The sequence below is a fragment of the Miscanthus floridulus genome, chromosome 7, assembly GCF_019320115.1.
Source record: "Miscanthus floridulus cultivar M001 chromosome 7, ASM1932011v1, whole genome shotgun sequence".
Taxonomy (NCBI): Eukaryota; Viridiplantae; Streptophyta; class Magnoliopsida; order Poales; family Poaceae; genus Miscanthus; species Miscanthus floridulus.
In genome coordinates this window covers 126592172-126663648 of record NC_089586.1, presented here as the reverse complement: position 1 = coordinate 126663648, position 71477 = coordinate 126592172, and the positions used below count along the sequence as shown (strand labels likewise).

Here is a 71477-nt window from a genome sequence, read left to right as displayed (position 1 = left end):
GTTTTGTAGACCCATTTATAGCCTACTATCTTGGCTCCTTTAGGAATTGTTTCTAATTTCCAAACTCTGTTGGTTTTCAGTTGATTTCATTTTCATCTTCCATGGCTTCAAGCCACTTGGATGAGTGAGCGCTTCTCATGGCTTCTTCAAATGAGGTGGGATCACCCTCCATTTGAAATTCCTCACATTCATAAACTTCATAATCATCAGGAATGACTGATCTCCTTGACTCTTTGAGACCTTCTAGGGGCCTCATTAGATGACGCTTGTTCTATTGAGGCTATTGTTGCTCTCCTCATGTGTGACAACGGGTTCTTGGGGATCCTGAAGGACAGGTTCCTCATGCTCATTCATTGTTGCCACATGGGAGAACTAACAACAGGTGTTGTTACAACAGTTTCTTGCACTATTGATACAACAACAACAGGTAGCATGAAGAATGGTTCCTGAAGCATAGGAGTGGGCACGTATACCCTTTCTCTTCAAAACTAATTTCATACGCTACCATGCTCCCCCTGGTCATGTCATCCTCCAAGAAGACAGGATGTCTTGTTTCTACAAACTTTGTTTGTCTGTCAGGACAATAGAAGCGATAACCTTTTGACTTTTCTGGATAGCCAATGAAATGGCAGCTGACTGTCTTGGAGTCTAGCTTCTCTATGTTTGGGTTAAATACTTTTGCCTCAGCAGGACAACCCCACACATATAAATAGTTTAGTGAGGGTTCCTTTCCTATTTACAACTCATATGGTGTCTTGGGCACCGATTTACTTGCACTCGATTAAGAATATGAATGGTGGTTTTTAACGCCTCCATCCATAAACTTATTGGTAAGGTAGAGTAACTTATCATGCTTCTCACCATATCCATTAAGGTACTGTTTGGTCTTTCAGCTACTCCATTCTAGCTGAGGCTCGCCTGGTGTAGAATACTAGGCTACTATGCCATTTTCCTAGTAAGTACCCTTGCAAAGGTCTAGGAACTTGGCCATATGGGGTGTGTCGACCGTAGTACTCTCCCCACGGTCAGGACCTTACTACCTTAATCTTTAAGTTGTGTCTGATTTCTCTACTTCAGCCTTGAATATTTTAAATTTATCCAATGCTTTCGATCTTTCTTTAATTGGATAAATATAGCCAAAACGAGAATAGTCATCTGTGAATGTTATAAATGAATCAGAACCATCCACACTCTTCAAAGGAAAATGACCACAGATGTCTGTGTGAATTATTTCTAAAATTCCTACGCTTCGTTTGACATCTTTCTTTATTTTCTTAACATACTTTCCTTTATGCAATCTATGCATTGTTCTAAATCTGAAAAATTCTAAGGGCGGAAGAATTGATTTCTTAATCAATCGCTCTATTCTCCTCTCCCTCGAAATATGGCCCTAAACGACTAGTGCCATAATTTAGAAGATACATCATGCACTCTTTTCCGCTTATTTGTTGCATTCATAGACGAGGAAGCATTCTCATTCTCAGTACTTACATCATTCACATTCTCAGAAAGTGATAATAAATAAAGCTTGTCTTGTCGGAAGGCAAAGACCAACACATTTATTATTATAAACAATCTGACATTTGCCATTACCAAAATGACAATCATATGCCATCGTCATCTAAATGTGACACACTTATTAAGTTTCTTCGCAAGAGGGTACAAATAGAACATCTGAAAGCTTAAGTAGAAAACTATCAACTAATTCTAGAGAAAGATCTCCAATGTTCAACTTGAGCTTCAACTCCATTTGCTACTTTAATTCTTCTTTCTCCTCTTTGCAGGGTCCTCCTCGTACGGAAATCCCTAGTAATGAATTTGCAACATGAACAGTTACACCTGAATCAATCCACCAAGTAGATTTTACATAACTTAAATACAGAGATTCAGCTTCTGAATATAATGAAAATCCTCACCTCTCTTCAGCTAGGCTCATTCAAGAAGTCTGACAGTTCCTCTGATAGTGTCCATGCTTCTTGCACCATTTGCACTGATCCTTTATCAACTTGAGCATGGAGTTCTTCTGATGGTGCTCAGTCTGAGGGGCTTTTCTTGAGGTTTGGCATTCTTATTGAAGTTCTTTTTCTTGTCCTTGACAATGTTAGCAGAGTCACCCTGTAAGGACTTCAGCCTTTCCTCTTCTTGAACACACATTGCGATGATCTTTTCTATGTCCCACTTGTCGGGGTGCATGTTGTAGTTAACAACAAATGTTTCATATTCCTTGGTAATGAAGCAAAAACCAAATAAATCAGGAACTCATCCTTGAGCCCTAAATCCATTGGCTTCAGCTTCGAAGCCGTGTTGCTCATCTTCAAAATGTGCTCTCTAATACCGCCACCAATATATTTTCATTGAACAAATTTCTTGATCAATGTACTTAGAATAAGCCTTGGAAGAGCCAGTGAAACTGACTCTCCACCTTCTTAAGGTACTCAGTGGCTGGTATCACAGTCCTAGGGATAGACCCCCTTATAGCATATAGAAAGTGTGGACTTAGGCCAACCATCCAAGCATCTTGCATGTTCGAGATGTCCCCACTTCTTGCAGCTCGAGATCATACTTCATGCAGCCTTCTACATGATCTCGCTAGCCAAGCAGTGAAATCTAGCATCAGACTCAGTTTCCTCTTCCCTCACCAGGGTCCACTGGCTCAATGGTAGGAACACTGGGAGAAGGTGAGCGCTAAAGTCATTCTCGGATCAGCGCAAGTGTGAGCTCATACTTCTCTCAGCCATACTCTTTGCCTAATTGCCCCCGTTCTAATGGGTGGTATGTGCGAGATGGATGCCATTTGGGTTGAGTCCCTGGAAAACATCGTCAGAGATAGTGAGAAAATTATATACATTATAATTGCATGCTTTAATTAACGTTGGTCAAATTAAAACCATACAATATTCTTATACACTAATTCTACATCACCGTTGGACAGAAATAAATTAATGCATGAAAAACTTATGATTAAACATTATAATATTGTTATTATCAACGTTGGTAAGAAAAATAGCAATATTATAATTTATTGATGACTACTCTTCAAATTAAATTCTCCCGTTGGCTCGAATTTAATTAGAAGATTATTAACTTTAACATTGCAGCGGAAACATAAAAAAATTCATTATCTATTTTTCAGAAGCATTAAACTTTTCTCAAATATTCTCTAAAAATTATCCCGTTGGTTCAAATTTTAACAGAGATATTAAACTTGACAAAATTCATCGAAATCTGCTTCTGAAAATTAAATAAACTTGAAACTTTATTTACTGTTCATTCTGGCCCGGCCTGCAGCAACAGTGCGTGGCCCGGCCTACCACAGCAACCCACGCAACGCACGCTCGCGGCACCTCCCCGTGCCCTGGCCGCAACCTGGGCCTAGGCCAACAAAGTCGCCCACCGCGCTCGCCCGCCTGGGCCGATTTCGGTCAAGTCGCGCTCGTCCGTTCATCCAGATCCAATGGCCACGCGCGTGGATCGGGGACATAAAAAATTGACGCCACGGCGACCCTGGTGAAACCCTAGCCCATTCTCTTCCTCGTCTCGCTCCTTTCTCTCCTCAGCGCATCAGCAGCGTGCAACCGAGAGAAAGAAAACGCGAAGACGGAGCCGTTGCCGGTGCCCTCGCCGGCATGCACGCTCCCCAGCGGGTGAGCACGCCGCCGTGAGCAATCTAGGGGGCGGTGCCCTAATCCCCTCTCCAAAACCCTAAATCTGACCCGTCGCTTCTCATCCTTCTCTGTCTCATCGCCATGATGGCATGGAGTGAGACCGATGACGGCGCTGTCGCCGGCCCCTCGGCCCTCGTCGGCCGCCGCTCCCCGTGTGACGTCAACCGCCTCTAGCGCCTAGCCTCGGCGCCCTTTTCTTCCTCGCGTTCTGGTGGCCTCTTCCCCTTTTCCCTTTCTTCTCTCTTGTTTTTTCCTTTCTTCTCTTCTCGGATCTATCCGATTTGGGTTAGGGATGGGGTTAGGATCGAGATTAGGGTTTGGTTAGGGTTAGGGTTTCATTCATGTTCTTCTTTCCCGGAGTTTGATTCGTGGGTTAGGGTTCGGCTTCGCGTGCCGAGACCCCTTTCTTTTCTCTGTTCTTCACCCGATTAGGGTTAGGTTCGGTGACCCTCTTCTTTCTCAATCCAAACGGAACTAATCTGTTTCTTACCCCTGACATGATCTACATCTAGATAGAGGGTTTCGATAGGCTAGATCTATACCCAGTGAGGCGTCTGATACCATTGTTAAACCTAAAGCAGGATCTCTATGCATAGAACTAGCATGTCTACTTGCTTTTGAATAAAACCGTGAGTCAACATCTACTAGTGTAGTAACAGTAGATAGAACGAGAGAATGAGAGGGGTGAAGGGTGCAAACCATCAGCCACCTTGGATGAAGGTGGACTCGCCATCGCAGTGCTTGGCGATAACCCGGTGGTGGTGTCGAGTCGAAGGGCGACGGTGCAGTAGTGGTCGCAGGGCAGCCCAGCGTCGTAGCATCCCTCGTGTAGATGCAGAGGCGGTGGCGGCGCTTTCCGTCGCTGGCAGCGCCCCCTCTGTGATCAGTTAGGTTTAGGACTGTAGATGGGGTGCTAGGCGGTTCAGACGAAACTCGTGACTCGAGCGTCCGGCCCCTACCTCCTATTTATGGCGCTATGCGACGGGAGCCCATCAACTATTTTAGGATTGACGCCCCAAGGACGCGGATTCCAGGGCCACCTATTGGTGGAGATCAATACACCCTGCTCTCCCAACAGTGGCCAGAGGCCCAGAGCGTCGTCCTCGCATTTCTTCTCGCTGCTGCTTGCCGCATTTTTTCAGCGTCTGCTCTGCTGCCCGGCTCCCGATCTCTTTCAGCTTCCGAGGTCACGTACCGGTAGGCAATGGCCGTGGGCTTGCCCATGCCCATGCCTTCACGCAGTAAATTGCTAGCACCACCAGGTATCGATCTAGAAGCGGTAGGAGCTGCAGCAGGAGACTAGTTTAGGAAGGAGACATGTGCATGGCACCATACGATATGAACTCGTATCGTCGTCTGTGTGTGTCCTGCTGAACCCTGCATCTGCCGGTTACTTTCTCATGCAACATATCTGAATCTTAGGAGGGCCAACCTGTTTCGTTCAGGCTTTTCAGAAGCACCATACCGGCCATAAGAATCCGTGAGTGTGAATCAGTAGCAAATTCTTCACCGCTCGTTAATGAATTGCAAATCACAGTTAATCGTCATATGTCACAGCCCACAGCGAATGGGATCGACCTGGATTTGAATTTGAAACAGTACAAGAGGCTTGGAGACCTGTATGCAAACAGCAATTAAACAGGTGCACAGACCAACGACTTTTCCGCTACGATGCTTTCTGATCTCCTGCCAGCGACGCTTGCCTGATGCCTGAGCCGATCGGTCGGTTTTCAGCATGACGTACGCTGCCGAGAAGAGAGATGGATCATAGCTGGTTCCACCATCCAAATTTAGTCCCCATCGTAAATATGTTAACACTATTTGAAATAGTAACATAGATTAATTATAAAACTAATTATATAGATTGAGACTAATTTATGAGATGAATCTACTAAGTTAATTAATCTATGATCGAATATGATGCTACAGTAAACATGTACTAATAATAGCTTAATTAGGCTTAATAGATTCATCTCATGAATTAGTCACAGCTTCTGTAATTAAGTTTTATTATTAATAATCAAACCTCGATATGACAATAGATATAATATCCGATGTAATACTCTTCTAAAACTTTACACCCTAGATCCAACAACCCATACTAGTATGAACCATTAGCTCAACTGATAGCATATCTCTTGCGTGTGGTAGTAGACGAGAAATGTGGTGGCTTCTATACTGCCGAGTAGTCTGAATTCTGAAAAAAGGGTTGCAGCTACATGTACAGGTCTGCTAAGGACGTGTTTAGTTCATCTCCAAAAGTTTACTTAATATCTCATCGAATATTTAGACATATACATAGAGTATTAAATATAAACTAAAAAATAATTAATTACATAGTTTGCTACTAATTTGCGAGACGAATTTTGAGCCTAATTAATCAATGATTTGATAATATGGTGCTATAGTAACACATGTATTAATGATGGATTAATTAGGCTTAATAAATTGGTCCGCGGATTACTGACGATTCTGTAATTTATTTTTTATCAGCCATAATTTGTTTTTTTTTATTAGTATCTGAACACCTCATGCGACAACCACATGTGATATCCGATGTGACAACCTAAAACTTTACACCTCTGAATTTAAACAAGACCTAAAGTGTCGCATAAAGCATTGCCCATGATGTGATGCTGATGAGTCACCGCTGCTTAAATCAACTGTGACATTACATATGCCACAAATATTGAGGGAAAAAAGATAAAAGAGCATTTGTTCAAAGAGTATTCCCTTGTCCAAAAAAGAATGGAATTATAGAATAGTGTTCAATCAAACTTTTTTTGAGGAATGTTCAATCAAACTTGACTAGATTTGTTTAAAAAGGTATTCATATTTATCATACCAAATAACTATGATTTGCATGCCGGTTAAAGTGGTTATGTTTGGGCCAAATTTTTAGTGAATGATATTCACGTTTATAGCTCTAAATCATTTAGTATGAAAATACATTTTGTAATTGGTTAAACTTAAGATACTAAAAAACATGACACTGTGTTTAGAATTGTATTATTTTTGGATGGAGGGAGTATTTTTATAATTTACCTTTTTGTATTTTATAATTTACCTATTTGAAGTTTTAAATGTTTATGTTTTTTACAAACTTAGTTAAGCTTAAACCAGTTTGACCACGACCAAACATAAAATTGCATCCTTAATATGAGCAAACATATAATTGCCTCCTTTCTAGACCTGCCGTAGTAATATATCCTAGACATAGGATTAAGGTAATTTTGTCTTAATTATGTAGGATGTCAATTTACGTGTCCCTAGCAAATTTCTATAGAAGTATAGGAAATTTACATGTCCCTAACAACTAATTTTGTAACTACCTAATGTTAGTCCTTCTAATTGACATACAAGCATTGACAAGGACTAAACTTTAATCGTTGGATCCAAATACCCCCTAGCTTGTGCTCCGAAGCAACAGAACGGAGAGTGCTCCCAGCACAGCAGCAACTACGAACACAAGGTTGATATGTACCCTTATAGTTTGTTTTGTGATGAGTTGATTGTCAAGTGATCCATGACCTAGGTTCAGTTGCGACTAACCATGGCGTGAGTGTGTTGTGCAACATGTCTCTTGGCTTGCGTGTGCAGGTGTGGAGCTCGGAGGCGGTGATCGACGGCGAGGTGAAGGTCAAGTAGGGACGTGCTGTGCCGATAGACCGGGAGCGATGAAGGACAGACGTGAGGCTTGGACTAAGGGACCAGGAGACCGGGTGACCAACCATGGTGGCTGACATCTGTGGCAGAACCGCCCAAAATAACACGCTTCTGGAGGCGCTCGTCTTCCACTAGACACTAAAGCACTTCGAAAAGGGAGCTACATCGGACAGTTCGTCGAGCACCACCCCAAGGGAAGAACTCGAAACAATCCACGTTTTACATCCAGAATCCAATAATGAGTACGAGCTTACAATACTTAGTCTATTTCATACAATAAGAGTTCTTAGAAATTATTTTATTACTAATACCAGAGTTAGAGTACAATAATTAAACAGCGGAATGAAAATAAGCATCTAGCGAAACGATACAAGGATCCGTCTGATGTCCACCAGAAGAATCCTCCACACAGAGCTACTCCTCAAGCTGCACCTACAATAGGGGTAAAATGAACCTTGAGTACATAATGTACTCGCGAAGACTTACCGACTAGTGGGAATAGTTTTCCCGACTCCAAGAAATATGATAGGCAATATGGGTTTTAGTTTTCTTTTTGTTTGCGAAAAGCATTACTAATAGTCATCCTTACAGTCAAGTTTATTAGCAGTCATGATTACTTCATTAGCTAACCATTCTAGGTAAGCACATGTTCTACTTTCAATCAAGGGTTGAGCCATCTGAACTATTTTACCATATTTCATCTTGCAGTTCTTACTATGGTGCTAGACCATAGCCAAGTCGTATCCATCTCATGGAAACGACGATTCGTGAACCAATGTATCCCAGTTGGTACCCCGAAACACACGCCCTGTTTGTACCCCAGGCACAAAACAAGACCAACCCATTCCACTCCTGTCACGGGGTCTAGGTCCCAGTCCAAACTTGGACTCTAAGCCCCCACACTTGAGACCCGGTCTTAGTATGGTGCTTAAACCTCCACCTTTCCCCGCCTCCAATCAATCTGGTCCGAAAGAGCCAAACCCACGACAAGAGAGTAATGAGCCTTCCCGCTCCCATAAGCAAGTATGTGCTCAGGATAATAAGTCTGTGACCTGATTACCACCCACGTCAACGGGCGGTCCTTAATCGACACGAATAGGGAAAACAGTGTAACCAAGCTAAGCCCCGTTGACTGTGGGACACAACCTGTTGCACCCACAATACCCATACCAAATTCCTGCCTTGTATCCATTTTTCCTTTCATTATTTTATCATGAGAGTAATTATAATAATCACCTATTGTGAGTAACTGGCAGGTCACCCACGTTACCGAAAACTCTAAGCATAATAGCTACTCGAACATGTACTAGTAGGAACTCATAGGATAGTTATATCTATGCATGTGGTTTCATAAAATTCCGGTAACTGTAAATGCACATCACATATATATATATTAGTGATTATAAAAAATAAGGTTATGCACTAGGGGCTTGCCTGGTGTAGGCACGTGTATCAGCTGAGTCAGTTAGTGGGTGGCTCTAGGGACTCCTCCTGCATGAGAATCTCTCTTCTCGTACTCCTCGACGATCTCCTCAGAACTCGTGATCACCGAGTGGTCATGATCCTCCGCTAACCGTTCTCTATATGCATGCGATGATGATGCAACACTTAGCCATTTATGCAACAGCTCTTAAAATAAGAATACATATACTAAGCTACTAAGCTAGCTCTAATGACTAAGATACTAAGCGAACTATCATCTTTACCAAGCAAAGTGTGGGTTCAACTAACAAACACCTAGCTTTACAAATGAAGTATATATCTTTCTTTCTACTAAATGATTTAATGTATATTTGAAACAAAGAGCATTTCAACTCTCCTAATGTTATTCTATTCTAAAGCTACAAAAATTACAACGAGCACATAATAATACCATGAAGCTACTATTAAATTTTAGGACTAAAGCTATCACCAATTACCAAAAAGTTTTCTATAATAATTAACTTAATAATATTGAGCACTCTCAAATAATTTAATAGCTCCTGGTATACAACATGTACATATATGAACTAAATACACTAACACATAGAGCATAATTTTAGAAACCTAATAAAATTTGTTTTATAATTTTCGGACACCTACAATCGATTTTATATGATTTACCAAAGCTCAGCTCAAAATTAAATTAAAAAAACTATTTCTAATTCCTTATGAAAAAGAAAAACGAATTCTCCCACGCGGGTCCACGGACACAGCGCGCGCAGCGGCCCATGGTGTGGCCACAGTCTAGCCGGTGGGCCCACGTGGAGACGCCCCGCCACGGAATCCCGCCACGCGTTGGCGATTTTTGCAAAAGAGACCTCGAACTCCTCCAATTTTACAATTAAGTACTAACACTATTTTCTCCTCTCTCAGAACCTCTCACTTAACCCCCTAGCTTTTCTAGAATTCCCCTGCGCGCACCCCCGGCAAATCAATGCACGGCGGCGCCGCCAAGCGGCGGCACTAGGCGCCTACGCCGGCCACCTGGGACCTGCGCGGGCCCACCTAACGGGTCGATCCCATCTCTGACCCGAGCGGCTAGCTAAGCGACGGCGAGGGTGGCGGGACACAATGAGCGAGCTTACAGCAATGCGCCACCTGTCCGCGATGGAGGGCAGCACAGCTTGTCCGATGATCTAGAGCACCTAAGAACTTAACTGGCTAGTGAGGGAGCATCAATAGACTACCGTGCACCTAAGCCGAGGTGACGGTGCGGTGGAGGATGGCGGAGGAGGGCTGGTGACGTGCGGCCAAGCCATGCGGCGGTGCAACGCGGTGACACGGTCCGTCAGCGTCCGATGGGGAGGCGGTAGCGGTTCCTGCTGACAGTACGCAAGGATGGAGATGGAGGCTAGCCGAAGCTAGTGGGTGCATGTGAATTGGCTCGGACGCGGCCTTATCGGCACGCGGCGACGGGGAAAACTCAAAATTGGACCTTGGTCCGTACGCGCATCAAGGTTAGGGGTGGGGTCGGGGCAGTGGGAGGAATGATGGTGAAGTAGTGGATGCGATGAATTGAATGGAGGTGATCGTTCGTAGGGTAAATTTGATGGCGTGGCTCGACGGCTGTAGCAGATTGAGAAAGAGAGAAAGAGAGAGATGGGGCATGGTAGGACGGGCTCGACTCATCCTCGCCTTGATGGGATGAGGGTCAATGTGATCATGGAGGCCCATGCACAGGCGCTAGCAGATAGGCGCGCGTGTTCACGACGGCGTGGCCCCGCGCCGTAGTGCCATTAATGACAAGGCGAACGGTGAGCCTGACCATGGAGTGCACGGCAGAGGTGGCATCGCCTGGGCTGGCAGCGGCGTAGAGATGCAGAGTGAGTCATGGGACATGACGACGAGGCGACGGCACCGGCAGCACCGCCTAGCTGTGCAAGCAGCAGCGCGGCTCCGTGCGCTAGGAGCCAGACGGTGGCCAGACCAAGGCCAGGCCAGAGCTTTGTGGCCGACGATGTGTAACACCCTCGGTGTTACCGCTTAAAACAACTTGCTAAACTATGTCCATAAGCATCATGTTATGTTTTTGATGCATATGATAAGAGTGTAGATCAATTTTCCGTAACTCAAAACATCAACAAAACTACTAAATGAAAGTTGATTCAATAGTCATGTTATATCACTTAGGGTTTAAACCAATTTTTATTAGCAAAAATACTATAGAACATGTATGTCACACTAAATAAAGTTGGAAGTACGAACTTGGTATATGACAATGCAAATTTAACCTGTGGAAAATGAGAGAATTCCTTATTTGACACTGGAAAAATGAGTCGGTTCCTTTCTTTGACCCTGAAATTTTCTTCGTTCCTTATTTGAACACTCACTTGAACTTTCATCCCTAATATGACACCACGGTCAAATCCGTTAGCTAACGGGTGTTAAGTGGCTGTTAAAAAGACCTTTTTGCCCCTAGGCGCTGGGCGCATGCAGAGGCAAACGGACGCTAGGATGCCGCGTATTTGACCACTGGGCTGCTCACGCTGCATGCTGGCGTCCACGCCTCTGCATGTGCTGCATGCATGCCCAGCACCCAGGGGAAAAAAGGTCTTTTAACAGCCACTTAACACCATTAGCTAATGGATTTGACTGCGGTGTCATATTAGGGATGAAAGTTTAAGTGAGTGTCAAATAAGTAACGAAGAAAATTTCAGGGCCCAGAAAGGAACGACTCATTTTTCCAGTGTGAAATAGGAATTCTCTCTTGGAAAATAGATGTTGTTAACTAGTGTTTTGGGAGCTCTAAAATCAAACTTGACATTAAGATAAGCTCTTTCGTTAAGTCGGCAAACACTTGAACTATTGTTAAAATACCATTTTTGACGAATTATATGGAGCAAAATAGTTAAATAGTGCTTAAATATTTTGCTCCTATGGGTTAGTATAAGGTATAGACTATTGTATGAAGTATTTGTGGTTGAAATTAACAAGGTTTAGATCTACTAAAAAAATTGTGACAAAAGAGTTAATGGTTACTTAGCCTTAGTTGAAATCCTTAACGTTCTTAAGTATGGAAAAGTAGTAAGACAATGCTATTTTGATATTTAATTTCTAACAAAAAATGTTTAAAACACTAGTTGCATGTTTTGGTATTGTTGATTGCAACAAAGTGAGTGCTTGAGCATGGCATAGGTCGCCATTGTGTTGGATGCCACGTTGTCCGCTCTAAAAATGCCCTATCTTCACTAGAATGCATTGCTGAACCCTGATTCGGTGCTCAGTTCGTGAACCGGCGTTCAGCGTGATGAACACATGTTGGCACCTCCCTATCTCCCGCTCTGGTCGCTCTCTAGATGTGTGGTTTGCTTCATTAGCAATGTGTTAGTATCGACTTTGGGTTCATGGAGTTGGTTGAGTCTTCATCGAGTTGGTAAGTAGTTTTTTGCACGCTTTAATAAGCGTGCGTGTCATCGTTTCGTTCGTTGGCCCTGTGGGCTAGTCGCCTCGCGCGCATGCGTAGTTGGCGTTGGGCTCAGCCCCGGGTGGTCATGGCCCTTCCTACAAGCCCAGTGCTGCCTGCGGGACGATGGCGTGACGCGCCTCTCACCTCGCCTGCCCTCTTGCTGGCCAGGCTGCGCCGAGCCACTGTGTCGCGCGTAGCGCCGCGACGAGGCTACGACTGCCGTCGCTCGGTCATCGTGGCATTTTCCCCCGCCCTCCGATTCACCTCGACCACTGTAGTGCATGCCCTCCGCCTCTCAACCCACGTACCACGCCCTCATCTCGACGCCGGTGTGTGGCCGCACGTAGGCGCTAACTGATGCGTCACTCGCTCGTGTGGTCATATCTTCACTGCCGCCGTCCGTGCCCTGCCAAGACCAAGTCATCCCATCCCGGCACCCCATGACATGATCCATTTGTGTCGCACCATGCAGACGCTCTTGCTCATTTAACATGGCCTCGGCCGAGGTTGGTCGGGCCTGGAAGCCGCTGTCCCATTGCCTTGCCACCTAAGGAGCTGCGCCGCTTCGCAAGCTTAAACGCACGGTCCATGATATCCCATCTCAATTCAGTGCCCCAACGGCTAGGATTGGAAGCTAGCTGGCAAACCGACCCGCACCAAAGTGCAAACGAGCCTTGTAGTCGGCTAATTTAGCGTTTTGCACGCCACCGACCATGGGCGCCGCCGAATTAGTAGGTTGGGAGGTAAGGCATGTAGGAGTGGTAGTAGTTCGATTGCTCGTAAACCTGCACTCGCCTTGACTCCCTCTATCTGGTGCTCGCACTATTTTGGCTAGAAAACTCATCGGCAACATGGTGACGCACGTGGTGTCCATCGCAAAGCGTCGCCGCCCCGCTCGGTCGCCCGTGGCTAGATCGTTGCAGTGCTCCCCTGCTTCAACTGTCAGTAGGGTGTACACCACGGTGAGCTATGGATGCTTCATCACCGTCTCTACCTAGCCATGAGGGCGTAGGCTCGTCGGAACAGTCACGCCGCCACCGTGGATAGCCGCTCACCATTGTATCTCACGATAGCGCATCTCCGAGTCCCTAACCGCCACCCATCCTTGCGCGTTTAGCTGTAGATAGTTGTCGGCCCTTTACTTCTGTTGTAGCGAGCCTAGTTGGCCCGGCGTAACCGTCGTTGCCACCGGTGTGCCGCGCCGCTGCACGCGGGCACGCTAAGGGACCGCCCTGTTGCAAAGGCAACACATTTCAGGGTCTTTCTTGCAAAGTGGGAGTCTGTAGTAATAGTGTTTCGTTGCTCCGCGTGATTATCCAAAAACCCGAGCCCTTTTCTGCAAAATGGCCTACGCGCGCGGGCGCACCGGCTTTGGGTCGTACTGGGCCACCGCGACGCGCGTGCAGCCACGCCGCGCTGGGCTGTCGGGCCTAAAGGGTCGTTGCTGGCCCTTTCCCTTTTCATAATGTATTTTCTAATTTAGTTTCTAAGGTAAACTTGTAAATTCAAGATAAATTTGTGTAGATGTCCAAAAATTGTGAAACCAATTTCGTTAGGTTTCTAAAATCATGATCTATCTGTTAGTATATTTTGTTCACATAGTTTTATAATATTTTCAGGGATTATCTAATAAATTTGAAATGCTTAAAATTATAAGATACAAACTTGTAAGAATTGTTGTGATAAATTGGATGATAGTGTTGGCTCTGAAATTTTCATAGTAAATTTCTAACATTATTAGGTGCTCACTGTAATTTTTGTAGCTCCGTAATAATTAGGTTGCTATGGTAGCTAAATGAGCCCTAGTTTAAAAATATATATTTAATCAATTAAATGCCAATGCACCTTGGGATTTTAGAACTAAAATATTTTTCTAGAGACAAAGCCTTACTTGACGGCGTGGATACATAGACCAGCATGTTAGTCATTAAAGCTAGTTCGTTGGCTTGTGGAGCGTAATCATATATTTAAGAGTGTAGTTACCGTTGATTAATTATGTCTCTGCATTGCATCCACGTATACCATAATAGGAACAACGCTGGATCATTGAGATGACCGAAGTAGCGGAAAGATGGTGCCTTGATGATCGTGTCACCATGATGGAATGCTAACTTTTGGTTATATCTTATCCAGGTAAGCCTCGGTGCATAACTCCTATTATTTTGTACTTTATTCTATGCTTGAGCATTAAGTTTTAAGGAGTTGAATGAAAACCACTTGTATATATATATATATATATATATATATATATATATATATATATATATATATATATATATATATATATATATATATATATATCCTTATCCAATGAGTCCTACTAGATGCTGGGATCGTATAGATTGCTATGCTATAGGACTCTGGTAGAAGTCGAGTGATTGCCTGTCACTCGAAAGAGATAGGAAATATATTATTGTTACTATTATCATGTTACTATCACATGGAATATGTGTGCATAATAATTGGAGACCGGGAGGGACCATACTTTGGATTTGGATTTGGACTTGGTTAGGTACTGAGCAAGGCTCTGGTTGCGTTTGTCCCGCCTGTGTTGATTGAGGACCGTCTGTTGCATTGGATTCTAGTCAGGTCACAGACTTATTATCTTTAGCACATACTTGCTTATAGGGACGGGAAGGCTCGTTGCTCTCTTGTCGTGGGTTCGGGCTCTTTCTAGACCGACTGATTCGAGGCAGGGATGGTGGAGGTCTAAGCATCACAGAGTCCGGGACTCAGGTGTAGGGGCTTGGAGTCCAAGTTTAGATGGAGACCTGGACTCCTTGATAGGAGAGTGGTGGGTTGGTCTTGCATGGGCCTAGGGTACAAGTGGGGCGTGTGTTTCGTGGTACCCAGCTGGGATATATTGGTTCACGAATCATCGTGTGATACGGTACGATTTGGCTATGATCTAGCACCATAGTAAGAACTAGAATATAAAAGATGATAAAATAGTTCTGATTGCTTACCACCTGTTTGAAAGTAGCATAGGTGCTTACATAGAATGGTTAGTTAATGAACTAATGATGACTGCTAGTAAAATTGAATATAAGGATGCATGCTTAGTCATGCTTCCTGTAGATGCATTAACCCACAAACCAGATAGTCTTACATATCATTGGAGTCTTTTCTTTCCTCCTGACGGGTAAGCCTTGCGGAGTACAATTGAGTACTCAGGGTTTGTTCTACCCTATTGCAGGTGACAGGAACAGGTGGAGCTGACCCTTGTGTGTGAAAACCTCCTGGTGGACTCAGCGAGAATTTTCTTAACGTTGCGGACATAGAGTTTATTTGAAACTTCCACCCAGAATGTTTTACAATGGAAAAACTTATAACTTGTTATGATGTATATAACGGATCATCATATTAACGTTTGACTTGTCATTAAATAATTTTATTTTCGCTGAAACTCTGATAACATGGTTATATTCTGCTATTATAAACAATAAATATTATACTCTCATGTTGCAAGAAAAGTGATGTAAGAAATGGCTAAAATATTGTAAGCTTTATTCTCCATTTATGATCCTGTTGAAATATGTGGATTTTGGATTCTTCCATGGGGTGAGCTCGACAGAACTGTTTAAATTAGCTCACTCTTGGGGTGTTTAGTGTCTAATGGAAGACAAACACCTCCGGAAGTGAGTTATTTTAGGCGGTTCTGCCACACAGCGGCAATGCGCGTGGGACAGCCAGCATGGCGATGCCGAACGTCCGAGCGTGGTGACCGCGCCCACATGGCCAACTAGCCCAAAACCATGTCGTGCACGAATTTTAAAGCGCCTATTAAAATTAAACGGTTGCTTCTAGACCTTAACCATGTTCACCATACTCAAGATGGCATATGAGACTTCCAAATCGAGCTATAACACTACAATATCCCTTACCCAATCTCTCAAAATAATTTGCTAAACATAGCAATGTCTAGCTGTTGACAAACTTGAAAATTTTTCTAAGTTTTGAGCTGAATTTGATTTCAATTTGCAATTTCTGAGTTAGTGAAAATATTAGCTAGTAATATCATTTTTTGATAGCAAGTATTTCACTGTCATCTACAAAGTTTATACTTCAAACTTTATTTAAGTATCACACACATGTTCTATAGTATTTTTCTTAATAAAAATTAGTTTTAAACCCTACTTGATATACCTAAACTATTGAATCAACTTTCGTTTAACATTTTATTGATCATTTTAATTTATAAGAAATTTATCTACACATTCTATTACATGCATTAACACATAAACATGATGCTCATGACATATTTTAGTAATTGATTTAGGGTGTAACATCGAGGGTGGTTACAACATCTGGGACATCGATAAGCATAAGTTTACATGGGAGTGACCGTGTTGACCGAGTCAAGACGACGGACGTGCGAGTCGAGCGGAGCTTAGGAGGTCTTAGAGTCCGGCCGGTTGAGGACGGCGGTGACACGTGTCGAGTGGCGGGGGATGCGTATGGAATACACTACTCACGGACGGTTTGATGGTTTGGGCCTCAAAATCATCGGTGATCGGTTTCATGGGTTCAGGCCTCAAAACCCAGGCGAAGGTTCCGAGGAGGAACGGACGGCATGTGGCGGCATCGAGGAGTTCGCGTCGAGGCGAAGCTATCTCATGAAGGGTGCGGTAGCCGTCGGATGAAGATTATCTCGGGTTGGGCCATATTGTCCTCGGGTTAAGTGGTTCGACTAAAAAATATCTAAGGGCAAAACTGGAATTGTGTAATAGCCCTATTAAATAGGATGAGGGAGCTCCTATCTCTCTTACCTCTTTCATTTTACATCATCCTTCTCTAGGTTTTCCCCTCCCCTTAGGTTTTCTTGTGAGAGAGGTCCACAAATTGGAGAATTTGTGTAAGAACCAAAGATTGCAGCGGGAATGGAGGCCCTAACCTCCTCGTGTCCTCCGGAATTCGATTTGTGAGTTGTTCTTGTGAATCGCGTTTGTGCTCTTCGTGTTCTTCCTTTCCCCCTTCTCTTGTGTGGTTCGATTCGTCGTTTTGAGACCGTTTTGATTCGTTCCTTTTGCACTGAGATGAACTAGGACATGAGTTGAGCCATTCCACTGAGGGATTTCATCTAATTCCTCATGAGTTCATAGATCAGGACGAATCAAGCTCTAGGGTTGGAAAACCGGTGTTTTTCGTGTTCATCCAATTTTCCATTGATTGGCTTCAAATTGGACGATGATCTCCTAGAGGTAGCTCATCTATTGCCTTGTGACCATATGGTTCAAATTTGGTGGCAATTGATTTTGATTTGGCTGCAAATCGGGATTTTCCTTGCTCCTGGTGTTTTTCGGGGTGACTCTCTTAGTGCTGATTTCACGACTCACGAACAGTCCGCCCCTAACCCCCGGACAGTCCATCGTTACTGTTCATATCACGAGCAGAAGGTCTTCTTTTGGTCATGTTTTGCTGCTCTGAACGTCGGACAGTCCAGCCCTACCCGCGACAGTCCGGGTCTGCTGCTGAAGCGTGTCCAGAACTATTTCAGCAAGTTCGTTTTCTGGTCTTTGACTTGCGGACAGTCTGGGGTTCAACCTCAGACAGTCCGCCGTTCTTCTTTCTACCCAAGTCAGAATTATTTCTCATTGTTCAGTTTTCAGGAGTTGAACGCCGGACAGTCCGGCCCTCAACCCCGGACAGTCCGGGACATGATCCGTGGACAGTCCGGGATCCCTACGGCAGACAATCCAGGCCTGTACAGATTATGTTGTTCTCTCTCGTTCTTTCGAGCACTTGTTTCCATCGGTTCTCGGTTGATCCGTTGTACGTCTTGGTCATCGCCAAAGGTTGCCAGCCACCCGTTGGCTTATGATCGTACCGTTCTCTCTTGCCTTTGCTCTTGGGTTGTGATTTTGAGACAGCGGCTTAAAGTTTCGAAAGAAATTTGAGGCTCCCTTTCACCCTCTGATCATCGTTTCCGGTCCTTCAAGCACAGTATAATCCTGATCAGTACCATCCAAATGCTATGCAACGCATGTCGTGTCAAGAACAGATATCAACAGAGCGCCAGTAGCTTTTGCTACGTGGATGTAAGATCACGTTCAAGGACAGTGGCAACTGGCAAGCCAGTAGCTCCTCTCGATCGTCAACAGCCTGCAGCCCTGCAGCTGCGCCTGCGCAAGGTGAACACAAGAGGCGACGGCTCCATTGAAGCGGCTTTGCAATTGCACCCCCCGCGCTGAGTTAGCTCGCGGCCATTTACTCCCCCAGCTTCTCCCTTATCGCCTACCTGGATCGCGGTATAAAAATAGGGCCCCTTATAGTTGGCCATTTGGCCCGGGCACTACGGGCCGGCCTAAGCACGACACGAATCAGCACGGCCCAGGAACGGCCCGGCCCGACGGCCTTCGTGCCGGTGCTTGGCACGGCCCGGCCTTAGTGCCGTGTCTGGGCCGCCATTCTGGCCCGTAGTGCCGGCCCAGGCACGGCACGCTATATGGGCCGGCCCGGCAGCGGCACGGCTCGGCCGCAGGTGGCCGTTGGATCCCCGGCGTCGCTTCTATCCGACCGTTGGATCCAGCCGTTGGAATCGGGGGTATAAAACCGCAGCGCTCTCGCCTCGCTCTCAGTCTCCGTTGCCCTAATTCATTTGCTCTCAATCTCACTCTCTGTCTCTCTCGCCTCGCTCTCGGCTCTCCTCTCTCGGCTCTCCCCCGCAGCGCCGTCTCGCCCGCTCCTCTCTCGCCTCGCTCTCCTCTCTCGGCGAGTCGGCGTCGCCGCGTCGACGACTTGCTCTCGCCTCCGACTTCCTCTCTTCTTCTCGCTCTCCGGTGGCCTCTGGAGCCATCGTTGGCCGGCACTGGCACAATCCCTAACCCTAACCCTTGATCTCGCTTCGTTCTCGCCGGATCCGTCGTCGACCTCGCCGGATCCATCGGTTTCCTCTCTGGATCCGTCGGTTTCCTCGCCGGATCCGTCCCTCGTCGTCTGTGCTCGCTGGATCCGTGCCTCGTCGACCTCGCCGACGACTCTGGTGCTTCGGCTTTGAAGGTAAGTCCATAACCCTAACCCTAACCCTCAATCTGTACTAACCCTTGCTCTGTTTTGTCTGAAGCCATCGAGGGACCAGGGCGCCGACGAGTGGCGATGGCTGGATCCGACGACGAGACGCTTGAGTTCTCTGCTGTGTTTGTGTGATTATGTGACTTTGAGTCTTTGATAAGTTCTCTGAACATGTAACTTTGTGTGACTTAGAGTCTTTGATAAGTTCTTTGGTTCTGATCAGTTTGTGATTCTGACCAGTTTGTGATTCTGAACATTCAGACTTTGTGATTCTGATCAGTTTGAAGTGTTGATCACTTATAGGGCCAGTGCCGGCATGGGCACTGCTGGGCCGCCGTGCCTAGTGACACGGCACGGCACGGCTAAGACCTGATAGTGCCGTGCCTGTGCCGGCATATCGGCATGGCGGCACTAACAGGCACGGCACGGTTAGTCTACCGTGCCGCGTAGTGCCGTGCCTGGCCGTGTCCGTGCTAGTGCCGTGCCGTGCCGTGCGGCCCGTTTGGCCAACTATAGGGCCCCTTCCATCCAAAACCATTGCTGCACAAACTGGTATAGATCGAGCGATGGCTTTTGCCACCAACCACCATATCACCCCAGCTTCTTCAGCTTCTCACGCATCGACCACTGTACTCTCCAGTTCCAGTCCATGGTGGCTGGTTGTCGTGATGATCAGCTCGTTTCTTTCGGCGGTGGCGAGATGGCGCCACAAGAAGAGCGCTACCATGGCTGCTCATCGGATCCACGGCGAAATCTTTAGCTAGGTTAACTGCGGGCTATCCTGATTGAGCTTTTTCTATTCTTTCTCCCTTCTTTCTATTTTTTTCCCTCCTTTTGTCCTCGCACTGATCGAGCGATCTCCTTTCACCGCTCAACAGTATATGAAGTCTATCTTTCCTGATGAATCCTATCTTGTTTTCTTGACCTTGCAAGGCCTTGGTCCACGGATCTCGCGCCATTTTCTCTGCCACGCTCCTCTGCAGACCATTCTTCTTGCTCCCACTGTTTCCCGCTTAGCCGCTCCTCTCTTGTCCCCTCTATCCCTCCTGAGCTATCTCGCTTGTAAATGGTTGTCTCTCTTATGTACTATGTATGTATATTAATTAGCTAAGCAAAGTACCACAGTCATATGCAGGAGACTAAAGCATCTGTGCCCTGCATTTGTAGTTCTTCTGTAAACACTGTGGCCTGCCTTTTGTGTTCATGAAGCAGTGCTAGTTTTCTTGCTAGTAGTATCACTTGTCATGTTACTCTCTGTTTCAGCTACACATGGCGACTTGGCGAGGGATCGCAAGCGTATTTTCAGATAGCTTTATATATATGAAGCTCAGACTAGTACTAGTAGTATGCTAGCTTTACCAAGCATTTTTTTCCAGGTATAAATTCAGTTAGCTTCAACTGCAATGGCCAGTAAACCATACACTGCTCTTGTATGGAGATCATGCAGAACTAAATTTATTCCTCATACATAAACCATGCAAATACAATACGGTGCTGCTTTGATTTCATCCGATCCTAGTCCTACGGCTTCCTAGGCACCCACGACAAGTCGCCAGCAGGGTCTTCCGGCGACGCCGCCGGGGCCTGCTCGGTTATGTAGGGCAAGTCCAGTCCCCCGTGGTGCCCGGGATGTGGAGGCGGCGGCGACGCGTAGATTATCGGGCCGTGCCAATTCCAATCAATCTTGTGGCGCGCCTCCGACACCGTTGACGACAGCAGCAGCGGCAGCAGCAGGAGCAGTAGCGCCGCCGTGGTGTTCTTGAGCCCGGCCGACGCCATTGTTGTGCTAGCTAGCCTGATCGAGTTTCGTCTATGTTTTGCGACGCCGTGCTGGTGGGCGGGACGGCTATATACAGCGTGAACTCCCTAGTAGCTGCCTGGATGTGGTGTGATTATTTTGGAAGACAGTGCTTAACTTTAGCATGGATCGATGTGAGTCGCCTAAATTAGGTGGTCATTTAGTTTTTGCACTTAGAGAGATGCTAATATTGTCTTGTAGCAGGACGGTCCATTTTGGAGCGAATTTAGTGCGCTTATATACTTTAGAGGACGATCCATTTTGGAGCGAATTTAGTACGCTTCTAGCATACTTCGGACTACTAGAAATCTTCGGATTACTGGAGCACCAACAGCCTCTAGGCACTGTGGAAAAAATCATCTTTAGATGGCTCATTAGTTTAGTGTCCTTCGTTTTCATTTGTTACCTGTATACGGTCCTACTCCTGATGGATATATATATATACATATGAAAGTGTGCTAGAATAGCTCAGCCCAGTTGTCAGTATAACACGGTTGAAGCCTGAAGCCTTGATTTTTCTGCACCTAATATGCTACTACTCTTACTCTTGCTTCTAAGGGGGTGTTTGGTTCTTTAGTCGCTCATAAAATTTATGTCACATCGAATATTTAGATACTAACAAAAAGTATTAAATATAGACTAATTACAAAACCAATTACATAGACGAAGACTAATTTCCGAGACGAAATTTTTAAGCCTAATTAATCTGTCATTAGCATATGTTTACTGTAACACCACGTTGTCAAATCATGAACTAATTAGATTTAAAAGATTCGTCTCGCAAATTAGTCATAAGTTATACAATTATTTTTATAATTAGTCTATATTTAATACTTCATGTGACCAGAATTTTAGGAGTTCCTGGAACCAAACAGCCCCTAAGCTACGATACCACGGAATTCTCCGAGGTGGCACAGGTTATCGTTGCACTCCATGAGTAGTCAATCAGTGCAGGAAACCATTCCATTTTCCAACTTAAATCCCTGAAATAGAACTGTTTTGGGCCCAATATACGCAAAATTTGATCCATCCGTGAGTCATCGTCACCCCACAGGGATACACTGATACACATCCATTCTCAGTTTTCCTACAACAACCTACACGAATGCCCACAGGCCACAGCGGAAAAGCTAAACGAAAAATGAAACACAAATGTTACACAGCTATGACAACCATCACACAAGAGTCGACTGCCCTCCCTACCGGTGGGCTGCTTACTCTTCTTCGTTACCCTCTTCCTTGGTAAGCTTGATCATGTCGTCAATCCTCAGGATTGTAATGGCAGCCTCCGTGGCAAACTGCAGCAGGATGGAAAAAGATGATGGGATAGAACTCGGACATCACAAATACCATGACGAGAAAGAAACAAGAGGACAAACCTGAATAATCTTTACTTTGCTCATCGATGGCTCTATCACGCCATACTCAAGGTTGTTGCGAATGATACCTTTAGAGAGGTCCAGACCCATACTGCACAGCAAGGAAGTAAACTTAATGGCAATCCCAGCACAGGTAGCAGAAGTAAATCACACCTAGAACCATTTAGGGCTTGTTCGGTTAGTCCCAAAACCAAAGGGCTCGGTTTGGGGATTAACTGAACAAGGCTAGGAAAACGAATTATACAAGGTTTCTAAAATTCATCTAGGTGTAGTTGCACTGGCAGAAAATTTAGCATGATGCCAGTAATTATAAAACGAAGTTCAATGTAAGGATCTTTAGGGAGCTTAGCACAGCGCAAGACCGTGAGATGATATTGTTTAGCCACACAATATTGTGCCAGTACATTCTTTTCCTAACTGCAGGCTAAATAGTACATAATAGCAAACATAGAAAACTTTCCAAGGAAACAGAACCAAATATGCATCCACAGAACTTTAGAAATGAAGGACAAGAATCAAGGGCTCTATTAATCAAATAACTGAAGACAATGTTATGCCATTAGTTCATTACCTTGAATAATGTTGCTTATCGGCCTTTGTCTGAGCAGTATGATGATATGCCCTAAGCTTTGCTACAAGCTCAGTTGCATCTTTTGCAGCATTAACAGATAGTACCTGTCGGTGCAAGGTCAGGTCATTAATATGCTATGTTGATTGGTGAAAAAAGTATAGTATTAGAAAAATAGAACAGATAAAAACCTTTGGTATGATTAACAAAGATTCAGCAAATTCAGCAATTGCCAGTTGTTCCCGAGAACCCAGGGTCGTTGCAAGGTTCTCCAGGTAAACTGACAACGCAGCTTCAACTGCACCACCACCAGCAACAACCTACATAGCCAATACAAAACATGTTGAGACACTAGAAACATCAATGATACTAACAATTAGAATTTGTCCACTCATAAATAAAATCAAATTGCATTTTGAACTGTAAGGTTCTTCCAGGCATGAAAAATCTTCAATGCACAAGCCACAGAAGAACAGTGAAAGTTTTCACTAAGCATTGACTTATTCAGCTGGTAAAGAATGGAAGCAAAAGGATTACCATATTTGATTCCAGGGTTCTCTTCACAATGCACAGGGCATCATGCAAGGACCGGTCAATCTCATCAAGCATGAAGTCATTTGCGCCTCTAAGTATTATAGAGACCTGCACAATAGAAAATCAAGCACTATGCAATTACCTTCAAATTAAATTCGTTCCTCTTATAGCAAACTTGCTTAAAATTGGTATCGAAAAAGTACAAACCGCGCTGCTATTCTTTGTGCCTTTCACCAGAATAACATCATCATCAGCAATTCTTTCCTCCACAACTTCATCAGCATGTCCAAGGAATGATGAATCAAATGTTTCTTCACCCTCCATGTCTGCAAATGTACTCACCTGAAAGGTTCAATTGTTAAGCCACCAAAAATCCTAATAATGCAGTCAAACAGCATGATGATTAACACTTAGTTAAACACATCTTCTGTGTTACTTCTAGAGAACCTCAAGAATAAAGTTCAACCAGTATTTTTTTTTTTTCCAAATTTTGTCATGTAAGCATGACAAGAACCTTTATTTCGAAATTCAAAGAAAAAAATCTATTCGCGTCGGAAATGAGAGATATTTTGTTTCTCCATACAGAATTAGTTTCTTCTGATTCTGACGTAACAATTTCTATGAAACATCAGAAACCCCGTTTACCCCTATTTATACGATTTAAGTATACATAAAGGCACAAAGCAAATTATTTACTTTAACTTAAACTACACTTTTGACCTTAGAATGCTAACAGGTCTCATTTTCGATTTTGAATTTTAATTTTAATTAATAAATAAAAGGAATCAGTTACCATAGTTGCACCAGTGGCTTTGGCAACATGGCGCAAATCTTCCTTGCGCACACGCCTTACTGCAATCACTCCAGCCTCAACAAAGTACTGAAATATATTCCATGACACAATAACAAAGTCATTTAGTGACAGTCATCAGGATGAGATGTCTGTACAAATATTAGCATGGAAAGATCAAAAGTTCCCAATAGATGTTAAAATGACATCATCAGAATCAATTTAAATCATGGAAGAGAAGCTTCATTTTGAGATCTCGAAAGTCACATGAACCACAGGAGACAGGTAGACAAAAATATGTTAGTGCAAGCTCTGGCATGTTTTACAAGAATCAGTTAAATGAAACATACTACAGACAACCAAAATTACTAGTAAGAAAGCTAAATGTGCCATTCTGTTGAAAAGTCAACCAGAGCAACTAAAATGCTTTGGTGCTAGACAACTATAATAGGAAATACAACAGAATCACTTTCTGCCTGAATAATGAAAAAACATACCTTCAAGGACATATCATCAATTCCCTTGGTGGTCAACACAACATTAGCTCCAGCCTTGAGAATTTTCTCAATTCGCTCCTTCATTATGTCAGATTCTCTGACAAAAAGAGCAAGTAATAGGGATTACAATTTGAGAACTCAAAACAGAATAAATCAATGAACTTAGAGCCAAAAAATTAAAAGATGGAGAGATCTGGCTGAACAAATTAGATACAAGTAACATGCAAGAAGATATAAAGACTGTATTTACAGTGCTGATTCTACCAGAAATAGGCAAACAAATTCTAAAGTATCGGAACACAGATTGCAAATACCTCTGACGAATCTTCTCAAGTTCCCTTGGATCAGTTACGAGAACTTGGACACCAAGTTGCATTTTTGTCTTCTGAAGGTTAAAATCAAGACAAGCAATTCTAGCAGGAGTTACTCTCGTAGGCATTCCTTGAGCTGCGCGGCCTGTGTTTAGTGCATAGCCATTTAGCAGGTAACTATCCTTGGCGCTTTTACCATGAGCTTTCAAAATATTGATGCTCTGCAGATCAGGTAAAACAATAGTTACAAGCTAAATTTATGGAGAAGTTCGATGATAAGAATAGTTAACACAAAAATCAAGGAGATTAAAGAGAACGATAATCCAAGTTTTAGAAGTTGTTGCCCATGTACTGAGCAGCCCATCATCAAAGACATTGATCTATAGTCATTAGCGCAGCAATGACCACCTAGGGGTCCAAAGGCATTAAAGACAGGTGTTAGGTGGCTGTAGTAGGCAGGGGTAGAGCCAGGACAAGGTGCTTTTTACTAGGAGTTGATGTGCTTCAGCCTAGTTAGCTAGCTGGATTTGAGGGGGAGGAGGGGGAGGGCCTTGGCAGTACCTGCCCTGGCTCCTGATGGATAAGTCTGGCTGGTCTATTGTGGGGCTGTTGGAGGCTGTTGCACAAGGACGGCATCTAGTCTTTGTGGGGCTGTTGGCTGTTAGCATCTAGGACAGTGGCTGTTAGCATCTAGGACAGCATCTTAGAGGACATCACCTTAGCATCTTAGACTAGCATCTTAGCATCTTAGACTAGCATCTTGGCATATGCTTGGCTGGCTAGCAGCCTATAAATATGTAACCCCAACCCCTCAGGTTGGCATGGCATTTGTGTGAGCTTGTGTGAGAAATAGACAAGAAAATTGCCCCAACTCCTAGTGTCATCCTCTCTCGATGAGAGTAAGAATTCTCCTACTACCAAGAGTGAGAATTCAGCGACTAACAAGTGGTATCACAGCCGTAGTATCCTGTAGCCTGAGCATCTCCTGCTCATCCCCTTGCCCAGCCTCGCAACAGCCCCAGCTGAGAGTAGCAGCAGCTCCGGCCGCTCCTGTTCACTCCTCTCCCAGCTCGTCTGAAGCAGCCCTCTCCCCACGCAGCAGCCCCCCGGTAGCGCGTCATGTCCGCAGGGCAGTCTCAGCGCTCGGTCGCCTCGAGCACGCGGCGTCGGCAGGAGGCCGAACTTGCCGCAACAGAGGAACGCGAGCGAGCGGCGGCAGAGACCGCGGCGGCAGCAAGGGCGTCGAGGTTGGCAGCGGCGGAGCTGGCAGCAGCCAGAGCGGAGGCGGAAGCGGCGGCGGCGGCGAATGCAGCGCGTGCGGCGGCAGCGGAGGTCGAGGCTCTGCGCGGCAGCATCGGCAGCTCCATTTCCGCTGACGACACCGCCGACGCGGACCTCGAGCTGCTAGAGAGGGAGGCAGCGCGAGCGCGGGCGGCGCAGTGGGCAGCCGCGCACGCCCACGAGCGTGGCGGCAGCCCAGACAGGCGCGGACACGCTGGCGGCGCTCCTGGAGGAGGCGCGCACGGCGGTGGCGCCCCTGGGGCAGCCGCGCACGCGCACGAGCGCGGCGGCAGCCCAGACAGGCGCAGACGCGCCGGCGGCTTTCCTGGAGGAGGCGCGCACGGCGGCGACGTTCCTGGAGGAGGCGCGCACGGCGGCGGCGCTCCTGGAGGAGGCGCGCACGACAACGGTGGCGGACGGGTCGATGGAGAACACGGCTTTCACAGGCAGCGTGGCTCTCTGTCCCCAGATCGGTACCGACGGGTCGATGGAGAGCGCGGCCTTCACAGGCAGCGTGGCTCTCTCTCCCCGGATCGGTACCGTGGTTACCACGGGCTCCAGGCTGTTGTCAGGGACGTCGGTCCCGGCGGTGGGTGGCCCACCCTCACCAAGACCAACTACGTCGAGTGGGCTGCGGTGATGAGGGTAAAGCTCCAGGTGCGGCACATGTGGGAGGCAGTCCGGTACGGCGACGTCGACTACGACCTAGATCGACGGGCGCTGGATGCTCTCATCGCTGCAGTCCCGCCCGAGATGCAGTTCTCGCTTACCAGCAAGCGGACTGCCAAGGAGGCTTGGGACGCCATCGCTGCGGCACGCATCGGCAGCGACCGCGCCCGCAAGTCCACACTGCAGGCACTTCGCAAGGAGTGGGAGAACCTGGCCTTCAAGCCAGGTGAGGACGTTGATGACTTTGCTCTCCGTCTCAACACTCTGTTGCAGAAGATGGTGCAATTTGGCGACGACACCTACGGCGAGGAGAGAGCTGTCGAAAAGCTCTTCCGCTGCGTCCCCAAGAAGTACAAGCAGATGGCTCGCTCGATCGAGTCGCTGCTGGATCTCTCCACGATGTCGATCGAGGAGGCGATAGGTCGCCTCAAGGTCGTCGACAGTGATGAGCCACAGTCCCTCTCGGGGCCCATCACCACTGGCGGGAAGCTCCTTCTCACTCGGGAGCAGTGGCTTGCCAGCCAGGGTGACCGGAGGAAGGGGGAGCCTTCTTCCGCGACAGGCGGCCGCAAGCGTGGCAAGCCGCGCAAGGCGCGCAGAGACGCCCAGGCCGGGGCGCGAGGACGTGCCGAGGGTAATGCCCGCGGAGGCGCCCAGGGCGGCGCCGTCGGCAGGCACAAGCCGGCACGAGACGACACCTGCCGCAACTGCGGCCAGCTTGGCCATTGGGCCAAGGACTGTCGACAGCCACGACACGGCCAGGTCCACGTCGCACAGGCGGAGGAGGAGGAGCCGGCTCTGTTCATGGCACATGCCAGCATCGAGCTACCTCCAGCGACACCGGCCGCAGCGGCTCTCCTCCACCTCGACGAGCCAAAAGCACACGCCCTCCTCGGCGACAGCTCCGGCAACGACAAGACTGACGGGTGGTGCCTCAACACCGGCGCCACCCATCACATGACCAGTCGACGGGAGTTCTTCACCGAACTTGACTCTAGCGTCCGAGGCTCCGTCAAGTTTGGGGATGCCTCCGGCGTGGAGATCAAGGGCGTCGGCTCCGTCATCTTCACCACCTTGTCTGGTGAGCACAGGCTGCTCACCGGAGTCTACTACATCCCCGCGTTGAGGAACTCCATCATCAGCTTGGGACAGCTGGATGAGAACGGTTCGCGCGTGGTGGTTGAGGACGGAGTCATGAGGATTTGGGATCGTCGTCGTCGCCTTCTTGCCAAGGTATCCAGAAGCGCAAATCGACTCTACGTCCTTAACGTGCAGGTGGCACAACCCCTCTGTCTCGCTGCTCGTCGGGACGACGAGGCGTGGCACTGGCACGAGCGTTTCGGGCACCTTCACTTTGAGGCCCTGAAGCGGCTCAGTGCCACGGAGATGGTGCGAGGCCTGCCGTGCCTCGACCATGTGGAGCAGCTCTGCGACGTCTGCGTGTTGACGAAGCAGAGGCGACTCCCCTTTCCCCAGCGGGCGAGCTTTCGAGCCAAGGAGAGGCTCGAGCTTGTGCACGGGGACTTGTGTGGCCCGGTGACACCGGCCACACCGGGAGGACGACGCTACTTCCTGCTGCTCGTCGACGACCTCTCCCGCTACTTGTGGGTGATGGTCCTCGGCAGCAAGAGAGAGGCTGCGGATGCCATTAGGCGCGCGCAGGCTGCTGCGGAGGCGGAGTGCGGCCGCAAGCTGCGCGTGCTGCGCACCGACAACGGCGGCGAATTCACGGCGGCTGAATTCGCGTCGTACTGCGCTGACGAGGGCATTCAGCGCCACTACTCCGCGCCGTACAGCCCGCAGCAGAACAGCATCGTCGAGCGGCGCAACCAGACGGTTGTGGGGATGGCTCGGGCCCTCCTCAAGCAGAGGGGGATGCCGGCTATCTTCTGGGGAGAGGCGGTGGTGACGGCCGTCTACATCCTCAACCGCTCGCCTACCAAGGCGCTCGATGGCAGGACGCCGTACGAGGCTTGGCATGGGCGCAAGCCGGCGGTCTCCCACTTGCGGGTCTTCGGCTGCCTCGCATTCGCCAAGGAGCTTGGCCACATCAGCAAGCTCAACGACAGGAGCACTCCGGGAGTGTTCATCGGCTACGCGGAGGGCTCGAAGGCCTACCGCATCCTCGACCCGAAGACACAGCGTGTGCGCACGGCGCGCGACGTTGTGTTCGACGAAGGGCGATGATGGGCGTGGGACAAGGCAGTGGACGACGGCTCGGCTCCGACGTACGACGACTTCACTGTCGAGTACGTCCACTTCGAGGGAGCTGGAGGAGTAGGCAGTTCTTCTTCGGCGAGCGCGTCTACCCCAGTCTCCGAGCCTCCACCGACCCCGGCACTTGCTACTCCGACAGCACCACGCTCTCCAGCCAGGACCTCGGCTGCGATGAGCTCTTCGCCGGCTCCACCACAGCCGGCAACGCCACGCACTCCAGCACCGACAGGCACCACTCCGGGCACGTCTACACCACCAGCTCGTGTCGAGCACGGCCCGGTTGAGCTCGCTACTCCGCTCTCTAACGACGAGGAGCGCGTCGACGCGTACCACGACGGCGAGCCGTTGCGGTACCGTACGGTGGAGAACCTTCTCGGCGACCAGCCGGTGCCGGGACCGGTGCCTCACGACCTGGAGGCGCAGTTGCACCTTGCGTGTGACGACGGCGAGCCTCGGTCGTTTGCAGAGGCCGAGAGACACGCGGCATGGCGCGCCGCGATGCAGTTGGAGATGGATGCGGTTGAGAAGAACCGCACCTGGGAGCTTGCTGACCTTCCTCGTGGTCACCGCGTGATCACCCTTAAGTGGGTGTACAAGTTGAAGAGGGATGAAGCCGGCGCCATCGTCAAGCACAAGGCTCGCTTGGTGGCACGAGGTTTCGTGCAGCAGGAGGGGGTCGACTTCGACGACGCCTTTGCTCCCGTGGCACGGATGGAGTCCGTGCGACTCCTCCTTGCGCTAGCTGCCCAGGAGGGCTGGCGTGTTCATCACATGGATGTCAAGTCGGCGTTCCTTAACGGCGACTTGAAGGAGGAGGTCTACGTGCACCAGCCACCGGGATTTGCGATCCCCGGCAAGGAGGGCAAGGTGCTCCGCCTGCGCAAGGCCCTCTATGGCTTGCGGCAAGCACCGAGGGCGTGGAATGCCAAGCTGGATTCCACGCTAAAGGGGATAGGCTTCGAGCAAAGCCCGCACGAAGCGGCCATCTACCGACGGGGCAATGGAGGTAATGCCCTGCTGGTGGGTGTCTACGTCGACGACTTGGTGATCACCGGCACCAAGGATGCGGAGGTGGCGGCATTCAAGGAAGAGATGAAGGCCACCTTCCAGATGAGTGACCTGGGGCCTCTCTCCTTCTACCTGGGAATCGAGGTGCACCAGGATGACTCCGGGATCACGCTTCGACAGACCGCCTACGCCAAGCGCGTCGTTGAGCTAGCTGGGCTCACCGACTGCAACCCAGCTCTCACTCCGATGGAGGAGAGGCTGAAGCTGAGCCGCGACAGCACGACGGAGGAGGTGGACGCTACACAGTACCGGCGCCTTGTGGGGAGCCTTCGCTACCTCGCCCACACACGGCCGGACTTGGCATTCTCCGTCGGCTACGTTAGTCGGTTCATGCAGCGACCGACGACGGAGCACCAGCAGGCTGTGAAGAGGATCATCCGCTACGTTGCGGGGACTCTCGACCACGGCCTCTACTACCCGAGGTGCCCTGGGGTGGCACACTTCGTCGGGTACAGCGACAGCGACCACGCCGGCGACATCGACACCAGCAAGAGCACGAGCGGGATCCTCTTCTTCCTCGGCAAGTGCCTCGTTAGCTGGCAGTCGGTCAAGCAGCAGGTGGTGGCCCTGTCCAGCTGCGAGGCCGAGTACATAGCGGCCTCCACCACTTCGACTCAGGCGCTCTGGCTCGCTCGATTGCTTGGTGATCTCCTCGGCAGAGACACTAGAGCGGTGGAGCTCAGGGTGGACAGCAAGTCCGCTCTGGCCCTGGCAAAGAACCCCGTTTTCCATGAACGGAGTAAGCACATCCGGGTGAGGTACCACTTCATCTGAGGCTGTTTGGAGGACGGGAGTATCAAGGCAAGCTACATCAACACCAAGGACCAGCTTGCGGACCTGCTCACCAAGCCCCTTGGGAGGATCAAGTTCCTTGAGCTCTGCTCGAGGACCGGGATGGTTCAACTTTCCCACAAGACGACGCACAAGACTTAGGGGGAGAATGATGGATAAGTCTGGCTGGTCTATTGTGGGGTTGTTGGAGGCTGTTGCACAAGGACAGCATCTAGTCTTTGTGGGGCTGTTGGCTGTTAGCATCTAGGACAGTGGCTGTTAGCATCTAGGACAGCATCTTAGAGGACAGCACCTTAGCATCTTAGACTAGCATCTTAGCATCTTAGACTAGCATCTTAGACTAGCATCTTGGCATATGCTTGGCTGGCTAGCAGCCTATAAATATGTAACCCCAACCCCTCAGGTTGGCATGGCATTTGTGTGAGCTTGTGTGAGAAATAGACAAGAAAATTGCCCCAACTCCTACTGTCATCCTCTCTCGATGAGAGTAAGAATTCTCCTATATTGAATATTATTGCAGAACATATTGTCCAAACAGTAACATGGGCAGCAAGGACCACTACAAAGTAGTAAGCATCAGGGAATGAATGGTTCAAAAGGAGTTCACAGAGATGCCTTATTAACACAAAGCAAATCCTTATGATTGAATAGATTTAGTGGAGCTGTGCTAGAACCAAATGTGTTTTGACTGACCTTGATTGGATATTTCACTTCTCCCTTGGCATTTGTAGTCTTCACAGCTTGAACAGCCTCAACAACCTATACAAACTCAATGTCAGGACAAGCTTACATCAAATTGTTCAAAGCATGAAAGCAATGCTAACTGAAAGATAGTTGAAACCCCAACAGTTAGCTCCTGGGTTAAACAAACTGTCAGTCAGAAAACACAAAAGAGCATAATTAACGATCTCTGTTCTCTAGAAAACAATAAAACACAAATCAGAGCACAAGTAAAGACATGTATTTGGTAAAAACGTTAAATAAATATGATTAAAACAAACCTACAACGAACATCAAGTTCCAAAGGGCTTTACGGTTAGTATTCACACCGATTCATTTAGACCAAAAGCAATACCATGTGTATATATGAAACAACAGAGCTAAACGTACCATCTAAAGAATCACCTAGTTCTAAGTAACCTAAAGTCAAAATTTCCATAGAACTTACCAGAGTTGCAAAGAAATCACTGTCACTATTAATCAACTTCGAAGACATGCTAGTTTTTGCAGAGTTGATAAGGGAGTCTTTTCCAAGTTTGTCGACCTGAAAGTGTAGATGGATATTCAAATCAGTATGACGATAACCATAGAATGGGGAAGCATTCTTCCAGTATTTACTCAAAATACAACATTCCCTTACCTTGACTGCCAACTTTTCCTCAACATATTTGCAGGCTTCACGCATAGCAAGCTGGTGGAATATGAAGGAAAAGCATGCCACAAAGGTGAGCTACAGTCATCTTGCCACTGAAATGACCAGTTAAAATTCAAATACTACTACAGCTACAACGAGACTTGCTAACGCACCCTGTAGCCACTGATTATAGAGGTTGGATGGATCTTATTCTTCACAAGATCATTGCCTCTCTGACAATAAGAAACAAAACTGTGTTAGTGCATGTGCATCTGAAAACTGGTAGGGTAATTCACAATAGTGAGAAAAGTGAAACATTAATTACCTTGAGCAACTCTGCCGCTATGATGACAACAGAAGTTGTTCCATCTCCTACCTCACGGTCTTGGAGCTCAGCCAACTCAACAAGAACCTAGAAATCGAGCAAAATATAAATAAACCACAAAGAAGCAATCAAAATTCTTCAGATTTTGGTGGCAGGAATCACCTTGGCAGCTGGATGCTCAACTTCCAACATCTTAAGTATGGTTGCTCCATCATTAGTGATTGTAACATCACCAATATCATCCACTAGCATCTGTAAGCAGAATGCGCTGAATTAGTTTTTGTTTCTCCTGATTAGAGTACAGTGCATACATCAAAGACTCATGCTCTTATGTATTGGTGATTTTCCTCGTTTGTTAGAAACTTTTTATAAAAAAAAATTGTGATGACATAGTGCCTTCTATGAATTAATCATCCAATGTGTGGCAAGATAAAACCCAGCTATACGTATTCTAATCCACACCATCTTCAGCACAATATAAGCTAAACTTAGAGGAGATAAGTACCATTCTAGTATTCTACTAATACAGATCATGAGACCATGCAGCGGTTTATATATACAAATATAAAGTTCGGATCACCAAAGGCTGCGGACGAGATATCTATAGATCAGAGTGGAAGGTACACATACCTTGTCGAGACCAACGGGGCCGAGCGAGGATTTGACGATGTTGGCCACCGCCCCGCACGCCATCACTGCGATCAAACAAGCCAAACCAATAATTAAACCAGCGCTCGGCCAGATGGCTGCTCGGGCCACTAGATCTCAAAAACCCCGCACGCCGCGGCGGAATCTGGTGGCAAGGAAGGGGTGGCGGCGGTTACCGTTCTGCGTGCGGACGTCCTGGCCGGACTGGCGCTCGCCGAGGATGTCGAGAGTTTGCGCTGTGATCGCCATGGCTGCGGCGGCGAGGTGGGAGGGGGGCCCTGGAGCGTGGAGGCAAGCGCGAGAGGGTTCGAGGCGAAGGAGCTCGCACGCTCAAATGAGGTTTTGTGCGGCGTTGCGGGCAGCCATGGATGGGGTTAGGGTTCAATGAGGCGACGGGCTTGCAGTAAGGATGAAACCGAGTGCAGCCCATCAAGATAGAAAAAAAAGGCCCATGACTACATCACTCGGCCCAACTCCCCTCGCAGGGCAAGGCTCGGCTGCTCTTCGCGTCTCCGCGGCCACCCGAACCAAATCTTCTTTACCGATGGCGCCACTCCTCTTCGTCCCCAAAAAAACCTTGACACCACCACCACCGATCCCCCGCGCTCGCCACCGCCTCACACCCAGACCCCCCCTCCGCCGTGGCCTTTTTCCGCGGACTCTTTCCTACCAGGCCTCCGCCAGCGAAGGCCGACCTCCTCCGCCTCATCGCCGACCAGGGTCGCGGCCTGGAGACGCAGTCTGACCCCTCCCGCCTCGCCGACATCGTCTCCTGCATCGACGCGCTCTCCGCCGTATCCCCCGGTGCGGACACCGTCTCCGACGCCGCCAAGCTCTCCGGAACCTGGCGACCACCAAGCAGGAGCAGCTCTTCATTGTGCGTAACGCCCCATTCTTCCGCACCGCCGCCGACGACGTGCTCCAGGTCATCGATGTCCCCGGCGGCGCCCTTAACAACGTTATCACGTTTCCTCCCTCAGGCGCGTTAGTCGTCAATGGAGAAATCGAGGTCAAGCCGCCCGAGACAATTTCAGGCAGGGTTTTCGTGCTTCACTAACAATCTGGCATCTGTTTCATAATTGGATCAGCTGATAGGCATCTTAATGTGGAATGTGGATGTGTCAGATGATGTCCAACCAAATGGCCCAACGGCTAATTGCCCCCAACCCCCCCCCTCCACCCCACCCCACCCCCCCCACACACACCCATTCGCACCTTGAGCGGCGGCGCTCAATCCTACATGGTTAGTAGACCTTGTCATACTGCACTATAAAAACAAAGATGGGGCCGACGGCTCTCTCCACGAGGTTCGTCGTGAGCAACCATAGTCGCCCCACCAATAGACCCTAATCCGATCTAGAGGGTGCGCAGCTAGTGACGGCAAGCTCCATTGCCTAGCCGTCACCGAACCGCGTCACCGGACTTCACTGCTACATCGCCACTGCCTTCACCGACTCGGACCACACCACCACCATCGCCATGGACGGCTCAAGCAGCTCCTCCGCCAAGCCCTCTAACGGTCAGAGACCATTGCCCCTCTCTCTTCTCCTTCACCTAGATCTCGTAGTTCATGTTCTAGGGTTTATTTTCCATGTTCTAGTTAAGTTATACCCGCTAGATCTATGCCTAGTTGATCCTAAAATCCTAACAATGGTATCAGAGCGTCGGATCTAGCTGTAGATCTAGTTTTGGGGTAGTACGGTAGAAGCAATTAGTAGGAGATGACACGAATTTCTTATTCGGAAGAAAAGCATATCCTGATCGAACTTCAAACCCTAACCCTAACCCTAACCTTAACCCTAGAAACAGATCGGACGAAAGGGGGGAGGACCTACCTGGACTCTTCCTCGCGCGTAACCACCATCGTCGCGCGGGTTGAATCCTACCGTCGCGCGGGAAGGACCTCCGTCGCCGCCTCGTCGATGCGCAGGGAGAAGCCAAGCCGTGCTCGCCGCCTTGCGCGCGAGCCCGGCCGAGGGCACCGTCATAGGACCACTCGACGACGGCTCGTTCACCCACTAGGTGAGCACGCTCATCGGCGAGGGGACCCACGGTAGTGCCGGACAGATCTAGGGTTTGTGGGTGAGCCCACCGTAGCGCGTGTGGGAGCTTAGGGCACCGTCGGCCAATCCGCTCGATGGCGGCGTGCTCTGCCTAGGGCGAGCGCGCGCGTTGACAAGGGGACCGACGGCGACGCCGCTCCGCTGCTCCATCTCTATCGGCTACTGCGCTGAGGAGAAGAGAGGGGCGCGGCGAAGAGAGAGAAAGAGAAGACGAGAATGGGATAGGGTTTCGGGGGTGGCCACGGCGACAGGGTTTTGTTTGGCCGACGCGCGCGCTCGACCGTCCGATGCAGATCGACGACCGAGAGCACTCGGGCTAGATTGAGCCTAGGCGGGCAAGAGCTTTCTTGGCCCGGGCCCAGGCCCAGGTTGCGGCCTGGGCGCGGGGGAGGCGTCGCGAGCGCGTGCGCGCGAGCACTGTTGCTGCTGGGCCGCGCACTTTTGTTGCTGGGCCGCTTACTGCTGCTGCAGGCCAGGCCAAAAATGAACAGCAAATAACGTTTGAAGTTTATTTATTTTCAGAAGCAGATTTGAATGAATTTTGATGAGTTTCGAAGGTTTAAAATTTCTGGTAAAATTGCACCAACGTGTTACTTTTTCGGAAAGTAGATATGAATAAGAAAATACTTCTCAAAAGTATATAATTATTATTTACTCATGTTTTCGCTGCGAAATTAAAGTTTATTATCTTCTAATTAAATTTGAACCAACGGAAGGATTTAATTTTGAGGAGTAGTTATAATTTTCAGTAAATTTATCATTTTGCTATTTTCTAACCAAAATTGTTGATAGCAATATTATAAATGTTTGATTTATGAGTTTATGCATTAATTCTATTTTCTGTCCAACAGTGATGTAGAATTAATATAGAAGAAGTTGTATGTTTTAATTTTGACCAACGTTAAATTAAGGCATGCAATGATTTTGTTATGTTTTCTCACTTTCTCTCACAATGTTTTTCAGGACTCAACCCCATAGCTTTTATCTTGCATATTCCGCCTCTTGAAGGGGGCAATTACAGAGTATGGCGAGAGAAGAATGAGCTCGTACTTGCGCTATCCGAGAATGACTTAGCACTTACCTCTCCGTGTCCTACTAAGCCAGAGGACCCGGTGAGGGCAGAAAATGAGACTGATGCTGATTTCAATGCTAGAAAGTGAGATCATGTAGAAGTTAGAATGAAATACGATCTTGATCGGAAGAAATGGGACATCTCGAACCGTAAGTGCTTGATGGTGGCTAAGTCTACTATCTCAGATGCTATAAGGGGATCAATCCCATATTGTGATACCTCCATCGAGTATCTTAAGAAAGTGGAGAGTCAGTTTACTGGCTCTTCAAAGTGAAGGGACCGTGACGCCTAAGAGGGAGGGGTGAATTAGGCAACTTAAAATTCCAACTCTAAACTATGGCCTTTTTTATAACCTTAGCAAAACCTATGTAAAAGATAAACTATCTAAATATGCAACTACGGTTTTGCTAGTGTGTTGCTATCTCTACCGTAAAAGGAGTAATACAATCAATGTAAATGCGGAAGCTAAATAGCAAGGTAGAGATATACAAACTCCCGTCGACGACTCCGGTATTTTTATCGAGGTATCGAGAAGCACGCAAGCTTCTCCATAGTCCTTGTTGGAGCCTCTCGCAAGGAATCCCTCGTAAGGGCCAAGCTCCCAGTCGGGTAACTCTGTGGATAGCCTCGGGCCTTCCCCACGCGCAAGTGGGTCTCCGACGTGCCTTCCGACAAGCCTCTCCCGGATGCTCCCCGCCGTCTTCACTATCAAGCTTCTAACCAAAACGCCACGGGCCTTGTTCTCTCCGGTACACGGTGGCGACCACACTACAAACACGGTTGGTGTGATCTCGCAAGACTACAAGCCCCTCCAATGTACAATAATGGTGCGCGCAAGCACCGAGTGGTAAGAGGTATGCAAATCTCACAAAACACTAGGCCTAAACCTAGAGCAAGCGCATAAGCAGTGGTCTAATCAACCTAAGCACTTTGCAAAGCACCTACGTTAATCACCTAATGAATCACTAAGCACTATGCAAGTGGAGATCACTAAAATTGTGTCTCAACACCTTTGGTATGTTTCCTTAGCTCCACACACCTCAAATAGTCGGTTGGGGGTCTATTTATAAGCCCCACTAAGAAAGTAGTCATTGGGGATGAAATCCTGCTTTTCTGCTACTGACCGGACGCTGATCACGCCCTGACCGGACACGTCCGGTCGTCCCGACCATTGGAGCCACGAACAACTGATCGGACGCTGCCAGCGTCCAGTCGCATTTTTGCCGCTCTGGAACCTCTTTGTACTCGACCGGACTCTGTTGTCATACGTCCAGTCGATCTGTCGCCAGTGTCCAGTCACTGCTGCTGCCGAGCCTCTTGATCGGACGTCCAATCACCGTGCTACCAGCGTCCGGTCCAGCGTCCGGTCAATTCTGTGAGCTCGTTTCTTTGCGATCTTGCGTATGGCTTGGTTTCTATCTTTATGCTTGGACTTTGCTTGATATCTTGGGTCTTCTCTTGTGCTTCTAAGGTCTTGCTTATGGTGTTGATCATCAGATCATCACGTTGCCTTTATCCAAGTCACATCTTGTACCCTATTGAACTACAAAACAATCACTTGCAAATTCATTAGTCCAATTTGATTGTGTTGGTCATCAAACACCAAAATCCAAAGTAAATGGGCTAAGGGTCCATTTTCCTTACAATCTCCCCCTTTTTGTGATTGATGACAACACGACCAAAGCAAGCAAATAATAAAAATTTAAAATTTAAAAACTATCTACTTGCTAGGATGCAATGCAAGGGGCAAGATTATATAATACTAAAAGATATTACTTGTAAGACTAAAAGATACTACATAAAAACTTATCTTGCCCTTACAAATGTCCCCATGTGGCATTATAGATTTAAGCCTTGCTTCCTACCAATTCTTCTCATTACATAGACTAATCCATAATCTATTATCCTCCCTTTCTCAGATCATTACCACTTGTAGACGCCGCTTGTAGACTATTACCACTTATAAACTATTATGATCTAGCTTTTGGTTCTACAAATTAATGCTTGTTTTTGGTCCTCTAAATTCTCCCTCTTTGGAATCAAACACCGAAAAAGAAAGACATTAGTAGCACAAAGGAGGGTCAAACTTTGTGATCCTTTGAGTGTAGAGTGGAATAGGTCACAAAATTTGACTCACATTATATAGATTAAGCTCCCCCTAAATATATGCATACATATGGTAGAAAGTAAGGCATATGCATATTTGGCAAATTATTGCTCAAGGGAATTTAATCTATATAATGCATGGAGAAAGCATATAAATATCAAAATGAAATCAACATGATGATATCGGTTTAGAAATACCACATGTGGAAATCAATTTGATTTCTACCACTTGCAATAGGTGGTGGATATTTGAAGTATGATACTTAACTCCGGGGACTCTATTTTCCTTGCAATGAGACTACTACACACATGATAAGCTTGAAAAGGTGTTAGTCTCAAAGCATCCAACTTGTAGAGTAACCTCCCCTAAATTTGTGCACACAAGTATGAGATACTTGTAGAAGTCATGCACATTGATTTTAGAATCAATAATACCACTTGAAAGATGACATCTCATGAATGTGAGAATCATTTTCGAAGATGATATTTGGGAGAAATTATCTACAATTTAGACTTTGGCATATATTAGATGAACAATCAAAAGACAAGCTATGTGTCGTGCTCCTAAACAATTTTAAACCATGTAGGTTTGCTCCAAGGGTTAAGAATGAAACCGAGCAAACCTACCATAAGATATACCTAGTGTATGCATGACAAAAGATATAAGCATGCAAATACAAACATAGGCATAAAAAATAACTAGATGCTTAAAGATACCAATTTATAAGAAATACCACTTGTAGGAAATACAAATTGATACTACTTGAAGGAAATTGAATCTAGTTACCTAACATGGGAAGGGGAATTTGGGTCCATAGTATTCACTAACACACTTGGCAATGATTTTGTCCATCATGATGCACCCCATGAAATACACCTAAACTTTTGCCAAGTCTCTAAATTCCCCGATGTCTATCGGACTTCTCACTTCCCTTTCAGAATCCAAACCTTCTTGGTGCTCTTCATGTTGGAAATGATTTCCTTTAGCACCCAAAAGCGTTTGACCCTATTGTTGGCTTGCTTGTTCACCTTGATGGACACCACCTTGTTATTTTTCTTCTTCTTTAACAAGTACGGTGTAGAGGCCTTCTTGTCCACCTTACTGGTGTGGGTGTTGGAGAGCTTGCTTGTTTGCTTCTTCTCTTTCTTCTTTGCTCCTCCCTCATTCTTTACCTTGCACTCATAGGACTTGTGACCTTCCTTGTGGCACACGTAGCAAACCACGGTTTGTCCTTCATCAAGCTTCTTTACTTCTTTGATGGTGTTATCTTGATGAAGTTGGGCTTGTTTCGCCTTGCCTTTCACTTGAGTCAAGTTCTTGGTGAGGCGAGCTACTTCTTACTTGAGTTGCTCATTCTCCTTTGCAACCTCTTATGTGCATGTATCTACAACAACTTTTTCAACATAAACTTGGTTGCACAAAGATGAGTCTAAACATAAATCATTACAAGAAGTAGAGACATCCTTTTTAGACATGTTAAAGATATAACCTTTTCTTTTAGATGCCTTGGTGGGGATTGTACTAACGGCTTCAAGATTAGCAACTTTATTAGTTAGCTCATCACAATATTTGCACATGGTTTTTATTTTAGCAAGCAAACTTTTATAAGCATCTTGTGAGCTAGCTAACTTTTCTTTTAATTTTTCATTTTTCTTTACAAGTTGCTCATCATTGATTGTGCATGCATTTTTTGTTGCACTAGCTTCAAGTTGTTTAATTTTAGTAGATAGTTCAACATTGAGATTAGCAAAGTTCTCATATTGTTCAAGCAAAGTTTTATATGCTTCCTGTGAACTATCTAGATTTACTTTTAATTTTTTGAGCTTCTTTTGTTGGCTAGTGCAAACTTTAGCATAATTAAGATTTTGTTGTACAATTTTATTATAAGAAGGCATTTCATTATCACTATCACTCTTACTAGAGGATGAGCTTTCGTTACCTCGTGCCATAAGGCACATACGAGAAGAGCTTGATGATGAGTGCTTGCGCCCTCGCCTCTTGTGATGGTGTTCTTTTTTACTTGAAGAATCATTCCATGACTTTATTGATGTGAGGGCTTGGTTCTTGCATGCCTTCTTCTTTGTCTTGGGTGTGGGCTTGTTTGGACAAACTTCCATAAAGTGCCCCAACTCGCCGCATCCATAGCATCCTCTCTTTCTTTGCTCATTTCTTTGATTGGTGAAAATGAGATCTTGGATTTGGATGAGCACACCCTTGACATTGAGCCTTTGGATCATCTTCTCCACCTTGTTGATAAGTTTGATTGATTCTTCATCAAGGTCGGAGGTGGAGGAGGAAGATTGATCATCATCTTCTTCTTCTTCTTCATCTTCACTTGAGGAGCTTGAGCTTGAGCTTGTCTCAACTTGCTTGCCCTTCATCTTCTTTTTCTCGCTACATGCGAGAGCTTTGCCTTTGCTTGATGAAGAGGCTTCTTTTTGATCCATCTTACGTGACATTTCAAATACCACTATCTTATCAATGACTATGCCCGAGGTCATGGTGCTCAAGTCTTCCATGTTGTGAAAGATGGTGATGATGCTTGTATATTTCTTTTGTGGTAGCATGGAGATAATCTTCCTCACGATGTCCGCATCATCTAGCTTTGTAAGTCCTATTAAATAGAGCTCATTGATAATTAGATTCAAACAAGAATACATATCACGAACAAGCTCATCATCATTCATTGTTAAGGAATCATAATTTTGTTTAGCTAGACAATGTTTTTGTTCATGGACATTTGATGTGCCGTCATGGAGCTCTTGAAGTTTTAACCAAATTTCGTGTGCCGTATTTAAAGTGAACACTTAGTTAACCACATCCATACTAAAATGATTCAAACAAGCAATTTTTAACTCTAGCATTGAAATAAATTTTCTTTTCTTCACTCTTTGTGAGTTTATCGAGATTCTTAATGGGTTTCATCCCGTCACGAGTGACTCTTCAAACACCCAAATCAACAACCTCAAGGTAGCAAGCCATTTTAGCTTTATAATAGGGAAAGTTAGTACCGTCAAAGTGCGGAGGTCTAGAAGTATCTATCCCAACCACTCTAAATAGCGTCGGCTCAACGGTGGTAAAGCCAAGGGTCCAAATTGAGCCAACTAGCTCTGATACCAATTGAAGGGACCATGACGCCTAACAGGGGGGTGAATTAGGCAACTTAAAATTCTAACTCTAAACTATGGCCTCTTTTTATAACCTTAGCAAAACATATGCAAAAGATAAACTATCTAAATGTGCAACTACGGTTTTGCTAGTGTGTTGCTATCTCTACCGCAAAAGGAGTAATACAATCAATGTAAATACGGAAGCTAAAGAGTAAGGTAGAGATATGCAAACTCCCATCGACGACTCCGGTATTTTTACCAAGGTATCGAGAAGCACGTAAGCTTCTCCCTAGTCCTCGTTGGAGTCCCTCGTAAGGAATCCCTCGCAAGGGCCAAGCTTCTGGTCGAGTAACTCCGTGGATAGCCTTAGGCCTTCCCCCCATGTAAGTGGGTCTCCGACGTGCCTTTCGGCAAGCCTCTCCCAGATGCTCCCCGCCGTCTTCACTATCAAGCTTTAGGTCAAAATGCCACGGGCCTTGTTCCCTCCGGTACACGGTGACACCCACACCATAAACACGGTTGGTGTGATCTCGCAAGACTACAAGCCCATCCGATATACAATAATGGTGCGCGTAAGCACCGAGTGGTAAGAGGCATGTAAACCTCACTAAACACTAGGCCTAAACCTAGAGCAAGCGCATAAGCGGTGGTCTAATCAACCTAAGCACTTCATAAAGCACCTACGTTAATCACATAATAAATTACTAAGCACTATACAAGTAGAGATCACTAAAATGGTGTATCAACACCTTTGGTATGTTTCCTCAGCTCCACACACCTCAAATGGCCGGTTGAGGGGTCTATTTATAAGCCCCACTAAGAAAGTAGCCGTTGGGGATGAAATCCCGCTTTTCTGCTACTGACCGGATGCTGTTAACGTCCTGACCGGATGCATCCGGTCATCTTGACCGTTGGAGCCATGAACAACTGATTAGACGTTGCCAGCGTCCGGTCACATGTCACCGGATGTGTCCGGTCGCATTTTCGCCGCTCTATAACCTCTTTGTACTCAACCGAACTCTATTGTCCTATGTCCGATCAATCTGTCGCCAGTGTCTGGTCTAGCGTCCGGTCACTGCTGCTACCGAGCCTCTTGATCGGGCGTTCGATCACTGTGCTACCATCGTTCGGTCACTTCTGTGAGCTCGTTTCTTCACGATCTTGTGTATGGCTTGATTTCTATCTTCATGCTTGGACTTTGCTTGATATCTTGGGTCTTCTCTTATGCTTCTAAGGTCTTGCTTATGATATGATCATCGGATCATCACGTTGCCTTCGTCCAAGTCATATCTTGCACCCAATTGAACTACAAAACAATCACTTGCAAATTCATTAGTCAAATTTGGCTGTGTTGGTCATCAAACACCAAAATCCAAAGTAAATGGGCCAATGGTCAATTTTTCTTACACAAAGGCTTATGCAAGCACCTTAATAAAGAAATTATTCAATGAGAAATACTCTGGTGGAGGTATTAGAGAGCACATTTTGAAGATGAGCAACACGGCTTCGAAGCTGAAGCCAATGGATTTAGGGCTCAAGGATGAGTTCCTGATTCATTTGGTTTTTGCTTCCTTGCCAAAGGAATATGAAACATTTGTTGTTAACTACAACATGCAACCCGACAAGTGGGACATAGAAAAGCTCATCGCAAGGTGTGTTCAAGAAGAGGAAAGGCCGAAATCCTTATAGGGTGACTCTGCTAACTTTGTCAAGGACAAAAAAAAAGAACTTCAATAAGAATGCTAAACCTTAAGAAAAAGCCCCTCAGACTGAGCACCATTAGAAGAACTCTAATGCTCAAGTTGAGAAGGATCAGTGCAAATGGTGCAAGAAGCATGGACACTACCAGAGGGACTGTCCAGACTTCCTGAAGAGCCTCCTGAAGAGAGGTGAGGATTCCATTATATTCATAGATGAATTAATGTATTTAAGTTATGTAAAATCTACTTGGTGGATTGATTTAGGTGCAACTATTTATGTTGCAAATTCATTACAGGGATTTCGTACGAGGAGGACCCTGCAAAGAGGAGAAAGAAGAATTAAAGTAGCAAATGGAGTTGAAGCTCAAGTTGAAACCATTGGAGATCTTTCTCTAGAATTAGTTGATAGTTTTCTACTTAAGCTTTCAGATGTTCTATTTGTACCCTCTTTACGAAGAAACTTAATAGGTGTGTCATATTTAGATGACGATGCATATGATTGTCATTTTGGTAATGGCAAATGTCAGATTGTTTATAATAATAAATGTGTTGGTCTTGCCTTCCGACAAGACAAGCTTTATTTATTATCACTTTCTGAGAATGTGAATGATGTAAGTACTAAGAATAAGAATGATTCCTCGTCTATGAATGCAGCAAATAAGCGGAAGAGATTGCATGATGTATCATCGAAATTATGGCACTATCGTTTAGGCCATATTTCGAGGGGGAGAATAGAGCGATTGATTAAGAAATTATTTTTTTCTGCCTTTAGAATTTTTAGATTTAGAACAATGCATAGATTGCATAAAAGGAAAGTATGTTAAGAAAATAAAAAAAGATGACAAATGAAGCGCAGGAATTTTAGAAATAGTTCACACATACATTTATGGTTCTTTTCTTATGAAGAGTGTGGATGGTTATGATTCATTCATAACATTTACAGATGACTATTCTCGTTTTGGCTATATTTATCCAATTAAGGAAAGATTGGAAGCATTAGATAAATTTAAAATATTCAAGGCTAAAGTTGAAAATTAGCACAATTTAAAGATTAGGGTAGTAAGGTCCGACCATGGGGGAGAGTACTATGGTCGACACCCCCCATATGGCCAAGTTTCTGGACCCTTTGCAAGGTACTTACAGGAAAATGGCATAGTAGCCCAGTATTCTACACCGAGTGAGCCTCAGCAGAATGGAGTAGCTGAAAGACATAACCGTACCTTAATGGATATGGTGAGAAGCATGATAAGTTACTCTATTTTACCGATAAGTTTATGGATGGAGGCGTTAAAAACCGTCATTTATATACTTAATCGAGTATCAAGTAAGTCGGTGCCCAAAACACCGTATGAGTTATGGACAGAAAAGGAACCCTCACTAAACTATTTACATGTGCGGGGTTGTTCAGCTAAGGCAAAAGTATTTAACCCAAACATAGGGAAGCTGGACTCTAAGACGGTCAGTTGTTATTTCATTAGCTATCCAGAAAAGTCAAAAGGTTATCGCTTCTATTGTCCTAACAGACAAACAAAGTTTGTAGAAATAAGACATGATGTCTTATTGGAGGATGATATGATTAGGGAGAGTATGGTAGCGCGTGAAATTAATTTTGAAGAGAAGCGGATATACGTGCCCACTCCTATGGTTTAGGAGTCATTCTTCACGCTACCTATTGTTGCTATACCAACAGTGCAAGACACTGTAGTTACAACACCTGTTGTTAGTCCTCTTGTGGCAACAATGAATGAACATGAGGAACCTGTCCTTCAGGATTCCCCAGAACCTGTTGTCACACATGAGGAAGGGCAACAATAGCCTCATATAGAACAAGCGTCATCTAACAGGGCCCCTAGAAGATCTCAAAGAGTCAAGAGATCAGTCATTTCTGCTGACTACGAAGTTTATGAATGTGAGGAATTTCAAATGGAGGGTGATCCCACCTTATTTGAAGAAGCCATGAGAAGCGCTTACTCATCCAAGTGGCTTGAAGCCATGGAAGATGAAATGAAATCAATGAAAACCAACGGCGTTTGGAACTTAGAAATAATTCCTAAAGGAGCCAAGGCAGTAGGCTGTAAATGGGTCTATAAAACCAAACATGACTCCAAAGGGAATATAGAAAGATTTAAAGCTGGACTTGTGGCGAAAGGCTTTACGCAAAGAGAATGTATAGATTATAATGAGATATTTTCTCTAGTTTCATGTAAGGATTCTTTTAGAATCATAATGGCACTTGTAGCACATTATGATTTAGATTTACATCAGATGGATGTAAAGACGATGTTCCTAAATGGGGATCTGGAGGAAAATGTTTATATGGCACAACCGAAATGTTTACATGCCGCCTGAAGAAATCCATTTACGGATTAAAACAAGCTTCAAGACAGTGTTATTTGAAGTTTGATAGTACAATAAGAAAGTTTGGGTTTTAAGAAAATATATAGGACAATTGCGTTTATGTAAAGTTCAAGAATAAGAAATACATTTTCCTAGTCTTGTATGTGGATGACATCTTGCTCGCTAGCAGTGATGTTAATCTACTACTAGAAACAAAGAAGTTTTTGTTCTCAAAGTTTGATATGAAGGATCTCGTTGAAGCTTCATTCGTCCTAGGAATAGAGATTCACCGAGATAGAGAAAAGGGGGTTTTAGGATTATCACAAAAGGCATACTTAGAAAAAAGTTTAGTAGAAATACAGTATGCAAAATTATAAGTCTTCACCTGCTCCCATAGTCAAGGGCGACAGATATGAGAAATTTCAATGTCCCAGAAACCAATATGAGATCGATCAAATGAAAGCGGTTCTATATAGTTCAGCTGTCGGAAGTTTATAGTATGCTCAAGTGAGTAATCTAGGAATATAACACTGGAAATTAGTAAAAAAAGTTTTACGTTACCTGCAAGGTACGAAGGGTCTCATGTTAACGTACAGAAGATCTGATTCTCTGTACATAGAGGGGTATACAGATTCTGATTATGCGGGAGATGACAGAAAATCTACGTCAGGATACATATTCACTCTCGCCGGAGGAGCTATATCGTAGAAAAGCTCAAAGCAAACCGTCACTACATCGTCCACAATGTATGCCGAGTTTATAGCATGTTATGAGGCCACAGGACAGGTGAATTGGCTAAAGAAATTCATGCCCGGGTTGAAAGTGGTAGACGATATACATAAACCACTCAAGTTATACTGCGATAATAATCAAGCAGTATGTTATGCTCACAACAATAAGTCAAGTGGTGCTACCAAACACATTGACATAAAGTATTATGTTGTGAAAGAGAAAGTCCGAGATAATATAATTAGTCTTGAGCATATAAGAACAGAAAAGATGCTCGTGGATCCGCTTACAAAAGGCTTACCACCCAGCGTATTCAGAGGACACTTAGCCGGTATGGATTTAAGGAAAAGTCTATGATTCATGAATAATAAGGGTCTAATTGAGAATCTATTTCAAAACAGAGAGGTGCATTATAGCTGTTTAATCTAATGGTAACTGACCGTGACAATGAGGCACGCTCTATGCACTAATCTGTGATGGAATGACAGCAAGATAAAGTAAGTAAGTTGAGATTAAGTCATAAGGTGAAATCAAGGGGGAGAATGTTAACGGCCAATTGGGCCCTTGGATTCGTGCCCTGATGGGGGGCGCCCAACCCTACATGGTTGGTGCCCCCCCGTCACACTGCGCTATAAAAACAGAGGTGGGGGTTAGCAGCTCTTTTCACGAGGTTCACCGTGAGCAGCTATAGTCACCCCTCCAACAGACCCTAATCTGATCTAGAGGGTGCGCAAGCAGTGACGGGAAGCTCCATTGCCTCGCCGCCACCGGACCGCGTCACCAGACTTCACTGCTACATCGCCACCGCCTTCACCGACTTGGACCACACCACCGCCATCGCCATGGATGGCTCCAGCAACTCCTCCGCCAAGCCCTCTGACGGTCAGAGACCACTGCCCCTCTCCCTTCTCCTTCACCTAGATCTCGTAGTTCATGTTCTAGGGTTTATTCATCATGTTCTAGTTAAGTTGTACCCGCTAGATCTATGCCTAGTTGATCCTACAGTCCTAACAGGATGTGTTTGTTCTAGGTTCACCCGCGCAGTTCTGAGAGGGAACAACTGGGAGGTTTCTTTTCCACCGTTTGGAAAAGGATGGTGAGTGCAATATGTTCGCCCCTTAGCTTATATAAGTACTCCTATCTGTCTATCTGGAGTTGCAATTAATCTTTTTAGCACATAGGAAGTAGAGTAGAGCAATAAGCCAATAGCACAAGTGTACCAACCTGGAATATTATAAGTTCGTGTACACATCAAAAGGAAGTTTGTGGGCATATCAGTTGAGTTGAATGGATGATTGAAAAAAAAAGGTTCATATGCTTCCTTGTGGAATCATTGGCTGCTTCTAAATTCAGCAATAATGCTGCTACCCCTTCCTGGTACCAGATGAGGTCTAATGTGTTTTGGTTTGGTCCTAAATTTACTTCTGTGAGTGTTTAGTTTATGCTAGCAGATCAGATGAACTAAAATTTTGCACTTCCTTGCCCAAGTCGCGTTGTAGTCTTGGTGTTGTGTCACCCAGGTGGTCAAGTCCGCTCAAGCTTGCCTCGACATGTTGTAAGAACTGAATCCGTTTTCACCTTAATTCAAAGAGGTGCAGTTCTGCTGCATTTTTTAGACAAAATATTATCTCAAATTTGTCCTTGATCCACCTTAGAATGTTTTCCATGCTTACATATGCAGTTGTGCTTTGGAGGAAAATTTAGGAGCCCTTAAAACCAATCTGACCCTCTTCAGCCAGTGCTTTGGGGGAAATGCAAAATGTTTAAGGTGAAATGGACTAGCTTGTACAGTATGCTCTAAGCCTCTAACCATGCTATGTCTTCCTGATAAAATATCTCATGAATTTAGGCTAAGCACTCTATAATGTTAGCTTGCTGCCCTTCACGTTCAAAAAGATAAATATTAGCTTGATAATTGGCGCTGGGCCGCTGGCTAGAAAAGTGGAATGCCTGTGTTAAACGTTCAGTTTGTCAGTTCTGTTTCAATGTTCTTATGAATTATGTATATTGACTTTCAGGTTTGACACTGTCTATTTGGATGATGACATACGGGTTGCCAAGGACATAAGAGGGGACTATTTAGTGGTTGAGCGTGCTCCATATTCTTGGAATGGATAGTTTCGAACGTTTGGATAACCTTATGCTTTCCCAGCCAAGTATTCATGTCTTACTATGCCGTTTCTTTTCCTGTATATTGTTATGTTCTACAAATACTATGTGGTAAGTCTGATTCATGTTGTACGTGTACTCTCTAACATATTCTCCAAAGAAATTGATAGCAGGAAGTTGGTATTGTGCATATATGTTTTCCTATGTGAAAGAACACCAACTTGCTCTCAAGTACATGAGGTGCTTTGACATGCTATGATTCTGTGATATCAGGCATCAAGGCTCTAGAGCTGTAGGTACACAAAAAATGTTACAAAAAATGCCTGTGTTAAACGTTCAGTTTGTCAGATCTGTGTTGTTTGGTTTAGCTATTTTCTTTCTATTGTACACAAAAAAGAAAAATAGAGCTCAAGATTCTTGATTTTACCATGGAAACTCCATATTTGAGGTGGAGATTAGAGTTGTGAGTTAACAGACTAATGTCTTTTGAATGCATTACAAACAGCCTGTTCGGAAGGCCGTATCGTATCGTGGATTATTTACTGCTGGCTGGTTTGGTGTGAGAGAAAAATACTGTTTCCGGCTAGAAATTTACGATCATTTACGAGCAAGCGAACAGGCTTACAAAATGATTCACCGACCGTCTACATGCTTTATCGCGGCACCGTATTTCATTAAGAGGATAACCAATCGTGTACTTGCTGAGCTTGGTATTACATTGCTATGGCCCATGATATCATCGAAGACATGATGGAATTTATGGACAATTGCATTTTTTTTCCTTGTTAGTATTAGGTGGTGTTTGGTTGCTCCTCCTAACTTTTAGTCGTTGTCCCATCGAATGTTTAGACACGTGCGCGGAGTATTAAATATAGACTAATTACGAAACTAATTGCATAGTTTACGACTAATTTATGAGACGAATCTTTTAAGTCTAATTAGTCCATGATTTGAAAATGTGGTGCTACAGTAAACATATGCTAATGACGGATTAATTAGGCTTAAAAAATTCATATCGTGGCCAACGGATTATGTAATTTGTTTTTTTATTAATATCCGAACAACATATGCAACATCCTCCCGACACACCTTCTAAATTTTAGTCAATGGATCCAAACACCACCTTACTTTGCCAGTTGGTTTCAACTCAATAGTACTAGACTGTACATAGTTTTGTGCATGTGGTGTATGTTCTCGTCTAGGCCTTGTTTAGATTGGAGTTAGAAATCAGTATTTGGCACTGTAGCACTTTCGTTTGTATTTGACAATTATTGTCCAATTATGACCTAACTAGGCTCAAAAGATTCGTCTCGTAATTTACAATCACACTATGTAATTAGTTATTTTTTTATCTACATTTAATACTCCATACATGTGTCCAAAGATTTGATATGATAGAGAGAGAGTGAAAAAACTTACAATCTAAACAAGGCCCTAGTTGGATATGTAGTATAGTTCTGTAAACATTCTGACGTGCCTTTTGTGTTCATGAAGCCGTGCTAGTCTTCCATGGCGACTTGGGATTACGAGCGGGTCGAGTGCGCGCGCCCGATCCCCGAACAGGCTACAGGTAGCAGCGGTTGGGCGGCCACGAATCACGAGACGAGCACTACGCACTACCGGGGACTGCGTGCTGCTGGTCAGCAACAGCAAGCGCCGACAGCCCCCGCGCACCACGTTCCGCGGCGGCGTCACATCGCCCAGAGCCAGGTCGGGGAAGCGGGACGAAAAGCGCCGGACGCGGGCACTGCCGGGGGCCGCGCCGCTCAACCGCGGCCGTGTCGCGCGCGCCGTACGTGCGGTGCCGGTGCGTGGTGCTATGACCTGGCCGACCGGCCGTGAACCGCGTGTCCGCATCTAGCCTCTGTTCTAGCTTCCGAGAATCCTAAAAGGCATGAAACTACTCCTGAGTCCTGACAATCAAAATCATGGGCAAATCACAACAAAAACAAGGCCCAATGCCTATCTCAAGACGAAAAAAGTAGCCGCCTCCGTCTCCGGCGACCACTTTCTTCGTGGTGCAATGTACCTGACCACGCCGAAAAGATCACGGTCTCAGGGCGACAGGCAGATCCGTGATGCATCCTGGTGACAGCAAAGGTTGCAAACCGGCAATAAACAAACTGTACTAGTACGTGGAGAGCAGCACATGGACAGTTATCGAAGCCACCAAAATCCAACACACAGCGGACGACATGCACGGATGTAATAACTTATAACAACCACAACACATGCGTCTTTCGTGCCAGCGACTAATACAACCACTTCCTGCTTTTGAGTTTTGATCACAAGGACACCAATCACACAAGTGTTGACGGTCCAAACAATAGGGTAGCCAGCCAGAGCAGGGGGTGATGCACTGAAAAACTGATGCCTTTGCATTTCATTGCTTCCCGGAAATATAAACACCACAACGTTATTTACATACCAAGGTGTAGTAGTAGTAGTTACGTGCTGCTTCTCACATATATCAACAAGGACTTGGAACCGGTGGAGTTCATACCCATATCACAACGGTGAACACTATATCAAACCAACTAAAGAATTGGCAAGCAAAAACAGACCTCAAGACGGTGACAAAACTGAGACGCGCTATGTATTTACCGACGCCAATCAATCAGCTGCCGGTGGCGACAATTGGGTTAAATGTCACAGGCCAAGCTCTTCTCGTTTCCTCTCCCTGGGAAGCTGAGCGCCGCAGGCTACATCCAAACCTTGAGCACCTTATGAGGCAGGGGTTCGTGTCCATGGAACCCATACAGAACGGCGGGTTCAGTTTCATCGCCGGTATCCTCTGGCAGCTCAGCGATCGGAAGGAGGATGAGCCCATCGGCGGCATGCGCCCGCACTGGAATTCGGTCCGGTACAGGTGGGTGGCGATCGGGGCAGAAGAATCGGAGTTCACGGCTGGGCACGTCGTGCAGAATGACAGAGAAAGGCTGTTTCTCGGTAGCTCTCTTATCGGGCTCGTCCCAGGAAGAGTGATGAAAGAGATGATTGGATGTCTGCAGAGAGGACATGGTATTGCGCCCGCTGGGCTCACTGACGTGTGGCTGGTTGAGCAAAGGTATAGAGCACACCTTGTGCAGAATTCATGTTTGCAACCTACAAACAAAGTGGAAGAGCTCTCGTTTAGGTTTTGCTCGCTGTAAATATGTGTGTCTAGTTATACACAATGTCTGCAATCATGAGAAACGAAGTTACTGGGTGGCTGTGAACCAGAGCATAAAGTGTAAAGCTAATATATGCACTTGATATGAAGCTCAGACTACTACTAGTAGAATGCTAGCTTTAGTGAGAACATTTTCCAGGTATGAATTCAGTTAGCTTGAACTGCAATGGCCAGTAAACCATATACTGGATATTTGGCAGCATACCTTCTGCGGCAACAGAACAGCTCCCTTCTAAGCAGACAGCACACGGGTCAATACAAACAGGTGACTGGTTTAGATACCTCCAACCACACTCCCTAGAGAATGAAATGCCATAAAGCCATCAGATATTTCGGATACAAACAATGCAAAAAAGACCAATATGGTAGGCTGTTAAGTGTTGGAATTCATACTACATGGTCAGGAAAACAATAATAAGGGAAACCATCCATAATTACTTAACTAGGCAACTAAGAACTATGGGCGTACCCAATGCAGAGAGCTCCCGCTCTGTGCGGGGTCTGGGGAAGGGTGTCAATGGCAAGCCTTACCCTCGCCTGTGCAATGCGAGGAGACCGCGACTTGAACCCGGGACCTTCCGGTCACAGGAGGTAAGACTCTACCGCTTGCACCAGGCCCGCCCTTCAACTAAGAACTATGAAGTATAAAATGAACAAGACCACATGGCAGCCTTGTAAGAAGCAATGCAGTTATTTACTATTTAACCCATGCAGACCACATGACGAGGGAACTAACAGAAGCATAACTAAATTAGGGACATGATCACCTGGCAATGTTCATGATACTCTTAAGTGGGAGACAGAGATAAGGAGAAGGAAGAGTGCGTATCCGGCCCTCTGGTTCTTTACTTAAGATTTCCTCAACTGAATTTCTTTGCCAGGAGCAAGCCACCATTAATGGGGTCCATCTGCATAACAGAAATGAACATGTACTTAGAAAAAACCATAGTGCTAACAACAATAGTGAAAGCTATTTGCCATGTGGCAGAAGTTGGAAATCGTACCCGCTAGCATTTTGCACAGTAATGCAAGCTCCTCGAGCAATTAGGAGCTGCAGTGAATAAATCCTTATTAGTACACAATTAAAGGAATTAGCCCAACATTTGAACAAATTTCGGACTAGCAGAACATACTTGACAACAGACAGCATTTCCACCACAAGCAGCATAGTGAAGTGGGGTGCTACCAGCTCCTGCCACATTGAAGCCAAAGTACTTTTCAAACAGTGCAACGAACTAAATGACAATATAGCAGAAAAAATAGTTCACTTAATAAAGTGGCATATATTAATATGTCACTACAAGTGAACAATAAAGTACAGAGCTGATTGACGTGGATTTGCAGATAAGATCAGGAGCAATATATTAAGGTTTTTCAAGTCAGTAAAGGAAGTATGTCTGCTCCCACCTTGAGCATATGTCACACACAGAAGACAACCATTGAAACCATTTCAAGACAAAGAATCATATATGTTGGGGTTAATTTGCTTACTACAATGTTCTCACCAATAGGTTAAGCACTTAACAAGAGTATGCGGCCAAAAAGGTAAAGTGATAAACAGACACGTATATAGTACATGACAATGAACTAACTGTTAACAAAGCAGTTAAAAAAGGAACAATAGCAAAATACCTATTAAGTCTATAGTTGTTCCATCCTCAATAGTGACCTCAGAAACAGATGCTCCTAAGTCCAGCAACAATTGCACGCACTCTACATGCCCATTTAATGCTGCCATATGAAGTGGGGTTAAGCCTCCATCCGCCTTCTGATTTACCATCTTCACCAAAGCACTGATAACAAAGACATACTATTGCATGATTTGTGCACTAAAATAAACTAGTACAGAGAAAACATGCAAGTTATCCAACATACTCATGATCAAAATCAGCAGCTGAATCTTCTTCAGATGACCTATGGTTCATCATGGTGCAAAAATTCGGTGCGCTTGGAACATAATCTGCAAGCACAAGACGCAGGCATCGGGCATGACCATGCAGTGCTGCAAAATGGATAGCAGTTCCACCATTGAGATAATCTGTCCTGTGCACCTGTATACCATTTTGCCACATTAGAACAACATATCCGAGAAACTGTAAGAAATGTTGTTGAATGAAGAGGAAAAAAACTCACATTTGCATTGAAGAGTATCAGTGTTTGAACAACCTCCCAGTGGCCATATTGGCAAGCTTGCATCAAAGCAGTCTATATAGAATTAGCAAAGCATACACTGAGTCTGAGACATAACTATGTCATCTATTACGCACAAGCTCAATACATGGCTTAGAAATTAATTCTACCTGGCCCCTGTAATTCCTAAGGTTGATCTCAACGCCAGATTCAAGCAACAGAGACACAATCTGAACATCCAAAGGGCAAACATATTTGAATACAAATAGTATGCCCATCAACTCTTATGATGATGCTTCTTTAGAAGACAAACGGCATTACCTCATGGTGGCCTTGCGCCGCGGCATAGTGCAGCGGTGAGTTCCGGCCGCCGAATGTCGAGTACCTGGCAAGGCGAGGGTTGTACTCAAGGAGCGCACGTGCCTCCTGCAGGTCGCCGTCGCGGGCAGCTGAGACAAGCCGCTCACCGGAAGCAGAGCACCCAAAGGAGTTGCCCACAAGGCTGAGGAACCCCATAGATGGCCAAGAGGAGGCCCTCACAGCACAGCACCCTTTCTTGAGGGCACAGGAAGACCACGTATCAGATGCCTCCTAGTTTTCTCAATCTTCTACGATGCTGCAGCCTGCGACAAACCGCATTACAAAAAGATCACGAGACAGGCCCAACTGAGGCATGCGGAAGTGGATGATCTCTTAAGCTAACGGCAAGAAAGACCGAATTTTGCCTGCGAAAGCCAAACAATAGCAAGGAACGCAACAGGTTGACTTGAAAAGTCTGGCATAATGCTGCCAAATGGCAACTAGTCTTCCAAACAATTGGAACGAAACGTAGCCTTTTTTTTCACATAATCCAAGAAATCGAGGGTTACAGGATGCAGTATTGATTGGGGAGATCAGAAGAACGCACCTTTGGAGCTGCCCCAAACCGTCGGTCCGGAGCGAGCTAAACGGCGCCGAGACCAGCAACTCGCTCCTCTAAATCAGGGCGAATCCCCGCAACAAAACAAGAGACCAGACAGGGAGGGAGATTGACGAGAGACAAGACAAGCGCGACGACGGCCGCCTCGAGTCCCTCCTCAGCGCCGACGATTCCAGCGAGGGCGCTGGGGCGTCCAATCTCGGAGCCCACGCCAAGGGCGATTTGCAAGAACCAAGCCTTGCGATTTGGGCGGGGACAAGGAAGGAGAAAGAAATAATGATCTTGATTGGGACCGCGACGTGGAGATGCAGGTAGCGGCCAAAAATCTCCACGCCCCAGGTCACCACCCCTGTCCGTATTACTGGCGTGCCGCTCCAAATCTGTTTCTTGTTGCTCCCCCCACTTTTTTTGATCCGAGGACACGAAGCGTAGTGGTTGCTGCAATTAAGAGGAGGCGATGATTAGCACTAGGACGAAGTGGCGTTGGTGTAGCCGAAGCTCGTTGGAAAACAAAAGCGAGTGGTGGCTAATGCAACGACGCGAGACGCGACGCGAGTTTTTTTTTTTCCTTTCTTTTGTTTTGTTGTTTTTGCTTTAGGTTTTCCAACATGGAAATCACTTTCCAGTTGTTCCTTTCTTGTGACCGATTGTTCAAGGTCTCTTTGGCCTTTTCCAGATGGATTAGGGCATTCAGCACGCAGCGGCCCACTTCCATAGTCTTATCTGTGTGCTCTGGGATGGGATATGCATCTCAGAAACTTGAGCATACGTAGGAGGAGTATATATATACTAGTCCTTAGCGTGCGATTAACACCACAGTAACATCTAACAATTTTGGGAGGAAGGAAAACCCATTTGCTGGATCCGTGACCCGGCCTAACCATGTGGAGGCGTTCGGCTCCCTGAATTTTGGGTTTCCGGGTAAGTCGAACGGAGCCGTGTTTTTATCAGTGGTACTACTAAATTTGCGTCTCGTTCGTTTGAATTTATCAGTCCTAAAATAATGTTTTTCTCTCACAGCAAATCAGCCTAGCCAGCTTATCATCCGTAAAAATCATCAACCGAACATGTCTCTATCTAGGTTAGTAGTTAACACCACAAAAATATTCCTAACTCAAGTTAGATCTAGCAGCGAGGTCGGGAGTTGTTGGTGCAACAGCCAGTAGTGGCCTAAATAGCAACGAAATATGTGTCTGCTCGTTTGGCTGTGGCATGTCGTAAACGATCGTAAATTTCCAGCCGAAATAGTATTTTTCTCTCACACAAACCAACCAGCAGTACTTCTTCACGAACCAGCAACGATACGAACCAGCCAACCGAACAGACTGTATAAATGGAAGTGTCGAAACAAATTGCTATTGAAGATGTTGACAGCCACCTCCGAAACCAGTAAGCGCCGGGAGGCCAAAGTAAAAGTGCTGACGGAAAGCGCTTGTAGTACAAGACAATGGGAGACGACGCCACAGACTTAATTTTTAACATAATGACTTTTCTAGTAAGGTCATTCTTCCAAATATCTCATTTAGCTGCTAGTATTCATCCTTAGCGCTCAGCAATGGAGAGATCGAATTTTCCATGTCGCCGAAAGTCGCCGTGAAACCCAATCAACTCACTCCCACGTACGTTTGGACAGTGAAGTTGTTTACATGTAATAAAGCTCCCTACGTATGTTTGGACATTGAAGTTGTCTGCATGTAATAAAGCAGAAAAAAAAAACAGCTGCTGCCATGTCGATTTTACAATAAGCAAGTTGGCCTTTTCTCCTCAACGTTGAATAAAACAACTTACTAAAATAGCAACGTTGCATCTATATATGGTTTTTGGTTGGAGTCATCGTCGGATGGCATTTTAAACAGAATCACTTTCAGATTGAGGTGGGAGTGGACAGACTGGGAGGAGCAATACCAAAGGAACCCATTTATCAAAAAAGAAAGAAAGAAAGAAAGAAAGAAAGAAAGAACCCAGGTGGCGCAATACATGGGCCGGGCCGTTGAAAACCGTTGCCGCGGTGAGCTTTCTTGCTACCTATCCAGGCCATCGCGTGGGCCGATCCCGATGGGGGCTTCCTTCCTTCCTCTGCTGCGTCGATGGCACATGCTCCATTCTCCTTTGATCCTTTCTCCAGCAGCAATCAAGTCAGTCAGATCGGAGTTGTGAGGGAGCAAGGGGATGGAGTACCGGAGTAGGAGCAGCCCCTTCTGCGGGTTGTTTGGACGATATCAAGAAGAAGCACATGGAGATGGAGGCCAAGCTGTGTGATTAACAGAGAACCTGAAACATAAAGTTAGTCTACAAGAAACCTGATGAACCAATAGATTAAAACATTTCTACACTCTTGGTTAAATTCGCCAACAAAATTAGTTGCAGTCTACATTAATTAAATCAGAAATAAGCTAAATTCCCATTGATACAGTTTCTAGGAACAAGAATATCTAAAAATAAAGGGGATACAAGTAAGGTTGGCATAGCACCTCTAGGGACTCTCCCCCAATCCAGTCACCTTTGAAGTGAGTCTACAATCTAATATTATTGACCATGGTGACATGGCGTGATGCCCCATTCCAAGACCTTAGAAGAAGTTTCAGTTCACTTCTTCTGCCCATCAACAAACACAGTACCTGATTTAAGAAGAATTGAGATACTTATATTTGTCATTTATGTATTGTCTTTATTGAAAATTGTCTATCAAAGAGTCCACCTGCTATCTTCAAAATGTAGATGCAAGATTTACCTTCCGGGGCAGCGCGGTACGAACAGGAAGCCAGATCGCACCTGCCTTCCCTGCTGCTGAAAAGAAGGGCTGGCCACAGATTCAGTAGAGTAGTAACATTCAGACTTCGCTGGACACAGATTCAGACTTGGCCCATATCCGACAAGTCCCTTCAACCTGAAATCGTTGGATTTAGCTGCAAATGATCAGCGAAAGCACAGGAATTAAATAACATTTGTCAATAAAAACAAATTGGTTCACCTCTCAATATTATATGTAGTGACAGTTTCACTGTTTTAGGATATGTCAAGTTCATCATGTCTATGTTTGGATCTTGTGTGATTAAAGTACGTGCCGAGAAATCAACACTCTTGCCCAACATGTTTTCTCTAATCCGGCCTTCTTTAGCTTTCAGTCTGCTACAAATTGATTTAATAGGCCTTCTAGAACACTGCGTGGCCCGAGCATTCCCACAAAAAAGAAAGGTCGGTAGAATTATCATATACATGCAAAACAACATTTTATACCTCTCTTGATGGTATCAATCCTAATGTGCTGGGCGATCTGGACAGTTCGAAATGATTTCATCTTCAAGGGGGTGCAACCAAATATTTCTACGGTTAAGATGGTGTTTGAAAAAGAAATGGAGATCTTATCCCTAAGGACAAGGTCTAGGCACGCTTTAACTTTTGATTTATGGATCTAGAATCTGTAGTAACTTCCCTTGTATCCCTTATTTTCTTCTTCTCTTTCTTTGTCTCTTAAGCCTCTGGCTGTTTGTTTGTACTCTTTTGTTCCTTGCTTGTTTTTAATAAATTGCATGTAGGGGCTGGCAAGCCCCTCCAGTTTCGTCCAAAAAAATATTTTATACCTCTACAACTAAGATTAATCGAAAAGCAGGATCATGTTTACACCTTTTCATCTCCCAGCCACTGGCAGGCTGCATACACTTTACTGCCACAGCATCACAATTCTTCTGGTAGTTTATAAAATTTTTCTTTTCAAAATGTATCAACTCCTCCATTTCTTCTTTCCAGATCTGCAGTCTAGAGTAAGGAGAAGATCATAAACAGATACAAGCTAACTTAAGCACATGAAGATACACCACTTGAATACAGGGATAAATACAATGTGTCAGAAATTCAACCCTGGTGTGAGGAATATTTTTTTTTGAAGGTCGTGTGAGGAATATTTGTCTGGTGGATGTCATTGCCATCTTTTTTCTTAAACGAGTTTTACCTCTGCTTTTCAGAAAGCAACAAGTACATAAGTTTGCTGGGGTTACCAGCTACAGCAAAGAGCAACAACACCTATTCTATTACAGAATTCAGATTTCGGCTACATCTGACAGCATAACAGAACTAGGCTGAAAGTTATTGAGCCAACCCATGACTGCATCCTACATATGTCGAAACGCTTCTTATCTCCTTAAGCAAAATCTTCCACCTCTGCATCAAGGATACAGCAATGTAGAGCACGTCAGTTGGAGATTTAGGAAATTTTTTCTCTATCGCCATCTTATTCCTGATGGTCCACATAGCCCAAGCAAAACTTGCAAAAGCAAACATAAGCAATCTGATTGGTAGGGGCCCCTTGCCCTGTAACCAAGTGCAACTAAACTCCTTCAGTGAACGAGGAACATTTTGTAGCTTGAAAACTTCAGCAATCACACTCCAAATGAATTTGGCAATGTGGCACTGGAAGAAAATATGATCCACAGATTCTGCTAAACCACAAAGGCAACAATTAGCAGTCTCTTTCCGACCCCTTTTGATGAGACTTTGGGCAACATGTAACTTGTTATTAAAGATTTGCCATAAAAAGAACTTGATTTTCAAGGGAATCTTTCCTTTCCAAACATAGCCAGCCACCCAGCTAGCTACCCCTCTGTCACTAATGAATCTATATAAGGATTTAGTGGAGAAAGTCATCTGGACCCCTTATGTAGTAGTTTCTCCCGATCTGGTGAAACTAAAACAGACAATGTTAGAGCACGGGGAAAAAAAGATGGTGAATCCGTCCACATTGAGAAGGCGAAGAAATGGCCATAGAAATCAGTAGTTTGTACCTTGAGCCTGCGAGAGAAAGCGGGCTGGTAGACAAGATTTCAAACGATTTCATACAAGTCACCTGAGCTCGGTTTCCAAAGCTGCCAAGAGCAACAACCAATCGAAACTAAGAAACATCTAAGTGGAAAAAAATAACGGAAATAGAAGGATGGATGGATGGACATTACTGAAACAGCAATACTGTATTCTTCAACCAAAGGCTCCTTCGTCGAGTCAATTTGTGAAGGGTCGTCAGTTGAAAGAAACACGTTAAAACCTCTTAAGAAATATGTTGGGAAAGGGTTCCGGTGATAGTCGACAAACAATGAGTTGTTACTTAAAGGTGACATTGCAAGATCAATCTGAATACAGCCAAAACAGAAGATATATTAGTTAGTTTCTCACAAGCAATCATATGAAAATCCAATTGATGTCCAATCTGTTAGATTGATCTCCAATCCCAAATTGGGTCCAACGGCCCAGTTGGGCCTTTGATTCGCGCCCTAATCGGGGGCGCCCAGCCCACTATGGCTGGAGGGCCCCTGTCACACTACGCAATAAATAGAGGTGAGGGCCGGCGGAGCCGAGCTTCCCACCGACAAACCCTAAACCCGATCTAGAGGGCGCGCAGCCAGTGATAGGAAGCCACCAGCCGCGTCGCCACCGGACTGCGTCACCGCGACCACTGCACTACGCCGCCACCCGTCTTCGCCGACCGTCGCTGCCCTAGCGCAGATACCGACTCCATGGCGGACGCGAGCGGATCCTCCTCCAATGCGGTGTTAGGTTTGACACGTCCATCTTCTACCCCCCTTTCTCTCGTTCTACCTACTGTTACTACACTAGTAGATGTTCTAGGATTCATGATTCTATTCAACAGCAAGTACCCGGCTAGATTTATGCTCCTAGTGATCCTATAGGTCTAACAATGGTATCGGAGCCTTATTTAGGTATAGATCTAGCTTATCAGTTTAGATCCGTTTGGATCTGAGAAAAGAATAGAAGGTTCGATCCGTTTTTGGATTGAAACCCTAACCCTAATCGAGAAATGAACCCTAACCTCACGGGGAAGAATAGTGAAACCTTAACCCAAACCAAACCCTAATCTTGATCCTAACCCCATCCCCAACCCTAAATCGGATAGATCCGAGAAAAGAAGAAAGGAAAATCAAAGAAAAGAAAAGGGGAAGGGGAAGAGGCCTACCTCGTCACCGCACCGTGCAGCCGCCTCGTCGGCGCGCGGGCGGGTGCTCGGAAAATAGGCACCGCGGCCAGGGCGCTCGACGGCGGCGCACTCACCCGTTGGGGAGCATGGGCGTCGGTGAGAGGGCCAACGACGGCTCCGTCATCGTATCTGAGACAGAGAAGGAGGAGATGAAGGCTGGGTCAAATCTAGGGTTTTGGAGGGGATCAGAGCACCGCCGCCCAGACCGCTCGACGGCGGCATGCTCACCCGCTGGGGAGCGCCCACACCGGCGAGGGGGCCGGTGTCGGCACCATGGCTGCCGCTTATCGCTTGCTCTTCGCTCGGCTGCTCGGTGCTGTTATGCTGAGGAGAGAACGGAGCGAGGCGTAAAGAGAGAAAGGCCAGCAGAGAATGAATTAGGGTTTCCCCGGGGGCGACGCGACGACAGCTTTTATTTCGAGCGAAACGTGCGCGTGGCCGTCAGATTAAGATGAACGGTGCAGATTGATCGGGCCAGCGATCGGCCCAGGCGAGCACGCACGGCCGCGCGACTTTGGTAGCCCAGGCCTAGGTTGTGGCCTGGGAAGCACAGCGCGCGCAAGCAAAGAGGGCCGGGCCGTTTTGCGGGCTGAGCTGAAAAACAGTGTTCATTTTGAATCAGTTTTGTTTTTTCTTTTTCCAGTAAATGTTTATTTCCTGGAAAATAGATAAATGGCTTAAAGAAAATAGAAAAAAAAAATTCCTGTGGGTAAAATTCAAGGAAATAAGTTCATTTTTTCCGCTGCGTATTTTAAAGTTGTTATTTTCATTATTAAATTTGAACCAACGGGAGACTTTAATTTTGAAAAATGGATATGTTTTTAGCTTATTATAATATTGTTATTATTCTGACCAACGTTGATTAATGGCAATATTATGATGAGTTTTGTCATGCATTAATTTTATTTCTGTCCAACGGTGATATAGAATTAGTGTAGAAGACAATTGTATGTTTTAATTTTGACCAACGTTGGAACTAAGGCATGCAATTGTTATTATTATGTTTATGTTCTCACTCTATATGAATTGTGTTTTCAGACTGATATAACTTGATGGGTTGCATTAAAGAGATCCCCACTCTAAAAGGTGACAACTACATGGAGTGAAAGAAAAAAATTGACCTGGCCTTCATCTTGGCTGAGGTGGACTGGGTAGTCACCTCACCGTGCCCCACTAAGCCTATGGCACCGGTGAGGGAGACAAATGAGGCTGATGCGGCTTGAGCAACCAGAGAGAGGGATTTTGCATCCCAAAAGATGTCCTATAACCTTAAGCATAGGAAATGGGTCACTGCCAACAAGAAATATATGGCTGTGATAAAGAACACGATTGAACCTGTAATTGTGGGTTCAATCTCAGAGTGTGACACTGTCACCGAGTACCTCGATAGAATAAAGAGTCAGTTCATTGGCTCTTTAAAGACATATGCTACCCAGCTGATAAAGCAACTGGTGATAGAGAGATACTCTGAAAATGGTGGCATAAGAGAGCACATATTAAGGATGAGCAATTTGGCATCCAAACTAAAACTAATGGATCTGGCTCTCAAGGAAGAGTTCATTATCCATCTTGTTTTTGCTTCCTTATCAAAGGAGTTTGACACTTTTGTTGTCAACTACGATATTGAACCCGAGAAGTGGGATATGGAAAGGCTCATAGCTATGTGTGTGCAAGAGGAGGAGAGAATGAAAGCTGCTAATGGTGGCACTATCAATTATCTGAAAGATAACAAGAAAAAAAATAATAATGCTAACTCCTCCTCAAAGCCAAAGGGACAGGGTCCCATGCTACATCAGCCTTAGCAGAATAAGTTCACAGTAGAGAAAGACCAGTGTCTCTATTGTAAGAAGACGGAACATTATAAGAAAGATTGTCCCGACTACTTAAAGATGATCATGGCAAAGAAAGGTGAGAACATTATTACGTTCATAAATGAATCCCTATATGTACCGTATTCGAAATCTACTTGGTGGATTGACTCAGGTGCAACTGTTCATGTTGCTAATTCTTTACAGGGATTTCGTTCGACGAGGACTACACAAAGAAGAGAAAGACACGTTAAAGTTGCAAATAGAGTCTGAGCAGATGTCGAAGCCGTTGGTGATCTTTCTCTAGAGCTTGCTGATGGCTTCACACTTTTACTTAGAGATGTCCTTTATGTTCCCTCTTTATAGAGAAACTTGATTAGTGTTTTATGCTTGGACAATGATGGATATGATTGCCATTTTAGAAAATGGCAAATGTAAGATAATATTTAATAATGCATGTGTTGGTCTTGCTATCTTACAAAATGAGCTTTATTTGTTATCACTACGTGATGATGTGAATGTTGTATGCGATGATGGGAATGTTGCGTGCGACAATGAGAATGTATCCTCGTCTGCTGATGTAAACAAAAAATGAAAGAGAGCTCACGATGCGTTGTCGAAATTATGGCACTGTCGTTTAGGCCATATTTCGAGGGGGGAATAGAAAGACTAGTTAAGAATGATATTCTTCCTCCATTAGAGTTATTAGATTTAGAACAATGCAGAGAATGCATAAAAGAAAAATATGTAAAAAAATTAAGAAAGATATCAAATGAAGCGCATGAATTTTACAGATTATTCATATAGACATCTGTGGTCCGTTTTCTGTAAAGAGTGTGGATGATTATGATTCGTTCATAACATTCACAGATGATTACTCCCGTTATGGCTATATTTATCCAATCAAAGAAAGAACATAAGCATTGGATAAATTTAAGATATTTAAGGCAGAAGTTGAAAACCAACACAATTTAAATATTAAGATAGTTAGGTCCGACCGTGGGGGGAAGTACTACGGTCGACATACCCCATATGGCCAAGTTCCTAGACCTTTTGCTAGGTTCTTACAGGAGAATGGCATAGTAGCCCAGTATTCTATACCGGGCGAACCTCAGCAGAATGGAGTAGCTGAAAGACGCAATCGTACCCTAATGGATATGGTGTGCAGTATAATAAGTTACTCCATCGTACCATTGAGCCTGTGGATGGAGGCGTTAAAAACCACCATTCATATTCTCAATAGAGTACCAAGTAAGTCGGTACCCCAAACACCGTATGAGTTGTGGATAGGAAGAGTACCCTCACTAAACCACTTGCATGTGTGGGGAAGCTCTGCTGAGGCTAAAGTATTTAACCCAAACATTAGAAAGCTAGATCCCAAAACAGTGAGTTGCTATTTTATTGGCTACCCAGAAAAGTCAAAGGTTTTAGTTTCTACTATCCTAATAGATATACAAAGTTTATGAAAACCAAACACGCTGTCTACCTAGAGGATGAAATGATGAGGGAGAGCATGGTAGCTTGAGAAATTGACCTTGAAGAGAAGCGGGTGTATGCGCCCACTTCGATGATTCATGAGCTATTTTTCTCACTACCTGCTGTCGCTGCACCGACAGTGCAAGACACTATGGTGCCAGCACCTGTTGTTATTCTGCCTATGGCAACAATGAATGACGATGAGAAACCTGTTCTTCAGGGTCCTATAGAACCTATTGCCACATATGAGGGGGAGCAACAACAGCCTCAAACAGAAGATGTACCAAATGTGAAGGCCCCTAGAAGGTCTTAAAGAGTTAGAAAATCAGTTATTCCTGTCGACTATGAAGTATACAATACTGAGAAATTTTAAATGGAGGATGATCCCACCTCATTTGAAGAAGCCATGAGAAGTGATCATTCATCAAAGTGGCTTAAGGCTATGGAAGATGAAATAAAATTCATGAATACCAATAAAGTTTGGGACTTAGAGATAATTCCTAAATGAGCCAAAACTGTAGGCTATAAATGGGTCTACAAAATAAAACTTGACTCTCAAGTGAATATAGAGAGATATAAAGCGTGACTTGTGGTAAAAGACTTTACGCAAAGAGAAGGTATTGATTACAATGAGATCTTTTCTTTAGTCTCATGTAAGGATTCCTTCAGAATCATAATGGTATTAGTGGCACATTATGATTTAGAATTACATCAGATGGATGTAAAGATGACATTTCTCAACAGGGACTTAGAGAAAAATGTTTACATGGCACAACCGAAAGGTTTTATCATGGAAGGAAAAGAACGAATGGGATGCCGTCTAAAGAAATCCATTTATGGATTAAAACAAGCTTCAAGACATGGTACTTGAAGTTTGATCAGACAATAAAGAATTTTGGGTTTAAAGATAATGTAGAGGACAATTGTATCTATACAAAGTTTAAGAATGGGAAGTTTATCTTCCTTGTCCTGTATGTGGATGCTATCTTACTTGCTAGTAGTGATGTCAGTCTACTACTGAAGACAAAGAAGTTTTTGTCCTCAAAATTTGATATGAAAGATCTTGGTGAAACTTCATTCGTTCTAAGGATCGAGATTCACTGAGATAGAAGTAAAGGGGTATTAGGACTGTCACAAAAGCATACATAGAAAAAATCTTAAAGAAATTTAGTATGCACAAATGTAGTCCCTCACCTGCTCCTATAGTCAAGGGCGTCAGATATGGGGATTTTTAATGCCCTAGGAACCAATATGAGATCGATCAAATAAAATCGGTTCCATATGCTTAACTGTCGGAAGCTTGCAATATGCTCAAGTATGTACGTGCCCTGACTTGGCATTTGTTACTAGATTACTTGGTAGATTCCAGAGGAATCCTGAAACAGAACACTAGAAATTAGTAAAGAAAGTCTTGCGTTATTTGCAAGGAACGAAATGCCTCATGATGACGTATAGAAAATCTGATTCACTCCATATAGTGGGATATTCAGATTCTAATTATGCGGAAGATGATAGAAAATCTATGTCTGGATATATATTCACTCTCGTAGAGGGAGCTATTTCATGGAAAAGTTCAAAGCAAACCGACACTATATCGTCCACAATGTATGCCATGTTTGTAGCGTGTTATGAGGCAACGGGATAGGTGAACTAACTAAAGAAGTTCATACCTAGTTTGAAGGTGGTTGACGATATCTATTGACCACTTAAGTTATACTGCGATAATAATCCGGCAGTACAGTATGCTCCCAATAATAAGTCAAGTGGTGCTGCCAAACACATTGACATAAAGTATTTTGTTGTGAAAGATAAAGTCCGGGATCATGTCATAAGTCTTGAGCATATAAGCACCGAAAAGATGCCTACGGATCCGCTTACAAAAGACTTACCACCCAACGTGTTCAGAGAATATGTAGCCGACATAGGTTTAAGGGAAAGCCTATAATTTCTGGACAAAAGAAGACCCAAAGTTAAGTATCTATTTTAGCTCTCGCAGAGGGAGCTATTTCATGGAAAAGCTCAAAGCAAACCGACACTATATCGTCCATAATGTATGTCAAGTTTGTAGCGTGTTATGAGGCAACAGGACAGGTGAACTGGCTAAAGAAGTTCATACCTGGTTTGAAGGTGGTTGATGACATCTATTGATCACTTAAGTTATACTACGATAATAATCCGGCAGTACAGTATGCTCCCAATAATAAGTCAAGTGGTGCTGCCAAACATATTGACATAAAGTATTATGCTGTGAAAGATAAAGTCTGGGATCATGTCATAAGTCTTGAGCATATAAGCACCGAAAAAAGATGCTCGCGGATCCGCTTACAAAAGGCTTACCACCCAACGTGTTCAGAGAACATGTAGCTGACATGGGTTTAAGGGAAAGCCTATAATTTCTGGACAAAAGAAGGCCCAAAGTGAAGTATCTATTTTAGAACATAGTGGTGTGTTGTAGCTGTTAAATCTATCGGCAATTGACCTTGACGATGAAACATGTTCTATGTGCTAATCTGTAATGCAATGAACAAAATTAAATGATATGAAATTGAAAGATGGTAGAAGATCAAGGGGGAGATTGTTAGATTGATCTCTAATTCCAAACTGGGCCCAACGGTCCAGTTGGGCCTTTGATCCGCGCCCTGATCGGGGGCGTCCAGCCCACTATGGCTTGAGGGCCCTATCACACTGCGCACTAAATAGAGGTGGGGCCAGCGGCTCAAGTCAAGAGGTTAATCTGAGCCGAGCTCCCCACCAACAAACCCTAAACCCGATCTAGAGGGCGCGCAGCCAGTGATGGGAAGCCACCAGCCGCGCCGCCATCAGACTGCATCACCGCGACCACTGCACTATGCCACCACCCGTCTTCCCCGACCGTCGCTGCCCTAGCGCAGACACCGACTCCATGGCGGACACGAGCGGATCCTCCTCCACTGCGGTGTCAGGTTTGACACGTCCATCTTCTACCCATCCCTTTCTCTCGTTCTACCTACTGTTACTACACTAGTAGATGTTCTAGGATTCATGATTCTATTCAACAGCAAGTACCCGGCTAGATCTATACTCCTAGTGATCCTGTAGGCCTAGTACAATAAAAAAAACTATCACTAGCCAGATATTTGCTATACCCAAATCTGCTATTTGAAGCCCACAACTGAAGAGATTATTACCTGTGGCTGTTCACTACCCATCTGGTTGACATTTCAAATAAACTTGTCCGATAGATCCTGGTTTAGCCAGCAGCTGGCTTGGCGGACATACAGCCGCCAGCTTGAAGAAGTTCTTCACTTGCGTTAGGTTCTCTGCTACAAAGATCATCATCCCGTAGTGCTAGTCCTCCACGTATTTGCTGCTGCTTCCCCTGCTTCTTCTCGAGGAAACAGAGCCAGAAGACGTCACGGGGCACCGGTAGTGGCCTGCCGGCCTGGAGGAACTCGCCATCGCAGCGGAGCACGCTCAGCACCTGGTTTGCCACCGCCACCGCCACCGCCACCATCGCCGCCCGCGCCTCGTTCCCGCCCAACTGCCACAGCTGGCGCGGCGATACGGGCTTGTTCCCGTCCCACCACGGCCGCTGCGCCAGCTTGTCCTTGTTCCCGCCACCACTCACGACACGACCGTGCATCACGGGCGGCTGCAGCAGCATCGCCATCGCATCGAGCTTCTAGGAGAAGCCAAGGATGACAGCGACAGGTGACTGGAAAAGGAGCGGTGGCGGTGGTGGACGCGCTGGACTGGGTGAGTGGTGATGATGGCGCGCGCGACGGGAAGAGCGAAATAGGCCCACATGTCGGCTTTCTTTTTGCGAGGAAAGGTAAGTAGGAGGACTGTAGGAGAGGATAGAAGAGATGACAAGCTCCCCTAAAATCTCCACTCCCGGAGTGAGTTCCCCACCACCGTCCCCAAATGTCCCATCACCACCACCACGCCGCCGCCGCCGCCATCGCTGCCGTGCTCTTCCTGCTCACGCCGCCTCCTTGCGCTGCCGACCCTAAAGACGAGCGTTGCCTGTCCCACCTCCACCAGTCCCTCTCCGATCCCTCCGGCGGTCTCAATTGGACCAAGGTGGCGATCTCGGCGCCGTGCGACGGCTTTTTCTCGCACCTCCAAGGCGTGACCTGCAACAACGGGCGCGTGTACAAGCTAGCCCTCTCGGAGCTCTCGCTCGGGGGCACCATCCCGCCGGAGCTCTCCAACTGCACCAACCTCTAGTCGCTGGACCTGTTCGCGAACGCGCTGTCTGGCACCATCCCGACGGAGCTCTCCGCGCTGCTGAACCTCGCCGTGCTCAACCTCTCCGCGAACGCGCTCTCCGGCGCCATCCCGCGGGAGCTCGCCAGCTGCGCCTACCTCAACGTCATAGATCTCCATGGCAACCGGCTGTCTAGCCCCATCCCCGACGAGCTTGGCCTGCTCGTCCGGCTCTCGACCTTCGACATCTCCTACAACCGCCTCTCGGGCCCCATCCCCGTGCTCCTCGCCAACTGCACCGGCGCCGGCAGCACGGCAGCTGTTGGGACGGCGATATTCAATGCCAGTTCCTTCGTAGGGAACAAGGGCTTGTACGGGTACCTGCTGCCGCCGTTGCGGACGCGGGGACTCTCCGTGCTCGCCATCGTTGGCATCGGCCTTGGCAGCGGGCTGCTCAGCCTTGTGCTCAGCTTCTCCGCCGTGTGTCTGTGGCTTCGCCCCACGGACCGGACTGCGACCACCCCTGGCGAGGAGGGCAAGATCTCCCAGGCCCCAGCTCATGCCGGGCTACTGAATCCACTCAAAGGTTGCATCGTTGGACATATAATTCCTCGTAATTGAACTGAACACGAGAGATTTTTCATCTTGGCTTGCGACAAAGGTTCCATCTTGCTGCAGGCTGGTTGTGTCAGTAGTTGATCTTCTAATCTAATTGGAGACCGAAATTGCTGTAGTTTTTAATAACTAATGATTTTTTCTTGTTGTGTTTTGCCTGTATTTATTACTACTAGGTAGCGTGTTCGTGCGTTGCTACGGAACAACTAAATCTTTTGTATTAAAAACATACGAATCGTACGATAAGATAACAATACTATTAAATTAAATACCGACGTCAAAGTGACATTTAATTCAAAAAGCAAAGTTCGTGAAATTAACACAGTCACGGAGAGCGCGACGTCGCAGGCTCACAAATTCTACTGTATAAACTTTTTCGTGATACGGCTAAGATAATATTTTATATCGGCAAAAAGAATTCTACGATATCCATTTCTTTCATGCGTCAATAAATCCATGAATAAGTTCTGCTGCATCTCCATATAATCATGTACACACAGATCGAGTATATATGCAAATAGATTCGTGTCCGTGCGTTGCTACGGAACAGCTAAACTTTTATACTAAAAATACATAGATCGCACAATAACATAACAATACTGTAAAAGTATATGACCGACGTTAAAGTGACATTTAATCCAAAAAGCTAAGTTCGTGAAATTTACACAGTCACAGAGAGCGTGGTGTCGTGGCGCACAAACTCTACTGTATAGATCTTTCCGTGATGCGGCTAAGATCATTTTTATACCGGTAGGAAGAGATTTTCGATATCCATTTCTTTCGTGCGCTAATAAATCCACGAATAAGTTCCACCACATCTCCATACCATCCTGTACACGGCGCTAGCAAGCGAATTAGCCACAACTTATGTAATTAGTTTTATAATTAGCTCATGTTTAGTCCTCCTAATTGATATCTAAAAATTCAATGTGACAGGGACTAAAGTTTAGTTCTAGGATCCAAACACCACAGACTCGAGACTCCTGATGACTGCTCACTTGCACCACCGTGCCTATGTGTCTGCACGTATATACTCTAATGCCAGAACGTCTAAGATGGTCTTTATTGTCCACCCTTTGAAAATATCGTAACTTTAATGTTGTCATTTGTGTATGTTGTAGGATTGGGATATTTTGCACTGATCCACGAGGGTGTCTATGAGAATCGAAATTTTTGATGTCATTATTATGTCTAAGCTTACCAATCAGACAAAGACGAACTTGATTATTAAAATATTTTCAACACTGCTTTCATATACTCCCTCTGTCCCAAAATAGAATTCATTCTCACTTCCCGAGAAGTTAACTTTTTTTAACTTCGACCAATTATATGTAAAAGAATATTAATATTTATAATACATAATTAGTATCATTACATAGAACATTGAATATATTTTCATAATAAACTTATTTGGAGATATAAATGTTGCACGTATTTTTTACAAACCTAGTCAAAGTTGAGAAAATTTGACCTGCACGTATCCTATAACAACTTATATTTTGGGGTAGAGAAAGTATATGCTAATAGGAGTAGTCAACTGAAAGTGGTGATGAACACACCAATACTTTCATATTATATGCTAATAGGAGCATGGAGAAACGTAAGGGAATGGACCTATATACTAATGGCGGGAATATTCATTTAGAAAATTACAGAAGGTTCACCAGTCTCACCATGTATAACCTGCACATCTTTTATTTAGCATCACTGATGTTTTCTTTTATGCATGATTATTGTTTCCTTCCATGCATGATTATTGTTTCATGCATGATTATTGTTTCCTTTCATGTATGATTATTGTTTCCTTCCATGCATGTGGCCTCAGGTGATCGATTTGTTTCCTTCAAAGCAAGCGAGGATCGTAGCGATGACAATTTCTTTTTCTATCGCGCATTTCCTTTTCTCGCTACGTGGGCCTAGGTATAGTCGTGTTATTTATGGACCTTCCTGGGCCTCCTTGAATATAAGAAAGAGAAGCGTGATGGTGGATCTTTCTTCTTTATATAAAATCAAAAGGCAATCAATCAACCCCAAACAAAGTGCTGCTGGAGGGAAATGCTAAAGTCCTATTCCGAATTCTATTAAAGTTGTATTCGTACTAAAAAAACTCAAAGGTATACTCTACTTTCCATCTAGTACATAGGATTCGATCTATTGATTATTAATTCACTTAGGTCCTGATTGGATCCTTATAAATAAATTCATTTTAATAATAATAAGTTTGACACAGATTAATTAAGCTAATATGGTTGTATATAGAATATATAATATTATTGTTGGCCATACGAGAGAGATATTTATGTGTTGTATTTTTACGGTAGGGGAGCGAATCGAAGAACGTGTTATAAGTTGTAAATTAGAAACATAGTATGGTGATCTATATAATCAATTTTTATCTCTCACCCTATTAATTTGAGATAGGCTTATATGTGAACTTTGAAAAGTTGTGGAATGTTAAATTCCAAGCTAAATAGCCTTATCCATTAAGTAGATTTCAA

The 71477-nt window shown here is 45.4% G+C and overlaps 3 protein-coding genes and 2 pseudogenes across 5 annotated transcripts; 3 read left to right on the top strand and 2 right to left on the bottom strand.

The window, feature by feature from the left end:
* Positions 1-21977: 21977 nt before the first annotated feature.
* Positions 21978-33842, bottom strand: LOC136464673 (T-complex protein 1 subunit alpha). Its single transcript, XM_066463637.1, has 17 exons — positions 33638-33842; positions 33444-33508; positions 32976-33065; positions 32814-32900; positions 32662-32721; positions 32495-32545; positions 32303-32398; positions 31828-31893; positions 25111-25328; positions 24797-24893; positions 24303-24389; positions 23717-23851; positions 23513-23617; positions 23167-23295; positions 22979-23082; positions 22408-22498; positions 21978-22326 (listed from the first exon to the last, which is right to left on the bottom strand). Exons 1-17 carry the CDS (start codon positions 33708-33710, stop codon positions 22243-22245), a joined length of 1638 nt encoding a protein of 545 aa, XP_066319734.1. The 5' UTR covers positions 33711-33842; the 3' UTR covers positions 21978-22242.
* Positions 33843-34005: 163 nt separating this feature from the next.
* Positions 34006-48697, top strand: LOC136464672 (probable plastid-lipid-associated protein 11, chloroplastic; annotated as a pseudogene).
* Positions 48698-50988: 2291 nt separating this feature from the next.
* On the bottom strand, positions 50989-55552 carry LOC136464671 (probable E3 ubiquitin-protein ligase XBOS32). Of its 3 annotated transcripts, none has more exons than XM_066463635.1 (11): positions 54898-55552; positions 54312-54715; positions 54161-54220; positions 53994-54065; positions 53736-53911; positions 53493-53653; positions 52994-53052; positions 52865-52911; positions 52628-52768; positions 52066-52157; positions 50991-51793 (listed from the first exon to the last, which is right to left on the bottom strand). In XM_066463635.1, the coding sequence occupies exons 2-11, from the start codon at positions 54504-54506 to the stop codon at positions 51306-51308; spliced, it is 1491 nt and encodes a 496-aa protein (XP_066319732.1). In that variant the 5' UTR covers positions 54507-54715; positions 54898-55552; the 3' UTR covers positions 50991-51305. The 3 variants fall into 3 exon arrangements, with proteins under 3 accessions (XP_066319733.1, XP_066319732.1, XP_066319731.1); XM_066463634.1 differs by having other exon boundaries at positions 50995-51793; positions 54312-54613; XM_066463636.1 differs by lacking the exon at positions 54898-55552 and having other exon boundaries at positions 50989-51793; positions 54312-54581.
* Positions 55553-62148: 6596 nt separating this feature from the next.
* LOC136466229 (uncharacterized) lies at positions 62149-62694 on the top strand. The gene has a single exon (XM_066464645.1). It carries the CDS (start codon positions 62149-62151, stop codon positions 62692-62694), a length of 546 nt encoding a protein of 181 aa, XP_066320742.1.
* A 5385-nt stretch (positions 62695-68079) lies between these two features.
* Positions 68080-68985, top strand: LOC136466228 (receptor-like protein 44; annotated as a pseudogene).
* The last annotated feature ends 2492 nt before the right edge of the window (positions 68986-71477 follow it).

What these genes read in the sequence shown, in the direction of transcription:
- LOC136464671 (XM_066463635.1), bottom strand. Translation starts at nt 54,506, where the DNA reads ATGGGGTTCCTCAGCCTTGTGGGCAACTCCTTTGGGTGCTCTGCTTCC. An exon ending in TTAGGAATTACAGGGGCCAG is followed by an intron (nt 54,066 to 54,160) that starts GTAGAATTAATT and finishes AATTCTATATAG; the next exon opens with ACTGCTTTGATGCAAGCTTG. An exon ending in AGTATCATGAACATTGCCAG is followed by an intron (nt 52,158 to 52,627) that starts GTGATCATGTCC and finishes TTCATTCTCTAG; the next exon opens with GGAGTGTGGTTGGAGGTATC.
- LOC136464673 (XM_066463637.1), bottom strand. Translation starts at nt 33,710, where the DNA reads ATGGCGATCACAGCGCAAACTCTCGACATCCTCGGCGAGCGCCAGTCC. An exon ending in TAGCGGCAGAGTTGCTCAAG is followed by an intron (nt 32,722 to 32,813) that starts GTAATTAATGTT and finishes TCTTATTGTCAG; the next exon opens with AGAGGCAATGATCTTGTGAA. An exon ending in TTGATGATATGTCCTTGAAG is followed by an intron (nt 24,390 to 24,796) that starts GTATGTTTTTTC and finishes AATATATTTCAG; the next exon opens with TACTTTGTTGAGGCTGGAGT.
- LOC136466229 (XM_066464645.1), top strand. Translation starts at nt 62,149, where the DNA reads ATGTCCTATAACCTTAAGCATAGGAAATGGGTCACTGCCAACAAGAAA.